This window comes from Falco biarmicus, chromosome 3, assembly GCF_023638135.1.
Source record: "Falco biarmicus isolate bFalBia1 chromosome 3, bFalBia1.pri, whole genome shotgun sequence".
Taxonomy (NCBI): Eukaryota; Metazoa; Chordata; class Aves; order Falconiformes; family Falconidae; genus Falco; species Falco biarmicus.
In genome coordinates, this window is record NC_079290.1 from 17,056,832 (window position 1) to 17,128,774 (window position 71,943).

Here is a 71,943-nt window from a genome sequence, read left to right on the forward strand (position 1 = left end):
TTGTGAGGCTGTCAAGGGGAAGAAAAAAACATTATTTGCTTTGTCTTACATTTCTCCCTATGCATCTGCTCTGGGCCACTGCTGGAGACAGATGCATGGACTGCGTTCACCCGGGGCTGACATGCTCTGCTCATCCTCTTGTTCCTGTGACCCCTGACAAATAACAAACTGCTGCAGAAATGGTGCTGGATGGTTTCAGAGACAGACATCCGGAAGGCCAGGTCTCAGTTATACCCTGGACTTACTATTAAATCAACTTAATCAGAAATCAAGGCTCAGTGTCTTAAACAGGTGTGTGGACACCAGGGACCCCACTCCTCCCAACTTTCCTAAAACTCCTCATGAATTCTCCAGGACCTCTGTGCCAGTGAGAACGGAGCAAGGTGTTGAGCGTTTGCTGAATGCTCTTTTTGTCCTCCCTGTCATTCTGTGTCACACCAGCAGATGCTGGGAGCAAAAGGCCAGGCCCCGTGTGGTCTCAGCTACAGTAGCTCCATGGCAGCAAGCAGAGCAGTGCCAGACTAAATCACTTCACAGATTGCATCTCCAGGACTGGAGAGGATTATTATATGTGTAATTTTTTATCCTGCTGGCCAGGAAACCTCCCTGATTTTTCTTTATGTTAGTTTCCTCTTTCTTTTTACTCTTCCAAGGTCATCTTTTGATAGGGAACAAGTGATCAGATAATGTATGGTATGTGTGATAGAAAAAGGCAGGACCAGAGATGCCATAATATGGCTGTACATGAAGGCAAAATATTATTTTCCAGGGAAAATGGTGTTTGCTATTCAACCCTGATCATCTACTCTGCCCACTCCCACCAAATACAGAGATCTTCTCCTTACAGTCTTTTCATGTCTCTCTGCTTTTACTCACAACATCTTATCTTGCAACAGCTCTGGGAAAAAACCACTATCACCCCCTTTTAATCCACTGAGAAGTGGAAAGAGGTCCAGAGCCTCGGAGGCACACAAGCAACTACCTCTACCTTTGAAGAGCCCTTGGAGAGCCACACCAGACCTGTCTATAGAGAGGAACAAGAAAGGTTTGGGACAGTTCTGGGAACTAGTCCCAAGTTCTCTAATACTTGAACAAGTGCATGATTTGTCCCATTTGTCAGCTTCTCATAGAGGTGGCTCCTTCCCTGGGACCACGCAAGGGCTAGTCCCTCAGGCTGTAATTGCAGTAGTAAAATAATTCATTAAAGAAGGGACGGCTGCCTCATGTGCAAGGTAGCTGCAAAGCAGGGGAAGGAAGGAGGGTCCAGAAGGAGATTTTCCTCCCCATCTACTTGCTTCTTGTTAAGGTTTGCAGGTTAAATCGCTTTGGGTTCAATTAAACTTTTTAAAGCCTAACAGATATTATGGCTTTCCTTCTTTTCAGATTTGAAGGCAGGAGAGTAAAGCACACATATCCACCCAACACAAAGTTTCAGTGCTCTGAGCAGACAGGTTTCAGTGATTATTATTATGGGAAAGGTGTGTGGGTGTGCATCTCAGTGTGCGAGTGCATGTAGGAGAGCATAGTGCAGGAATATAATAAGGAAGACTGAATAAGCTAAGTAAGTCAGCTAGAATAAGCTGACTAGGATGGGAAGAGGGCAGAGGGTCCCAGAACAGAGATACTGGGCTGGGAGTGCTGAGCTGGCACTGGAAACTGTCTCTGATTACTTCCATGCTCAGGGATAACAGGCTTAGTACATTTTTGTAAATACACAGAACTGCATTCAAGTTCCCTAGACCCAGTTTCTCCTTCTAATTAAAACTGCCTATAATAGTCAAGGTTGTGGCGGTCTATACAGATCAGAATGGATCGGACGTGTTTCTATTTCAAAACGAATGTATCTAAACATGTCATAATTGGTCAAGTTGGCAATTTACCATTTAATCCTCCCAGTTCATATCTAGATGCTAATTTCTGCTCTTCGGTTATTCAACCAGGAAAAAGCACTGACAAGATTTTCAAAAAGACAGTCTTGGGACAGCCTTGCCCTTAGACCATCAATATCTCATCTTGTGCACCATGCAAGCACTGTACTCAGAAGGAAAGGTAGGAAATATAATCTATTCTTCCTCATACCGCTGTGCCATAGGGAATCAAGCAGTGCAAACCTGCATTCCAGGCCCTTTCGCTGAAAACAGTCTCTAGGAGACTTATCAAACTGGGCCTGCTTCTCCAGTGCCTTAGGCGATTAATGCAACTTCTTTACATTCCTAAGGATCCCTCACAGCAATCTCTGACACAGACACACACAAACACACGTATTCAAAGGGGTTTACTCGCCTATCGATTGATGCATAAGGATGGGCAGATGAGAAAAAGACAGTGTTAAGAGACGACAGCAATGATGACAGAGAGGTGTGTTGATGCCAGGGGATGATACCTGGCACAGCTGAATACAGCTAGTATATCCTGCTGCATTGCATTGGAGACATGGTAAAGACACATGTACATGAAATAACATCATGTTATATGTAGGGATATTTCATCGCTTTGCGATGAAGCAAACCCAGTGAACTAAGCAAACCCTCCAAACGGCTTGTAGACAGCTTTGTTGATAAAGAAAACGGAATGGAAGTGCCTTGTAAATTATTGATACCACATATTGCATGTGAACTTTTGACATGGCTGTCTCCCTGCTGTCGTTCGCTGCATGCCATAATCCCCTCCTTTCCTGCCAGATTTCAATCTGTTCTACGTAACCCTTGCTATTCCTCCAGCAAGGGAATTCAGCAGCATCATAGATTTTGTACAAGAATTGCATTTTATAAATCATTCCTGCAGTTAGCCTTCTGGCAAGCAATCTCTTAACATGTTTTAACCTCTCACATCGATTTGCAGGAGTCTTCAGGTCTCAGCCTCAGTAACAGGATCTTGTCTTTGGATAAAGAACAAGAATCCACTGAAAAGTGGAGAAGCCAGACCCCCAGGAGTCTTCAGGTATGAACAAATTTTTCAGAAGAGCTCAACTGTCTTTTAAGCCTCTGTGCAGGGCTCAGATGTTCAAAAGTGCCCAACGCTTTAATAGCTCTCACTATAATCCTTTTAGGTAGAATTTAAAAGTCCACGTGCTGATTTATTTGGAGCCTCTGGACTCAGTAGCAAGAGCTGGGTGCTCTGACAAATGCAGCCATATTTACCTACTAAAGAAGAAATATTACTTTCTGAAACTAAGAAAGAAAGAGAAACAGAGAGAAAAAAAGAAAGAAAGAAAGAAAGAAAGAAAGAGAGAGAAAGAAAGAGAGAAAGAGAGAAAGAAAGAAAGAAAGGAAGAAAGAAAGAAGGAAAGAAAGGAAGAAAGAAAGAGAGAAAGAGAGAAAAAGAAAGAAAGAAAGAAAGAAAGAAAGAAAGAAAGAAAGAAAGAAAGAAAGAAAGAAAGAAAGAAAGAAAGAAAGAAAGAAAGAAAGAAAGAAAGAAGGAAAGAAAGGAAGAAAGAAAAGAAAGAAAAAGACCTAACATGGTGACTTCCCTTGTTACCTTTTCTGTTTCAGTTTGCTTGGAGCTGCACCAAAATAGTACTACTAAGAAAAAACATTGACTGGAAATTTTCTATCAACATTTGAATAAGTGAAAAAAATAAATTGTTAGTTTCCAGCTTAACATATATGTAGTTGCATTGACTTTAAAATTTCATCTTAGACAAAAACTCAAGTATTGACTTTGCTTGAAACAGGAATCTTAAAGGCTATTATTGCTTGTTGCAACCACATTACCTTGCAGGGCTTATATCCCTGCTTTGCTTCCACAGATGAAATTAAGTCCTACCAGTTGGTTTGGCTGCAAGCTATTCTAAATCATTTGATAAATACTCAAGTGCTACTCTGTGTTTTCATTGTTGTATGCAATCGAGCAGACTGACCAAAAGATAAGAGGAGCTTGGACTGAAGAATAAAGTTCAAAGAACCACTAATGATCTGGTATCAGATTGATAACCAAAAGTACACATGACGCAAGTTCGATAACCAGGTTTGTTGCTACCCCTCTTGCCCCAGGATGCCATGACCCAAATTTATTACATTTGTGAGTGTGAATATAAGAGTCTTAGGTTATACTTAGGGTAATAAAAATTAATTTGGTTCAGAATTTTAATAATTTCTGTTGTATGTACCATTGTTTTACATCTACACATCTTAAAATCAGCAGGTGACCTTGAAATGGGGTAGAGGACAACCTAATGTTTTATCTCCTCACACCAAGGATACAAGCGATTGAGTAATGCCTCGGACATCTGTGGCTGAGCATCATCAAGGGCCCCTATAAAACAAGAAAGTTCTGTAGGTACAAAACAAAATGACAACTTGTATCACCACTGCAAAGAAGCTAGAAAGGGATGGAAGTCAGACAATTCCCTCACAATCCCAGGAAAATGGCTGAGGCAAAAAAACGTCTTGTAAATAACAAAAGTCTGAAACTCAGTTTCAAGTATTTGTGTGAGTAACATATCAGACAAATAACTCGAGGTGCTCAGCATCACCAAGGTTAGTGAAACCCTTTATGATGTGCTGGCTACCACCTAGCTGTATAACCTAAAACTACTTGGGTCACCTCTTCGTACAAGCACATTTTTCTCCTGAGTTTTAAAGTGACAGGAGTGGCTGTAGTAGACGACTGGTTCTATCAGGAGAGATAGTGAAGTATTAATGTGGGACTTTGCTGAAATTTGTGTGGGATGCAGCATGTAAGTCTAGCTAACCATGTTCAGGAATGCTGAATACAACCTGGGATGGGCACAGAGCAGGAGTCTTAATGTTACCAAGGGAACCTGACTTACTAGAAGAGAAAAAAATACTGGAAAGGGTATTGCTGTCCCTACTAAGCCTGCCAGACAGTAAATACCACCAAGGAATAAAAAGTACCTAAGAGACAGTCTGAGGCCTCTGTTAAGGCCGAACACTGGGACTGTTACCAGTCCCTGTCAGTAGTTAAGTGGCATTTCACCGTGGAGAACTAAGTTGCTCAGGTGCAATCCAGAGGTGGACAGAGAGCCACCAAAAGCCTCTGAAAGACTAATCCACTAACAGAGCTCAAATTGCACTGAGTAGAGCTGAGAGCACAGCAGGGATGCGTCTCCTGCAGTAGAGTCTGGGGTCATGCAACTGACCGATGAGGTAGAAACACGAATCCTAGGCATTTTTCCACCAAAGACGGTGTAAATGGTGCTTTTATGTCTTCCAGGAGTGAGGAAACCACCTTGTGATAATTCCACAGATGGGGAACATTCCTTGCTTTAGCTAACGAGCAATCACCTTGCATCAGCAATAGTGTCTGCTTCAGAAACAGCGCGTGGTTTTTACTCAAAAATTAATTACATGAAATACGCAAGCACTGGAAATAGGTCCCAGAACCCACCACTGTTCTCCCAAAGCCCCATTAAATGGACTACAGAATCAGGATCCTTCTGGCTTCACAGATCATATGTCTGGGTTTTGTACAGTGGCCCATCTTCACTAGAGAGGAGTATAGTCCCATCAAGGGTATAAATGACAGTTGGTAGAAAAGCATCCCTAGAAAATAAGAGTTCCAGCACCTCTCTCAGGCTGATGAAGGTCTTGATCTTAGACCTTCTTCCTTCCCACGTGGGTTCTAGCTAGCAGGCAATAGGGAAAAGGCAGCTGCAGATGCTTCCTCCTCTTCCTTCTGCATCAGGCATGTTCCCTCAGACAACACAGGCTTCGTGGTCCAGTTTCTGACCTGATGCAAATGGAGAAAGGTCATTTTGTTCCACTGATCCTCAAAAAGCCTGAGCTATGGCTCCTCAGACAGCTGCCCTGCTCTGAGGCACAGTGAACCAGGGTGTGGAGGATCCTGAACAGGCCCATGTTTAGAGGGAGCTTTAGTCACTCAGTGATGCGAAACACCCACATCATTTATGGAGGTACCGTCATGTCTCAGCAAGGCAGCTGTAGTGTTTTGTCTGGATAAGGCCAGCTAATGACATGAAAACAAATAAATAGAAACTGGATGTGAATAAATGTAGCATGTAAGAGGGAAATGTAAACATCATTACTGAGCCAGACAAGATTCTAGAATGACATTTCAGAAGTATTAGGAGAAAAGAAAGGTAATTTATTAAAGAAGAGGAACCAACATGTGATAATAGGAATATTGTACACATTGGCCCAAGGATTTCCTTGTTTCTTACTGGGGGCCGCTTTTTTCCATTGTTCTACATTTTTTATGCTTTCCCCTGAATCAGAGGGAACTTTCCCCACCTCTGCTTCCATATGCCCTCCCATTCTACCCTGTTCTATCTGCATGGACACAGACCATTGAAAGTGGAAGGCAGATTTTTGTGCTAGTCACTTCTTCATTCAAATTACCTCTAAGCTCACTGAAAACTGAGGCCTAAATAAAGGTGGAATACAGCCTGAAGAGTTGAATAAAAAATGCCTAATGGCTTCTGCAGGATGTCAGTTCACCTGGTTCATGAAGGAAAGATAATTCAGTGAATATTCTAACCATTTCAACCCTACGAGAACTTAACTATTTTACATACCTACTCCGTAGAAATCCCCCACTGGATTTCACCCTCTAATTTAGTCTATAAAATGAAGCCAATACGCATTCTTATCACATAAGCAATAAACAGGAAAAATTCAAAAGACCAGATCTTGTGGGATACACATTAGTTCGCACAATAAAAGACACAAATCAAACCCAGCAGCTGAAGAGCAGTTGAATGAATGATTATTCTGAGCCTCTAATGAAATGATATTGTGAAAGACATCAGACAGATTGATTAGAGCTCAGCTGACTGACAAAAATGCCCACTCTGTCCACTATTGAATCTACCTAGAACTGCATGTGTGTTTGTGGGCTTTGTTGCAAATTATTCATTGCTGTTTCTTCATAGTGTGAAAAACAGTCTAACCTGTAAAGCTTCAGGCTTTAGACTTCACTATGAATACACTTTCAAGGTAGGACTCCTGAAATGACTCATTTTCAGTACATCTGAGAGTCATTTCAACTAACACATTTATCAGCATATTTACAGCATGTAGAGGGAAATAAAGATCCTGTTAAAGAATGAAGGAAGATGAATCAAGCCTCTCACTTAGATTAAAAAAGAGGCAAAACTAAATCATTACCACAAGTTAATACCGAAGCTAAAAGCACAGTTAGAATAGAAATGAAGATTGGATGTTTATACCATTAAGGAGTATATTCAGAGAAAAAAGTCGGTATTAAAAAGAAAGCAAGATCAAGAACTTTTGCTATAAAAATGTTGCTAATTCCATTTGCTTCAGCAGAACCCTGTCAAGAGCTATTACTAATGGATCTGACCTGCAGGCTCAGAATCTGCATATTTCAGATATACCTTGAGATCAAGGTTTAGAAAGTGTTCCTGGAGACAAAAGCAAAGTCCTGCATGTGGATTGGAACAATTTCAGGCAAAAGTACAGGCTGAGGTCTGGCTGACTAGGAATCACCCCTGCAGAAAGGGACCTGGGGTGCTGACAGACAGAGCTGAACATGAGCCTGCCAACCAGCCTTACGATGATAAATGCCAACTTGCACAGTGCGCTGCATCAGCCAGGGCACAGCTGACAGTTTGAAGAAGCTGATTTCCCCCTCTGTTTCCCACTTGTGAAGAGTACATGTCTGGACTACTCTGTTTAGTTTTGGATTTCCCAGTATAAGAAGGTTACCAACCATCTAAAGCAAGTTCATCAGAGACCCACTGAGATGGTTAGGGACCAAAGTATGTGATGTACAAGATGAGGATCCAGAAGCTGAGCTTGTTTAGCTGCAAGAAAAGAAGGCTAAGGGCTATCAGGTCAATATCTTCAACTACCTCAAGAGAGTTTAAGAAAGAGAAAGCCAAACTAAGAGCTCACAAACACAAGGCACAGCACACAGAAATTAGAAACGCCAATTAGCTGTAAGGGAGGGTGGTCAAACATCACAACAGAGACTCAGAGAGGCTGTGCAGTCTCCATCCTTGGAGACATTCAAAACAAGACAACAGAAGGTCCCTGAGGGACCTGATCTGACACTGATGCCACCCTGCTTTGGTGTTCTAGGAGTCCCTTTGAATTATATCTTTGTACAATTTTAGAAAAGAATAGAAATGAGGTATAGGGAGAAAACCAGAAATGTCACGGTACAAAATGAGATTCAAGCATCAAGGAATATATAAAGCAGACAGAAAAGAGATGCCTAAGTTGAATATTAACCCAGACCCACGGAACCATCATTTGGTTATAATAGGCTTAACGAAGATAAACAATCTCCCTTTGGAAATCAAAGCCCTGCGGGTTTCTTGTAGTGAGGTAAACGCAGACAAGAATAACCTTGAGCTCCAGTCACACTGTACTCATTCATTGCTTATTTAAGTCATAGCAACGTATTGTATATTGCTGCAATTTGTATAGTTAATTATATAGAACTACAGTTACACATTGTGGCTAATTGCAGGAATATACATCCTCTGAAGCCATTAGCAGTGTTAGCACTGACTCATTTGAAGAGTCTAATTTAGCTGGCTGAATTATCTGACTCATCTTAGTAGGTTCATCTCAGCAGGCTCTTTTAATGTTGCCCTTTGGAAGAGCTTGTCTCTGTACAGAGAGCTTGGGGAGACTAACTTAAGGGAGATACCGGTGCTCTGTGAATACTGCCCTTTCTTTCCTCCTTGATAAAGACGGGGATGGTAATAATTGCCTACCTCCACATTTGATGTGTGAATCAGTTGATGTAAGAGCAATTTAACAACAGGAATACTAATACATCTATTACATTTGCTAGAGTATAAAAACAGTCTCGTGGAAAGATTGGAAGGACGAATTGGAAGGATTGCTGACTATTGAAAAGCCAGCTTTTCAACAATATCAGTTAATATGGTGTTTTTAGGGCTGTCTGAATACCCTGGCAAAGAAACAGTGTTTAAGGAGATCCAGTCAATCAGGATTTGCAGAAACAAATGTGAAGATAGGCAAAAACCCCCTAATAAATATTGAACAAAGGAAGCTAATCTGTTGTAAGATGGCTTCAATGAATGAGGGAGTGTGTTGAGTTTTTCTGTCAGTGATTTATGGTCACTGAGTGGTTAAGCAGGTACTTGGGGGGGTTATGAAGCATCAAAAATATTTGAAGAAGCACATAAAATAAAAATTCTAGATTATATTCAAGGCACAGCAATGTTTGTGAGGTCAAATACAGCTGCTGCAGCTGAGTTATATACTCTACACAATAGTACATTCTATATTCTTACATATATTCTATATATTCTAATCTAGCAAAATAGATTTGTTGCTATACCTTTATCATAAATTAATAGAGCATGAAGATAGACACAAATATTTCATTTCTAGAACATAATTACCACTTTGAGGAACAACTGAGAAATATGGAGAAGAAAGAGTTACAGATGGGGAGAAAAATATGAAATCATTGGGTCATAGAAGATATGACTGATGGCATCAAAGACAGCTGAGGGTGGGGTGCTGGCTGGGAAAAGATCACTAGTCACTTTGGTTAGGGCAGTACCAGTGGAGCTGGAGGAAGGGGTTAGGAAAGATTTGGGACCTCCAAAGGTTGACTGTAAGCACAGCATTTAACATGTGTAGGGTTGAAAGCAATGTTTTTTGATAAATGGAAACTAAATGATATATTTTACAAAAATAAAGGTGTCACTGAGAGGAGAAGGGTCATGAAGGAAGGCATGAGAACAAGATAAAAGGAAAACAAGCAATAGATTGGGGTGGTGACAATAAACAAAGCAGTAGGTGCTAAAGCGAGAGGTACTGAAGGAAGGAGCTGCTACTTACATTTTATCTGATATGTGATATCTGGTTTGTAAAGGTATCAGTGAAATCTTATGTGGAGAGCAAAGTGGAGAAGAGGGCTTAAGAAATTACCTGCCTCCAGGAATGCATGAGATAATTCACATGAATGAACCTCAGTAGACTTCACCGGAAAAGTAAAATGAGGATCCGCAAGAGAAGAATTAAACTCAGAGCTGAAATAGGAAACCGCCGTGGGAACCTATTTAAAATACTGCTGGGACAGCTGGGCTGGAGCTACCTTGCTCTCCAAAGACCTCCATGAGTGACACTTGGCAGTCCTGTGCTCTGCAGCACCAAAGACCAGATCCAGCTCTCAGGCTGAGGCCACTGGGCTGTTTCTCTTTGTCTGACGGGACATCAGACTGCGCTGTATCGTGACTCATTGCAAGTGTTTCCTTCAGGCTTTCAAAACACTGGAGTCATGTGGACGTTCAGCAGAGATGGACCTTGTTTTACCTGAAGCCAGGCAAGTTCAGCACAGGCAGGCCAGATGGTTAAAATTATGAATATCCTCCATTTGCCATTCACCCTCAAGCTGTGTTGAATTGCTTCTGGTTGTCTGGACAGCCTGCTTTGCTGGGCATGCTCGAAGACAGTCAAGCCCGTTTTCATAAGCAGACAATAAAAAATACACCTATACTACACAGAAGAAGATTTCTGTGACTCAGAGTGCAGCATCCTAAAGGATGTTTTGCTGGTTTGCCAACTTGCATGTTGTCTGGCAAAATAAATGTAACTGTCTCCCATTAACTAACTTTATTACAGTCCATTCAGATCCTGCAGCCGCTTAGGATCTCAGCACCATGGTTGCCCAACTTCCTAAATTGTACCAGGCACACACACCAGTGTTTGTCAAGACAGGACAGCTTTTGCAAAGGCATTGCTGTGCACAGGCTGGAATGGGGTGTTATTCATCTCTTTAAATTAGGTTGTCTCTGTTGGCCGGGTTCCTGTTACAGTCGCTGGAGATCTGGTCAATACAGCCATAAGGCATCAATCTGTTTATTCTAAACTAGACATTCACATTTAGGCCAGATGAATCATGCCCTAGATGTTATGAACAGTATTGACTGGTTCTCCATAAACACAGTTGAAGCCCAGATATATGGCTCAAAGGTAAACATTTATATTTTAGGAATCTCAAATTAAAAAACAGCATCCCACTGTTGGGTCCACACCATATGGCCCATAATAAGGGGGATCAAGGTGACACACGGGGCTTAGAGTGATAACCCAGGTCTTGGGAAGTTTACATAAACTTCCAGGAGGAAGGAGGAACTTCCAGCTATACAAATGGCCCGAGAGCATCATTTCAGTCCTGACCTCACCACAGACTTCATTTGACACCTCCTCTGTGACCAAGTCACTTTGTCTCTCTACACCTCTGCCTCTCACATGGACAGAATGACATCCCACTTCCCGGGATGTTCTTTCGCTTACACAGACAGCAAGCTCCTACTGTGTCTTACAGGGCTTAGCACGTGCAATCTTGTATTTTGTTTCAAACCTCTAGTTGCTACTGTGATATGAATAAATAACAGAGAAGCCACGACAACTAGCCAGGAGAGCTTTCAGTCCCAAGAGTGATTGCCCTTTTAACTAAGAATAGTAAGTTTTCATATTGGATTTTTTTCTTTTTTGTGTGTTATTGTTGTTGCTGCTGAAGAAAAAAGGATTTATTTCAACATGTTTTCTCTTGTTTAAAAAGCAGAAGCTTAACCCTTGCTCTCTCCGGAGTAAATGTAACCCTACAGGGTATGTAATAAATATTTAAAATGGATAATTGAAGGAAGAAGGCAAAAAATCTTGTCATGGACAAATAGCAAGAATTTTATTTCAGAGTACTGACAGCTTCTGTTGTCTCTGCCATCAAAAAACTCTGAACTCAAGAGGGCTGCTGCATGCAAATGAAGTCAAATGAAATATAGGTGTCCATATCACACGCATCATCTTCATCAGAGTGGCAGATTGGTCCTCTCAGCACAGAGGCCAAGCAGCGGATGCTGAGTCCTCCCCCTGTTAGAGGTGGTCCCGTGAGGAGAAGGTTAAGGCTGGTTAATGGCACGACGTGGAGAACCTTGCATTGCACCTTCCCTCACTGTCTTAATTTTAGAGGGGATTTCCTCCCTCAATGTTCTCAGGCCAGTATGCTCCTCCAGTGATGGAATTAATTTTATCTGTGTTTTAAATCAAGAGAGAGAGGAATTGTATGCTGATTAGGTGTATAAATTGTCACCATCCTAGCAGGCAGCTACTCCACACCTGTCTTAAAATGAAATGCTGGGTCTGAGCACTGGTTGCAGCAGAGAAGTGTGATGCCGGCCTGGCAGGAGAGAGCATCCTTGCAGAGCCACTGCTTTCCACCTTTTATTCTCAAGAAAAAGGCAGGAGTTTGGCTGTGGTTTCCCTCTGCACTCCTGATTGCCAGGAGAGACACCTCAAGTCACTATCCTGGTACTTTTTTTTCCCCAGGGAAACTGAGGCATAAATAAGTGGAGGTTTTTATTCACTTCTCACTGTGAATTTGGCAGAGCAGAGAACTGGTCCTGGCTTTCCAAAGCCAAGCTAGCATCCTGGCTATGGACCACCCTTACTTACCACAAGGACCCCGTCAGACTCGTGGTTATCGTCTTCTCAGAACCACACCGATACATACCCTGTTGCAAAGAGCTTGTGGTTTTGTACCCCCAGCTTTTCTACATGTTCTGAAATACCCTTGAGTCTCCGTCATGGGCCATGACTTTCCACATTCCCTAAAGCTCAATGAGGCAAGAAATAACAAAGTACTTTGAGTAACAAAAGACCAGTGTAACCTAGAAGTGATTCCTCCCAGTGCAGAGTATGAAGTACATGTTTGAATTAATTTTCTAATCTGGTAATGGTGTGAATCACTAGCAAGCTACAAAGTGATGGTGAATGTAAAACAAAATAAATTTGTTAACTTAAAAAAATAAAACACACCCCTGAGGAGGATCTTTGGCTGAATGTCTGAGTCCAAAGGGTGATGGTGAATGGAGTTACATCAGGTGGGTGACCGATCACAAGTGGTGTTCCCCAGGGGGGGCTAGTCCTGTTTAATATCTTTATCAATGACCTGGGCGAGGGGATTGAGCACACCCTCAGGAAGTTTGCAGACAACAACAAGTTGCTGGCCAGTGTTGGTCTGCTGGAGGACAGGAAGGCTCCACAGAGGGATCTGGACAAGCTGGACTGATGGGCCAAGGCCAATTGTGTGAGGTTCAACAAGCAGAACTGCCAGGTCCTGCACTTGGGTCACAACAACCCCACACAGCGCTACAGGCTGGGGGCAGAGTGGCTGGGAACCTGCCGGGGGGAAAAGTACCTGAAGGTGTTGGTCAGCAGCTGGCTGAACATGAGCCAGCTGTGTGCCCAGGTGGGCAAGAAGGCCAGTAGCATCCTGGCTTGTATCTGAAACAGGGTGGTCAGCAGGACCAGGGCAGTGAGCAATCTTGGCACTGGTGAGGCTGCACCTTGATTGCTGGGTTCAGTTTTGGGTCCCTCACTGCAAGAGGGAAGTCGAGGTACTGGAGTCTGATGAGGAGTTGAGGGAACTGGAACTGCTTAGCCTGGAGGAGACTCAGGGGGGACCTTATCGCTCTCTACAACTCCCTGACAGGGGCCTGTAGGCTGGTGGGGGTCGGTCTCTTCTCCCAGATAACAAGCGACAGGACAAGAGGAAACAGCCACAAGTTGCTCCAGGGGAGGTTTAGATTGGATATTAGGAAAAAACTTTTTTCTCTGAAAGGATGTTGAAGCACCTGAAGGCTGCTCAGGGAGGTGGTAGAGTCACCATCCCTGGAGGTATTTAAAAAAACACGTAGATGCAGTGCTTAGGGACACGGTTTAGTGATGGACTTGGCAGTCCTGGGTTAATGGTTGGGTTTGATGATCTCAAAAGTCTTTTCTAACTTAAATGATTCTGTGATTCTACGATCTTCTCAAATGTAAGCAATTTAAATGCTTATTGTCATCTAATTGTACTGAAAAACATACCTAAATCTTAAAACCATTTTCGATACTTATGAATGGCTGCAATAAAAATTACTTTTACTAACAAGTGATTATGTAATACTGAAATGCTCTTATCACATTTATCTGTTTACCAGCTGGAGTTCTAATTGAAATTTGTTCAGAACTCATAATAGCATTAGGTCATGTTATGCTTACAGCATTAAGCAATGATTACATCTGTGCCTTTTGTTTTTAATTAGCTTTTTCAGTTATCTGGGAGAGATAGAACCTTTCAAGATCGTAATTCACTTTTGATTACAATGGAAAGAGAACAAACCGAGTCATCTTACAGAAAAATATTCAACTGTATAATTTACATTCCTGACGCTGGGGCTGTTAGATCTGACTTTATTTTGATTTCCCGTCACTCATCAGTTATGTTAATCGGGTTTTGATGGCAACGAGGTGCTGGTGTTTGCACATTCAGGGATCTAAAGTGGCTTTAAAAAAAAAAAAAAAAAAAAAAAGAAGAGATGAGTGTGTATTGTGTCTTACTTTTCTACTGGCAGGACAGAAGCATTGGTTTTAATGAATGTACTGAAAAACAGACCACTTTGTATCAGCCGTGCAGCTGAACACAGACAGAGGTGAATTTTAAAGAGGGTCTCAAATGTAGCCATAGCTCTGATTCAGAAAACCATTCCAGCACGTGCTTTCATCATTCATCCCAGCCTACAGACACACATGATTACTCACCTGCCTTAGGTCAAACATCTTGCTGAGTCTCATCCTATGGAAAGGGCAAGCTGTTGCAAGCAGCAAGTCCACAGGGGGTACTTCACGTGCCCTCATCAGTGGGTAACTGACACTAACTGCTGATTAGTAATAAACTGACTCAGGCAGTTCCCTGCACTAGGAGAAGTGCCCCTGCTGTCCTCTTTCTTCAAACTCATACTTGGCTTGTTGTAAATACCCATGCTTGGGAGGACAGACAAGTAACTCCACAAGCCAAAACAGGGAATAATCAGCCTTAATCCACTGGAATGAGCAACTGCTGAGAGATGGCAAGCAGCCCCACTTGCCTTTCTGCTGCCACTGGGAGCCTGGGGGCATCCATGGCCCAGCAATGCTCCCACCTCCGCACATGCTTGCCACGCCGTGCCACATCTGTGCTCTTGAACAATGCACAGGCAGAAAAGAGAATCTGAACATGGCCAGCCATGGGAATTTGGTGGTATTGTTTGCAAGCCAGGTGCTTATGAAGATGAATTAGAATGGGGTTTGTAGACTACAGCTGTAGCAAAAGAGCAAGGCCATTTATTTCTGACATGCCTATGGAAGCATGAGACACGCAGAGTGGCAATAGCAAGAAACTAACTCTGATGAGTTTACGTGATAGTGATTGGTATCCCTGGAGGGGTTACAGGAACCGTATAAACTGTAGAAAATAGGCTCAGAAGGGATGTTGAGATGTAACATAATCCACCCTCCCATCAGGATGAATCAAGAGGTGAATTGCCCATAAGACACATTGTCTGTAATTCTCTTGCTCCGCTCAGAGCCAGAGGAGTTCAACAGTTTTCCACATCCAGTTGGAAAAACAGCTTTCAGGAATTGAGACAGAAACTGTAAGAAAATTGAGGGTGGAATAATGATGATGATCAAAGGTCTAAAATACATCTGTAGCACTCAGTCACTGCACATGAATATAACCAGTTAATACCACTTACAGATGAAAATGTGTAAGTTGGGGTTCAAAGTACCTAACCGGATTTCCTCCCCTACACACCAGAAAATTATCCTCCCTCTCATGCCTCACTGTGTCCAAACATTTCTTTCTCTGTTGATCTGAGCCACTGCTCCAATGGCTCAGTCTTTTCCAATCTTTATTGCTTGTTTCTGGGAAGACAGAGAGATGCTTTTTCCCCATTGCTAAATGACCATATGGTACCCTTACCAAGACACAGCTGCCACGGGCATTTTCAGTGTCCCTTGCAAGAACAGGAGCAGTAGGACTGGTTAAATGCATCTTTTCCCTCCTTGGGGTAACTGGTCTGCAGGGGAATGATCCTCAACGGCTATTCCAGAGTGAGGGATTGAGAAGTTTTTGGTAGGCTGCCAGTTTCTGCAGGGACGTGATGCTCACCCCCACTTGCAAGGGAGGCAAGGGACCTTTGATTCTGCTTTTTCTGGAAAACCAGGAATCAGGTTCTTTGCTCTTTATATTGACTCCTCTGCAGGATCTGTGTTGAGATCCAGGCAGCCTGCACAGGATAGATATCTGTGCTGGAGAAGAGCCCAATCTCTTCCTGATGACACCCTGCACTGTCAGGAGGCCATGTGAGGATGCAGATGTGGGCTAAGTCCCACACACTGGACAGGTGCCAACCAAGGAGATGCAGACACATTCAGAAGCTCAGGGGACTTGCGATCAGACCTCCCATGACACCACAGGGGTCTGCACAGGGGGAGAGCAGAAGAGAGCTTTCTGAGAGCAGAAAGATTAGAAGTGATGGTGAGATGAGATGAGTTTCATTGGGGATGAACGTGGCAGCAAGAGAAGGCAGTTCCTGTCACTGCTTACAGCCACAGCAGCCTTCACCAAGGAAGAGATGGGCAGCAAACAGTGGTGCTGTTACAGCAAACATTTCCTGCTCTTGCTCTGGATTTTGTTCTTGTTCTTAACCACTGAAGTTATGTTTGTTGGGGTTTTTTTCAGTGAAAATATAGGGGACAATAAGGCTTTACGGTCATTATTTACCAAGCAATCACTTTACCTAAGGTACAGGAGTGGGTTTTATTTCCAGTCTGGCTTTGGACCAGCTAATGCTGGGACTCAAGCCTGCCCTTTCCACAGCATGAGGCAGCAACCCAGCTGCCCAAACACTCGCTGTGCTGGGGCTGCTTGGGATTTAGCAAAATTTCTGCTGGGACCTAAACAACCTTCTGCAGGCAAAAAAATTTCATCAGAGTGAATGCATTGCCACAGAAAGTGCTGGCTCATTTCCTAAATGTAGGTTAAAAAAAAATAATAAAATACAACCCAGTCTAAACATCAATGCAACACCATTAAAGCAATGTAACAAAAATAACTCTTGGCCTGAAGACTCAGAGATTTAAGTGAGACTGGAATAGGCCTTTAATTACTTCCATTTTTACTCTTTAGCAGCCTCAACAGGACTAAAATAGTTCCCTCCCTCCTCTTCCCACTGTGTCAGTAGGACAGAGCCATGCATGAGGATTCACACGCTCCCTGATGTTGTGCCTCCTTAGACACAGCAATACCTCCATTAGCTTTCTCTCCCCTCCCACAGCAGGCATTCAGCATGGATCAGCCATTCCACAGCCAAAAGGAGAGGCACGCAGGTGGATTTCTTTTTTGGTCTCAGCTCTGTCCCTTTTCTCCCTTCCTTTTTTTTTTGGAGCAGATGCAGATGGCAGTCACTCCCTTTGTTGCGTGCAAGTCTCTAGACGAAAAAACTCCCCACAGCTTGTGCAATTTTCTGAGCTGCCTTCTGCTCACCTCCACCTCCTAATTTTCCTCTTTATCTGCTTTCTGTATTCTCCATGCTGCTATTGGTCCTGTGGAAATGAACACATCAAAGCCATAAGCAGTCATCTTTTCACTGCTTCTATGTCCTTTTTCCCCCCGTTCCCTTTAATATTAATATTAATAGCTACTGTACCTTTCTTTACTGTTGCTTTCTTCTTGATCCTCCAAGGGAGTAAGCCTTTTCTTGGACTTTCTGCTGTATCCAATGCTTGTTTGAAGGAATGCTAGGGCATGCTGTGAAGCACAACACTGGTGATGTCTCTGATACAATGTTGGGCCAAGCAGCAAACATATTAAATGCTATTGTACTTATCGGAAGAGTCAAGCATGCTTTTATCTCTGCCACATGTGGCTGGTTTTGGGGTTGTTTTTTTTTCCTTGTTGCTTTCCTAGCAAAAATAGGTTTTTAATCAGTCCAACATCTCCAAGGACAAGAAAAAAATGAATAACCTCTTTCCTATGCCCTCCCTGATGCTTTCCACAGGGCTGCTGCCTGAGGAGCAAAGTAGCAAGCGCTGTTTCACGCCTGTTGTCAAACCACACACACATACAAATACACACTACATGGACACACATCACCAGCACCCCCACCACTGCTATTATTTAAAGCACTGCTTTAATGAGCTATCGTGCCCTTCAAGGTTTGCCTGCCTGTTGCTAGTCCCTGGGGCTGAGAGCTGAACTCCTCGCGCGTGCGTCAGCCCAGCTCTCACATTTGTATTCTGCGATGCGGTTGCGTGTCTGGAGTGCTAGGAAGAAATCCCCCAGGTTTGATTTCACTTACACACATATAATGGAAATACAGCAGCGTGCGGTGAGCATGACGTTTCTGCTCCATGGGGGCTGTATGCAATCCATGGTGAAGGTTGCTACTTAGGATCACAGCAAGTGCCCAAAAGGCAGAAGGTGAATTTCTTGATGTTGTTGTCACAAGAAAAAGGTACCATGGTAATAATGAAACTCATTGTAACCCTCAGAATGAGTTATTCCAAGCATGATTTCTGCCTGGACGGATGTAAAGGTTATTACTTGCTCCTGTCTTGACACTAGGGATCTGCTCCCTTTGAAAGCAAGAATTTCTTCAGTGTGCAGTAGCTGACCATATGTCTGGGGCAGGTGGCATTGGGGCATTCAAATGAGCCTCCCCTTATGCTTCTTTTGCGACATGCTGCAGCTGCACACAGCAATGAGTAATCCCCCTTCCCTCTCTCCTGCAGTCCCCCAGAGCTAATGATGATGTGAAACCAGTCATTGTTACAGCCAGTGGAAAGACCCCCACGAGCAGCAGTGCATTTGCATCAGCTGGAGGAAGGACTGAGGGAGGTCAGGAGATGGATTGGTGCTGGCTTTCAGGTTGTGGCCCCTTCTTATCTCTTCCCTTTCCTTCTCCAGCAAAGCTTTGTGCAGGCTGATAGGCACAGACTATCTGTCCTTCAGTCTTGGTGTAGTCTGGAGAAATCTCCCCTACCTGATCAAAAAAGGCTGGAGGACTGAAATGCAGTATACTGGCACCATAGCTGTGACTTGGGAAGAAGACTGGTGGGGAAGGAGAGCAATACACCGAGTTATGAATGGGGGAATCACCAAACACTTGTGCAAAAGCCCACTGTAGCCAAAGGGGGTGCAGACTGCAGAGACACATGTCAGGCTCCTATCACAGCCTTTTTGGAGACTAGAAAGCCTCACACAAGAACAGTCTGGTGTCCGGCAGTGCCAGTCTCAACCATTTCAGCTCCAACCAGCAGCACCATAAGGCTCTAGAGGAGGAATGGGAGATTGTTTGCTACAGGAGTCAGGACAGTCGTTAGTCCTGACTAACAAAAGGCGGCGGGGGAGGGGATCTATTTGCTTGTCATAATCATGTCAGTTTGATGATTTAAAGCATGTGCAACAGCTTCAGAATCTGATGGAGATGCTTTGTGTTTGCAAACATGAAGCCTAAACAAAGTTTCAGGTGATGATCGGAGGATGCTTTTGAGATTTCTGCAGAAAACTTAATAGGAAAATGCAAATGAGGTCATATGCTTTGCTGCTTGTCTACAAGATTTTCCCAAAGGTCTCCCTGCTCCCCCAGCTTATGAGCCTAATTAACCCCCTGCACTTCGTTGCCAGGCATGGAATTTTAAGTAATTACGGGGATGTGTGGCTTCCTTATCAGCACATCAAACTCTTGGAGTGCTGGTATTTGCCTTGCACTTCTTTGTTCAGTGTTGCAGGGGGTGGTCAGCTATTGCAAAACCCCAACAGCAGGGATCAATTTACAGGCAGACTTTGGACCAAGGTGGGTAAAAATTCCCCTAGAGGATCTTACAGGTTTCTGCAGCACTTTGGAGCAGGAGGCTTTGAGTCTGAGTTGTCCTTAGATGTTTTAAACTACTCCACAGGCATTAACTATGCCCATTTCATGCACACAATCCTACCTTAACCAGCTCCCCTGAGCAACACGGATGGTGTGTGAGCTTTTCTGCATATTCAGCTGGCAAGGGACAGTCTGAGGAATCTACACTACTCCCACAACTCTTTACACATTCCTCATTAGAGAGCCTGGATTGAAAAAATAAAAACAGAAACCAGGGAAAAAATCTAGGAGCAGCAAGCAGAGCTCCAGGAACTAGGCAGGAGCTTTGGCACAGGCTGCTACTGAAGTTGCCATCTCTGCACTTGTCTTTCCATTGCAGCAATGAATCCCGGGCTACTCTGCGACTTGGTGATGAGGAGAGGGCACCTTTGCTCACCCCACTGCTCTCTTAGACTCTATTACACCTTGATGTTCAAAGCTTTTGCATGGAGTGCACAAGTCACAGACTCAGAGTTCCCCAGGTGGAGAGGGAATGCAAACCTTCAAATCCCACCTCCTGAGTGTGTGCTTTCACCATTCCAGCAGTATGCCAAATGGAGGCAGAAGTATTCTAAGTCTTCAAAGATACAGCCTTAGTTTAAGAGAGGTTTCAGACTCTGAGTCTCAGGGTGGATAAGCCCAGATGACAGTTTTACACATTTCTTTCTTCCTCTTGGTTGGCAATGCTCAGGACATTAAGATATCATAAATCACATAATTAACCATCTGTTTTCCCCATCATTCACTACACAAGGAAATGAGGAGTTGCTCAGTAATGTACTGAATTTACACTAATTTTACTGTACTGAATTTTAAACACTGTAAATTCCCAGAGCCTGAGCCAACTTGGAGGAGCTGCAGTGTCAGCATCATCATACGATGCTGACATGAAGCACTGACTGTCCAAACTTCTCTCTCCAGCTTAAGGAGTATTTATGTCCCCTGTATATAGCTGAGTGTGGTATAGTTTTTCATTTCAAGGGAGTTCCTTATATATTGGAAATCCACCCTAGCTGCTGTCAGAAAAAGGCATGTGAGTCTTTCAAATTAATTGCATACTGCCTTGTACAATACAATCTTTGCAGTGGCCTTCATGACATCTATTTTGATTTAACTCCACTTTGCATTTTGTTTTCCTATGTATTGAAACAGCAGCAGATTCTTCTATGGCCGGTAATGGACTGTTAAAGAAAACAATCAACTGTACTAGCCTGATTTTCAAAATGACCAGGAATAAGCTGAATAAAAAGGACCTCTTTGAGTAAAAAATGTGATAAACTGCATGCCGGTTTCCTTTTATCAATTCAGGAGATGATGGCACAAATTTTGGTGGTATACAAACCATGCAGACTCCTAAAGATGAACGCTACAGCAATTTGCTATGTGTATATTAAGACGGCCTCTGTGAACAGTTATTGCTATTAAAAGTTGACAACCAATCACAGACACAAGCAACTATTCCAGATGGTTTTAAACATTTTCCATGAAGATATCACTATCATATTACATTCTGTTTACACTACTTGATTAACCACTTATTTCAAGAACCCATTAGTCTGGTGACCTACTGAATAAAGCATTTGCCTTGACTCAGGAGTTTGCATCCACAAATCTCACTTAGTGGGTGACTTTCCCTTTCTCTGATTTAGTTTCTGCAGACATAAACCAGGGATAATGATAATGACCTCCTTAGTAATGCCATTAGGGATTTACTAATAATCTAATTATTATTGGGGAATAAAACTTTATTTGAGGAACCATCTATTAAAGTATCCCCATGGCTTATTCACACTCCATAAGCGATTTATGAATGGAGCCTTAGAGGGGAGGTCAAAAAAAAGTGCACCAGTGCTAAAGCAGGAAAGATCCAAAGCTCATGGCCACATCTCCAGGAAACAGGTGTGCATCAAGGCACAGACATACACAAATTCTCAGTAATTCTTCATCTTTATGGCCCTTCTCAACCTTCCTCAGCTGCTGCTTTTGCTGAAAGAGGAGAAGGAAGAGGTCGAGAGTAGTTCTTTAGCCCTTTTGGTGCGAAAGTACGGGATTCTTCCATGTTCAACCCTGTCACCAAATGAGTGACAAACACTTCCCCTGCATCTGTTTCTGCAGCATTGTGCCCATCAGCAACAAGGGAAAGGATGAGGGCGAACTGTGCTTGGAACAAGGATACTGAGTGCAGATAGAGGGAGCTTCCTCATATGGCCTGGGGCATAGGCGGGGACCTTTTAGACCATGACAGTGGTGAATAGTATACAAACCCCTCACCTCCTATCTTACTTTTCTTCTGCATGGACAAGCTGAATGTTAATGATCTATTTCTTTTCCCTTCTGCCTAGTAACTTCTTTCTCTACAGTCTCTCTCCGTCACACATTCCCATTTAAGCCTCTGCAGAGCACTTGGCTTGCCCAGCTGCAAAATCTGCTTGGACTGCAAAAGCTTTGAGATCTGACTGGGTGCCAAATGTGGCTCTTTGGCTCCTACCATCCCCTCAAATGAGGATTTTAGCCTCTATGTTTACTTCTAAAAATAGGAATTCATCACTGCAAATTACAGTAAGGTTGCAGTATGAAAACCATTTGAAGCACAAGTAGTGTTCTCCTCTACACTTCCATTTGCCGGGAATGATGAGGAAATAAAAAAGAAGAGCTCGCAGATCTGATATTTGCTTGACACTATCAGTTTCCTGATTCCAAGCCTGGTGTCACCAGAAGAATTTTGGGGGTTTTGATCATGGGTTGGCCTACATGACACCGGGCCTGCTGGCAACAGATGGGTTCTGCCTGTCTCAAAGAGGGAAAAAGGATCTTTGCACAAGGGTTAACAGGGCTCATTGAAAGAGCTTTAAACTAGATTTGAAGGGGGAAAGGTATATAACCAGGCTTGCTAAAGACAAGCCTAGAGGCAGCACTTCAGTGTTTGAGGAATGGTGTGCTACTGCGGTGCTTTGGTTTGCCATCTCAGTAGAGGCAGGGGATGGAGAGCCATGCAGCAGCAAAGGCACAAGGTTTATTGATGTGTTAGAAACCATGGAAACACCTGAGAACAGTCACATAGGAATTAGGGCTTCACCTCCAAAAAGGTGGCAGGATGAGTAGCTCAGCTGAATTACATCTACACCAATGCACACAGCACGGGCAACAAACAGGAGGAGCTGGAAACTGTTGGGCAGCTGGAAAACTAAGTTATACCTGCCATCACGGAAACATGGTGGGATGAGTCACACAACTGGAGTGCTGCAATGGATGACTGTAAACTCTTCAGAAGGGGTGGGTGAGGAAGGAGAGCTGGTGGGGTAGCCCTGCGTTTAGGGAGTGTTTTGACTGTCTAGAGCTTGATGATGGTGACAATAGGGTTGTTTATGGGTAAGAATCTGGGAGAAGGCCAACAAGGTAGATGTCATGGTAGGAATCTGTTACAGACCACCCAGCCAGGATGAAGAAGCAGATGAAATATTCTATAAGCAGCTGGGAGAAGTCTCATGATCGGTAGCCCTTGTTCTCATGGGGGACATCAACTTAGCAGATGTCTGCTGGAAATACAACACAGCAGAGGGGAAACAGTCCAGGAGATTCCTGGAGTGTGTGGAAGGGAACTTCCTGACACAGCTGCTGGTGGAGCCAGCTGGGGAAGGTGCCCCACTGGACCTGCTGTTTGTGAACAGAGAAGGACTTGTAGGTAATGTGGTGGCTGGAGGCATCTTGGGCACAGCAATCATGAAATAAGAGTTTTCTATTCTCAGAGAAGTGAGGAGAGAGGATAGCAGGACTGCCACCTTGGACTTCTAGAAGGCAAACTTTGGCCTGTTTAGGAGCCTGCTTGACGGAATCCCTCGGGATGCAGCCCTGAAGGGCAAAGGAGTCCAGGAAGACTGGACATTATCAAGAAGGAAATCTTAAAGGAGCAGAGCAGGTTATCCCCATGTACCAAAAGAGAAGCCTGCAGGGAAGAAGACCAGCCTGGCTGAAGAGAGAGCTTTGGCTGGAACTTGGGGGGAAAGAAAGAGAGTTTATGACCTTTGGAAGAAGGGGCAGGCAACTCTGGAGGACTACAAGGATGTCACTATGTTATGCAGGGTGAAAGTTAGAGGGGCCAAAGCCCAACTAGACAAAGCTGGTGAAGAGTCTAGAGAACAGGTCTTATGAGGAGCAACTGAGGGAACTGGGGTTGTTTAGTCTGGAGGAGACTCATGGGGGACCTTTTTGCTCGCTGCAACTACCTGAAAGGAGGTTGCAGCGAGCTAGAGGTCAAACTCTTTTCCCAAGTAACAAGCAATAGGATGAGAGGAAATGGATTCCAGTTGCACCAGGGAAGGTTTACATTGGATATTAGGAAAAATGGAAAAGGGCTTTCAAGCATTGGAACAGGCTGCGCAGGGAAGTGGTTGAGTCACCATCCCTGGACGTATTTAAAAAGATGTGTAGGCATGGCACTTAGGGACATTGTTTAGGGGTGAACTTAGCAGTGTTGGGTTAATGGTTAGACTCCATGATCTTAAAGGTCTTATCCAACCTAAACAATTCTATGATTCTATGATTCTTATACCATTCAGCTTTTTGAACTGTCCAGAAAGAACCGTAAAGAGTGTCCAGTCATGGGCTCTGATGACCAACAACATGTGGATATAGCAAATAAATGAAGTAGGGAGGGCAAGTAAAAAGAGAATCATTACATGGGTAATGACAACAACAGATCAAATGCTTAGTCCCACGGCTAGGCAAGATGTCTAGGGGTACTGTAGGCCTTTTCTCAACCAAAGCTCTTGCTCAACCACAGTCTACCATTGACTATACCATACTCTAGATGACACTACTGGTTGGCACATGTTTGGGCATGGCAGGTCTCCTTCATATCATTCTAGGGACTTTCCAAAATGGTCATTGCAGGCTCGATAAAGACAGGGAGTTACTGGGAAACAAATCCTGCTGAACTCCCCTCTCCTGTGCAAATATATATTTACATATATATATATATATATTCCTACCTCTTCAAATCCTGAAGGCCCTCTTTCCTTGCATACAGTAATCTGTTTCTGTTCATTTAATGGCAATCATGGCCAAGGGCTCCAGTTGACAAAAAATTACATAGCTGCAGCAATGAATAAAGCAGTGCCAGCTGCTACAGTGGTCTCAAGTCATATAGGCTAAAGATGGTTGCCACACAATGAATGAGCTCTTGTGGTCAGATAACTCATACACAAATGTATGGAAGATGCTAGACCACAGGTTTCATCCATCTCTATCTTACAGACGAAGTTCAGAATCAAACTTCATGTCAGAATGAGAGGAATAGGAGGCAGAAATCAAATGAAGTCAGCATTCTTGTGTGTTAAGTACTGAGTCAAGAGCAACACCTTCTTAGCTGGTGTAGGATAAAAGCACATCAAGGGAATAAGAAATCTGAGCCAAATAAGGATAATTTAATCCTAGCCTTTCTCTTCATGGCCAAAAACACTGCCTCAGAATCTGTGCATTGAATCTTCACAAAGTGAAATCCATACCATAGATCTGTAGGAATGACGAAGGTCTGGCATCAGTGGAACATGGCTCATGAAACTGTGATTCATTTCAAAGTTTGTATGTATTGAATAGAAACCGATATTCAGCTTCACTGTAAAACATTGGCCTTTCAAAGCTCAGTAGTATGAGAAGTGGCGACGAGGGTCTGGCTTTTCACAGAGGCCAAAGGCTTTGATTTGTCCAAAGCTGAGCAGACTGCTTAGTGGGAATGACACTTTGAAGAGGAGGTGGTCAGGCAGTGTGCAGCCAGGTTAGTTTGGCAGCCACGTACTGGACAACTTTTTCCCAGCAAAGGAAAGAAAGGCTCTGATTCTTTCATTTACACCAGTGTAAATAGTGTGGACTGTGCAAGCCAGAAGAGAGAATCCAGCTTAGATGAGAGAAAGAACTAGTCCAGAGAGAGAGAAAATTTGTCATCCTGAAACACTGCTCTGCAGGTGTTTCTGCGATTACAGATGTCTTGTACAAAGTCCCTAGCAGCGTGTAATTTAAATCCAACCGGGCCTAAGTAAGGACGGTTGTAAGAAACACAACTGCCTTCTTCCTTAGCTCACTGATGTGGTGTGCCCTCGCTGCATTCTGTCAGGAGTCCCCACAGCACTTGTGGTAAATGACTGGGGAGGGATGCCTCATGCAAACTCACAAGACAAATTATATTAAAAATTAAAAGTGAAAAAGCAAACAGCTCGACTGGGACTTGAAAGAATAATAGCTGCACGGCGTGCTTTTTACTCACAGCTTAAGTTCTTATGGTTGAATAGCTGTTGGAAATACTAAGGGTTTGATTTGGCATATCTTGCATGCAGAATCCCTGGGAGTTAGGATCACTCTGTCCTAACTGTGCTATTCTTGTCTGCTCTTTTCACTGTATTTCTGCTTCCCTCTTACCATTGCAAAACCACAGACATACCAACAGCATCTATGGGCAAGCCCCAGCTGGCATCTTTTCCCCAAGATAGGTATTTACATGACACAAAAACCTGAATGAATGTGCAAATGCCCGGAAGCTGGAAATCTTACTCAAGTCCCCATCCATGGCCCATTTCTCTTGAGATAACTTTTTCTGTGCTTTGTAGCCTGGAAGCAGTTATGCAACCACTTCTGCTTGAAGGTTTCCTGTCCTGGGGAAGTTACCCTTGGATAACCATGGCTTTAGTCATGCATTCCTTTGGCCCTGCACTGTTTTCTTACGCTGTGTTTACACTGCGCTAATGACTGTAAAGCTGGGGCCTCTGGTTTCTGCTGCAATACACATCATTAATAATACTGAACTCTGAAACCAGTTGCTAAGGAGCTAGGGATTCCAGTTATGGGTGGTTATATCAGTGAGCCTTCAAGAACTGGCATCAACTCTCCTGCAGGGGCCAGGCACAGGGGACATAAAGCATAACTCATCTGCAAAGGTATCCTCAGATATACTAGATCCCAGCCTCCCTAAGCCTGCTGCAGGGTGAAACATCCCTCTGTACAGAACCAACCACGCAATCAAATGTTGGTATGTCTGATCAGCAGGCCTTCAAGAAATGCATGTCAAAAACATTAGCAAAGCCTCCATCCTATCTCATTCCTCTCACTTTATTTGCTGTCCTTCATTGAGTTATTCAGCTATGGTGACCAAGGAGGCAGAGCTGAAACCCACCCAGAGCCCTGTTCTGTGCAGATAGCAGGCTTGGCAGTATGCATGTTCTAGCCCATCCCATAATGACCTACCACGGTGATGAAACCTTGCATCTCTGGCCTTCTTGGGTTTTGTAAGCATCATGGTTTAACTGCAGCCAGTAACTAAGTACCACACAGCAGTTCACTCGATGGGATGGGAGGAGAATTGGGGAAGAAAAAGGTAAAACTGTGGGTTGAGGTAAGAACAGTTTAAAAACTGAAATAAAGTAAAACATAAATCTAATACTACTACTAATAACTGTAATGGAAATGAAGATGACAAAAAGAGAAAGAGAAATAAAACTCAACAAAAAAAAAAAAAAACCCCAACAAAAAACAAGTGATGCACAATGTAACTGCTCACCACCCACTGACCAGTCCCCAGCCGGTCCCTGAGCAGCAATCTGATCCCAACTGTCCTGACTAACTCCCCCCAGTTTATATACTCAGCATGACATCACGGTATGGAATATCCTTTTGGCCAGGGTGGGTCAGCTGTCCTGGCTGTGTCACCTCCCAACATCTTGTGCCCTTCTAGCCGTCTTGCTGGCAGGGCCTGAGGAGCTGAAAAGTCCTTGACTTACTACTAACACTACTTACAACAACTGAATACATTGGTGTGTTATCAACATTATTTTCATCCTAAATCTAAAACACAGCACTGTACCAGCTACTAGGAAGAAAATTAACTCTGTTCCAGCCGAAATCAGGATGGTATCCACCCCTTATTCTATACCATTTATATCATGCCCAGGTCCCACACTTCCCAATCACCTTTCTGTTTTTTTGATATATACACACAGATATCATTCCCTTAGTCTGTGGGCCAATGTTATGAAATGATCACTGACTTCATTTAGTTCATGACTTTGGGCTCCATCTTTCATAACAGTCTCTCAGAGCAGGAAAGATGGTGTGTGGTGTTGGATTGTTGCATACTGAGGCCAGTTTTGATTCCATTACCACTATGCTTGTCCAGTTTCATCAAAGTTAATTCTTCATTAATGTGGCAGTCTGAAGGGAGTAGGGTTTAGATCCCCATATCTGGAGTGGTGGAGACAGGTGCTGCAAGATGCCCAATGCAGTGATGGGCACATAGCCGCTACAGAGGTGACAACATACAGTGTTATGTAGCAATCAGCATCACACAATTTAATTCATTGGCTATTCTCACTGAAAATCAAATCCCCTTGATGCACATACCAGACTTTCCCATCCTCCTGCATTATCCACCAAGTACACCCAGGTCCTTGAGCAAAATCAATCCCATGGATGTGTTTACCTTTGCCTGAGGCAGGAACAACCCACACTGTTTTCCCCACCGTATTTTTTATGTGCACAGCAGGAACTTTATCCCCTTCCACAGTACATAAAACTTCTGATTGGGCAGACCCAGCCTGACTGGCAGTTTCCTTAGTGTTGACTAACCAGGTGGCTTTTGCTAAATCTATATCCCGATGTTTGAAGGTCCCACCACCCATTGCTTTCAGTGTATTCTTTAACAGTCCATTGTATCATTTGATCTTTCCAGAGGCTGGTGCATGATACGGAATGTGATATACCCACTCTATGCCATGGTCTTTATACCTGGTGTCTATGAGGTTGTTTCAGAAATGAGTCCCATTATCTGACGCAAATCTTTTTGGGGTGCCAGGTCACCACAAGACTTGCTTTTCAAGGCTCAGGATCATGTTCCAGGCAATGGCATGAGGCACAGGCCGTTTCTAGCCATTCAGTGGTTGCTTCCACCATCGTTAGCACATGGCGCTTGCCTTGTCTGTGGAGTGCAATATAGTCAGTCTGCCAGGCCACTTCATATTTATATTTTAGCCATTGTCCTCCATACCAGTGAGGCTTTAACCACTTGGCTTGCTTAATTGCAGCATGTTTCACATTCATGGATATCCTGTGCAATAGGGTCCATGGTCAAGTCCACCCCTAGATCACGAGGCCATGTATACATCGCATCTCTTCCTTGATAGCCTGAGGTGCCATAGGCCTCACCGAGCTATAAATAATTCATTCATATGTTGCCAATCCAGATCCATCTAAGCCATTTCAGTCTCAGCAGTCTGATCCACCCAACAGTTGTTTTGATGTTCTTTCATGTCTTGACTCTTGGATACGTGAGCATCTACACGACATACCTTCACAACAAGGCCCTCCACCTGGGCAGCAATATCTTGCCACAATGTGGCTGTCCAGATGGGTTTACCTTTGTGCTGCCAGTTGCTCTGCTTCTGTGGCTGCAACCACAAGGCATTTTCCACCATCCATGAGTCAGTATAGAGGTGAAGTATTAGCCATTTTTCTCATTCAGCAATGTCTAAAACCCGTGGGATAGCTTTCACCTCTGTAAACTGACTCAAATCACCTTCTCCTTCAGCAGTTTCTGCAAACAATCTGTTGACCAACTGTGACCAGCAGTTTCTGGCCAATCCATGATCACTTCCAGTATTCCTGGATGACTAGGGTTTCGTATTCGAGCTCACTGTGTGATCAGTATGACCCACTTACTTGACATAGCATCAGTTGCATGACATGTAGAGGAGACCCTCCCTTTGAACATCCATCTCAGCGCGAGCAGTCAGGGTGCCAGGAGGAGCTTCACTTCAGTACCAATAACTTCTGAAGCAGTTCAAACCCCTTCATAAGCTGCCAGTATCTCTTTTTCAGCTGGAGTATAGAGTGCCTCAGATCCTCTGTATCCCCAACTCCAAAAGCCTAGGGTTTGAGCTTGAGTCTCCCCTGGTGCTTTCTGCATAGGTTCCAGGTAGGGCCAATCTCCCCAGCTGCAGTGTACAGCACATTTTTTACATCTTGCCCTGTTTGGACTGGCCCAAGGGCTACCGCTTGAAATAAGTCCCGTTTAATCTGTTCAGAGGCTTGTCACTGCTCAGGGCCCCATTTGAAATCATTCTTCTTCCAGGTCACTTTGTAGAGAGGGCTTACAATCAGACTGTAATTTGGAATGTGCACTGTCCAAAACCACAAAATGCCTAAGAAAGCTTGTGTTACTTCCTTAGTAGTTGGTGGAGACACAACTGGTATCTTGTTGATCACATCCATTGGGATCTGATGATGTCCCTCTTGCCATTCTATCCCCAAAAACTGGGTTTCCTGTGCAGGTCCCCTGACCTTACTTTGTTTTATGTCAAAACCAGCTTTCGGAAGGATTCAGACTATTTTCTTCCCTTTCTCAAAATCTTCTTCTGTATTATGCCACACAATGATACCATCAATGTACTGCAGCTGTCCTGGAGCTTCACCCTGCTTCAGTGCAGCCTGGATCGGTCCACAGCAGATGGTAGGGCTGTGTTTCCAGTCCTGGGGCAGTCGATTCCAGGTGTTTTGGATGCCTCTCCAAATGAAAGCAAACTGTAGCCTGCACTCTGCTTCCAAAGGAATTGAGAAAAACTCATTAACAATATCAATGGTGGCATATCACTTGGCTGCCTTTGACTCCAGTTCATATTGAAGTTCTAGGATGTCCAATACAGCATCACTCAGCAGTGACATGACGTTCAGGCCACAATGATCTACTGTTAGCTTCCACTCTCCATTAGACATTCACACTGGCCTTATGGGGCTATTAAAGGGTGATCAGGTTCTGCTGATCACTCCTTGGCTCTCTAGTTGACAAATCAGCTTATGGGTGGGAATCAGGCAGTCTCAGTTGGTGCAATATTGCCACCAGTCCACCGCTGTGGTAGCGATCAGCACCTGTTGTTCTTCGACCTTCAGCAACCCCATAACAGAACGGTCCTTCGAGAGACCAGGCAAGGTAGACGGCTGCTTAATTTCCTCCATCTCCAAGGCAGCTATACTGAAAGCCCACCAGTACCCTTTTGGGTCCTTGAAACACCCTCTCCCGAAATAGTCTATACCAAGGCTGCATGGAGCCTCTGGGCAAGTCACAACAGGGTGGTTTTGCCACTCTTTCCCAGCCAGGCTAAAATAAGTCTCCAACAGTTAGCTGTTGGATCCCCCTGTCACTCCAGCAATACAAATGGGTTCTGCCCTTGTATAGCTTGATGGCATTAGGGTACACTGTGCACTGGTATCTACCAGAGCCTTACACTCCTGTGGGTCTGACATGCCAGGCCATCAAATCCACATGGTCCAGTAAATCCAATTGTCCCTCTTCTCCACCTGGCTGGAGGCAGGGTTCCTCTAGCCCTGGTCATACGTTCTCAACTTACGTCTTGTGAAAATGGATTATAATTCTTTTTCATAGGATCAGAAGCAAGATCAGCCCTTCCACTCTGTCTGGGAAACTGCCCTCTGGAGACTGGAGCAGCAACCTTCCTGGAAGAACCCCCATTTGTGACTGTTTTTCCTTGCAATTCACATACCTGTGCGTCTAGGGTCAAGGTGGGTTTTCCATCCCTCTTCTTCATGCCCCTGCTCCCACAGGTAAAACCATAGGGTATCCTGTGGTGCATACCTTCCATACCCTCCCTCTTGACCAAAAGGATGCTTAGTCTTAATAGCTGAGATATGGGTCCATACAGGTGGGGAGTAAGAACTATCCTCATCAAATCACTAGACCGGTTTCTCCATAGCCAAGACAAAGGAGGAAGAGGGATTGTCTTCATATTCCCGGAGCTGGTGAGCCACTTCATCCACTGTCAGGGCTGCTCCATCTCTCCAGCTCATTACTGCCAATGAATTGGCATACAATGGTGCACTCTGAATAAATTTCTGCCACATGGGTTGTATGCACTGGACTTTGTCTAGATCTGTGGGTAACTATGTGTTGTTCAGGTCATAATAAATCATCTCTAGCCCTGTTAATTCCTCAGGTACTGGATACCTTTCTGTACTGCAGTCCACTTGCCTGGGCAACACCTTCCTTGGAGGGACACCTTTCCTTCATGCTTGACAGGAGTCAACTCCAGAGGCTGAGGACTTGTGTGCCTCTTCCAATTGTCTTGTCAATACCCCTTTCCTAGAAATTGATCACAGCTGCTTGACTTCCCTACTTTCTAATTCCAAACTATTAGTCCTGTTATCCCAGCATCGGAACAGCCAGGTCATGATGTGCTCGGACCTAATTTCACTGTAGGTGTTGGTGGGGGGATGATGTGGTACAAATTAAAGGTTTGAATAGCTGTTCCCTAGGCTCTTCCAACCTGAAGAGCCATTAGAGCTGTGTGTAGCTTTCTGGAAATTAGGCCCATCCTCCTGCCAGTAATGGTTATCCTCATTCCTCAACACTTCTTTCTGGTGTTTGGGGAAAGGAAGAATATTCCAGACCCCCAGTTCCCCTTACTGGGTCCAGCTCCACCCTTCAGGGTCCAGACTGCACATGCTTGCACCCAGTCAGTGTCAGAACTGTCATCACCATGAGCAAACTCTGCACGAGATGGACACTGAGGCCTTGCCCACTTATTTTTGTGTTCTTACAAAACACCTCCCCGCACTTAAAACTAGATTTTTCTAGCACTTCTTTTATTTAAGGACCAGATCTCAAGACTTCTGTGCATGCTGACAACATACCCTGTGCTACTTTCAGAAGCACAGAAACTGTGCTAGTTTCAGGGGGACTCCTCCACACTAATGAATGTACCAGTATCTAGCTGAAGCTTTTTACTCTTTAGAAATTGCCTGCAGCAAGGTCCCCACGCTCTGTCCTTCCCATGATCCTGCTCCCTCTGCAGAAGAGAAGGTGTCCTCTACCCATGGGATCCTGCTGCAACTCCTCCAGCCAAGAACACTTCTGCAAGAGGAGCTGGTCATGAAAGTCACCTTCTACATTCTTATTGTCACTTGCCACCATGTACCTAAGAATCCTGTCTTGTATGAAATCCAAGGCCCTAATATAACTTTGGGTTAGAGCATGAAATATTTTTTTGAACTGGTGACTAAGCATTCATCAGAAAATGAAATTATGTTGGGAGAAAGTGAGTGCAGGATCTACCCTTATCTTAAAATTCAATTAGCAGCACAACCATGATGAACAGCCCTGTGGTTATGTAGATTTAGTAAAGTCATTAAGATCTCAGATTACATGTGGTGCTATTTCCCCTTACTCTCCCTTTTGCTGCCCCCAGCAATCCTGCCTGTTTTCAGCCTATCACAATACAAACGGAAACAAATCACCAGGGGTTAAACAACCTAAATTGGATTACAGTCACACTGTTCAGAAAATAGAGTATTGCTGGTAATTGCATTCCATTGAATAAATATCTCTACATTAGTTTACATCACATTAGTATTCTGACGATTATTCTCATTGTAATTTGGCTGCCCAAGAATAAGTGTAACACAGAGCTCAGAATCCAAACAATTGATGTGTTGTGAGTGCTGGTATTTGTTTTAAAGATTAAACAGCATCCTGGTTGGACATTAATAAAATCTTAGATCAAAAAAATCCCAGACCCTTCTTCTTTCAATCTTGCTGAAGAGTTACGAGCCAAATAACTCAAGGCACAAACTTGTTCCTGCTGAAGTCAGTAGGAGTTCTGCTAATCTCTCTTGCTTCAGGACCCTCAAAATTTCTTTTATTTATATCACAGCAGCCTCCTAAATTTGCTGGTTCCAAAATATTTATGGATAGTCTGTGATGCCTATTTTGATATCAAAGAATTCTGGTCCAAAACGGGGCTGGCACAGTTAGGGGTAAATTTTACCCTCGATCATTTATCAGATATTCCAGCTTCTAGATAACTGCTTGTCTTAGTCAGAAGTCTCCATAGCTCCATCCCCACCAGCCAGCTTTACTGCAGCCACTGACTGCAGTCTCTGAGCAGTTCAATGAGATGATCATCAACCACTTTGATTTTGTTCAGTGCTCACTGTTCTTCGCTTCCTCAGGGACAGAGACAATGCCCTGACAGGCAGATAAAAGGATATAAAAGAATAAAGGTAAAAAGCAATTTAGCGAGGCACTTTTCTAAGCTTCATGGGGTCATAGGAGACACATCTCAAGTTTCTCAGTTTCTTTGCTCCTCCAGCTGACTTTGTCTCTGAGACCTCTGAAGTTGCCCAGGGGAGTTTAAGGACCTCCAGCTCAGCAGGCTGGCTGTCTAGCAACCAGGAGCATCACCAATGTTCATGGGTCAGCAAGGTCTGGTGTGGAGCTAAGAAGATAAGAGAAAGCAGAGGGAAACATTGACAGTTAGATAGATGTAAATACCACTTCATTCCTTGCTGTCAGGCTCAAGAAGAGCCACAGTACTGCACTGAGCATGTTTCTTGATGAAGCCCATAGTCCTCCCTTGAAATAAATACCCAATGGCTGGATATCTTGCACTGGGCATTTGTACTAATTCTCCCTTTCCCTTGCCATAGTCCAGTAATTAAAAATGTCCCAGGAGAACTACCCCAACCTTTTCTCTCAGTCACTGAACAGCAGCACGAGCTATGAAAGACGTGGAGATTCACTAGTACTGTGCAAATGTCCCAAGTGCCTATCTGTTTCATCTGTCCCATCAGAATGTTCTAGGCATTGGCTTTTCCTTGTTTCCAGAAGAATATCTTAGTGATGACAACTTCTTATGGAAGTACTTTGCATGTAAAAAGTTTTTGGGAAGAGGCATCATCTTTCTTGCATAAAATAAAAAAAAAAAGCAAACAAAGACTGTGAGGGCAAAGGAAGAGGGGACCAACATTAAAGAACAGAGATGAGTATGATAATCAAGACTTGAATTAGCTGCACCTGTAGAAGTATAAAGTTGAGAAACTGGTCATTGTTTACAATCTGAACATAATATTTGAATAAGGCTATCAATAATGGACAGCCGCTGGGAGGTAAAACCCACCATGGCTGGCATTTTCCAAAGAATTATGGGACCTTGGAGTCCAATTTCCACCGGCCTCCAGCCTGTAATCTTGTTGATAAATCACTTCCATATGTAGGACTTGATGCTAAACATTGAGAACAACCCACATTTTACTGCCAATACCAAGTGCATAAGAAAGGAACAAAACACACTGCAAAAACTGTTATGAAACTGGAAACTGGGAGCAGTACAGGGCTGCATGAAGATGAAATGCAGCGAGGAACCCAGCACTTCAGTTCTTTTCCTGGTAGCTGATAGCATATACGCCAAAGACAGAACGTGGCTGTAGGCAGTGGTGACTGTCTGAAAAACAGATATGGGACGGAGTGCCACACAATTGCTCTCAGCAGTATCTTACTTCTAAGTAACTTACGGTTTTGCTGGTGGAAAGACCTTGCAGAACTATTGCTATCTGCTGGTATCATGCATGATCTGAGAAAGTCAGAGGGGAGAGGGATAGGCAGAGGCCATTACATTAAGCTCCATCTAGGCACAAGGAAAAAAGCCCCTTTGTACTATAGAAACAGACCGTGGTGTTTGGAATCTGGCAGGCACAGGGAGGACTGGCCAAGAGGACTAAGGTTGGCACACTAATAGCGATGCTGCTGGAGGCATCAGCACCACACCCTTGAACTTTTCAGAACATGAATATCCATTATTTGTTGCACATTCTGTTTGTAAATATATCTTGAGCTCAAGCTAATTTGAAGCTGGGGAAATACAGGTGGATCTGTTCTCCGCAGTCATGGTTCCACCTTCTGCCAGGTTTCCAAAGAGATAAAGCAATCTCACAACCTCTGTGAACACCAGCAGAAGACTCCTCTCTTCATTTAAACAAAGGGCTGGATACCCCCTACTGAAGCAATTCCACCAGTTTCCTTCTGGTGAAACCCAGCACAAGTCAGCCCAGCAATGATAAAAGCCTCAGCTATGCTTCTCAGAATGAGAGATAATGCAGTACTAATTCATTCTGGTTTTTTTTTAAAGGAGAGAGTTAATAACCTCGGCCAGGAATTTACGAAAAATTAACTTAGGGCACTGACCCAAGACACAGCAATTGGGAAGCTGGAGGAGAGATAAACAGAACCTATTACATGGCAGCAGCATTTAACTACAGTGAGAATGCTGATATCTGACATCTGAGTCTTGCCTCAGTAGCTACAGATGTCATAAAAACACCATGTGCAATTAGACACAATCTGTGATGTGTATTTCATAATAGGGCCAGAAGTACCACAGCACAGTTACTGACTTCATTCACAAACTACAAGCACGATCCTTCCAGGTCACAGATAAGGTCACTGTCCAGCAACAGCAAAAAATCTTCTGTTTCCTGACAGGTATTTACAATCTTCCTAAGACTGAGTTAATTAGTTAGATTTTATTTTGCTTATGACATTCACCTTGGGGGAAAAAAACAACACAGAAATAAAGAGGGGAAAAAATCCCGTTCCAAAAAAGCAAACCCCATAAATCTGCTCATGATGCATTTTTTCATTAGTGTGCAAAAATAAATCACATTCTAAAATTTTACTGAAACACAGTAGCTGTTTTTGCTATCTGCATTTAAAACAGCCTAAAACCCCAATATGTTAGTGGTAAGTACTGCTTTTCTTTCTTTTCCATACGAGTTACAAATAAAAAAAAATTTAGATCTGACACCACCTTCTCCAAAGCCATTATTAAAATCACATGCATAACTGATCCTACTGGAAGCACAATTTACATGAAGCACCTTCGCTCCACTTGGCTAAAGAAGCAGTAAACCATGTGCTGGTTCCTGCTTATAAGCCATTTCTAAGAAACAAATACCTTAATCTTAGCAACAACAGGGTTTGGTATTTCCAACCAGACGCTTTTAACAAAGAAACCTTTTTGGAAAAGTTAAAACCTAAGCAATCAACTTCTCAAAGCCTCTTTTGTGGAATGAATAAGGTTATCTCCAAGAACCCTAGAGGACCCAAACATGCATGGCCACACAGTGACTTCATTCCAGCATGGAAGAGGCCACCCAGTTGCCCTTCCTCGTGAGCGCTGAATACAACAGTACCAAAGAGACCCCATTCCTTGAAAGCCAAGATCTCACAGCCTGGCTTACAAGAGTAGCACTTTCCCACAGTCCTGTTTAGATCAGTAAAGAAGGGAGGCAACCTCTGGCCTTAAGGTATGCATATAATTGGTATTTGTAAGGTATATCTTCCATAAGACCTGATGCTGCAGTTACTTTAGTACTGTTTTGAGCTTGGCTTTCAGACTTCAGCCCATCAGTACTAATGTATCAGAATTTCTAATGGGGAAGGGAATTCATGAAACCTTTGACTGGAAGAAGAACATCACTGTTCAAGCCTGTCAGTCCCATCATGGGGCAGTGACAAGGTCCCCTGGGTACCACTGCAAAGTAACTAAGAGGGTGCTATTCACCATGGACAGAGTGCACACACAGCCCTGTGAAGTACAGACAGCTGGGGGAGAATCAGGGAAGCATTTCTGTGATTTGCCATCTGTTCAGACAGCCCAATATATCTGCAAGGATAAGAAAAATTATTTTCTCAAGCATCCATAGCAGAGATATTTCCAGGCAGAAAAGTGTTTCTGCCTTTGAAGTCCAGGAAAATCAGAACTTAATATTTAGGCAAGGAGAGCCTTCAGGGGTTTTATTTCTTCATGGAGTTTCAAATCAAGCAGAAGATTTTATCTAGTTCTTACTGAATCAGACTCCAGGATGGAGTTGAAAGAAGTTGTATATTGGATTCACTGGATCTAGTAGGCATTATTAATAAGCAGATCTACTGTGTCCTGTGAGAATCATAGAATCATAATTTGAGCTGAAAAAGACCTGCAGAGGTCATCTTATCCAACACTGTGCAAAGCAGGTCTACTACAAATTGGATTTAGTTTAAAACAAAAAATGAAGGACATTCCAGGTGAAAAATGGGAATCTGCATCTTCCTTAGAAGAGTGTCTTTATATGGCTCATTCAAACACAAAAGCTGCATTGCAAAATAGTTTTGCATTGAAATCACTTTGAATTTGAGGCAGTGGAGATTTAAGCTGATTGTTGCAGACACTTACTACAGTAAGTGGTTTTGTCCTTTGGCATGATGTCCTTGCTGCTTTCCAAAAAATAGAGTGTTCATATTTTCCCCTACAGATGATTTATCTTTACCCACAGCTTTGCTCATGCTGTTATCTCCTTCATGTGGAAGCATCAAACACTTAAATCAGAGCAAGAGAACACCATGCTGCACAGAAAGAGCCAAGAAAAGGGATTTGGTGTGGAGCCGACAACTTTAACATATACAGGGACTGTCTGAAATTAAGTGCTGCCTAGAAGCATGAGCATCAAGCCCAGTCTGCAGCTGGTATCACATGTGAGGATGGAAAGCATCATCAAACTGCCCTGAGTGCTGCTGAGTTGAGAGAAGCCAGCAAACTGGAATGGCCAAGGGGCTTCCCCGCAGCAGCTGATGTGATCAGTCAGACTCCAGCCTAGCAGACTGCCCAGGGAAGGAAGGAGGGGAGGGAGGGAAAGGAGGAAAAAAAAAAGAGGCCATGAAATAGCAATGAAAAGCACATTGCTCACTCTGTCCTCTTTCCCCAGTTGGAATCAACCCACATAAGCAGGCAGGAGAACATATGTCTCCAGAAAGGCAAACACACACAGCTGTCTGTTCTAACAGGTATTAAAGTCATTATTATGAGCACACACATCGTTATCCAGAGAGCACTTTATAAATCCAACCCAGCAGTGCCATCCAGCAGGCCAGAAGCTTCCTTGACAGTAGATTCTACTAGGGATATGATTTTCATCTAACTAGTTCACAGGACTGAAGGAATAACTATCTGCTCCTTGCTCCTCTCCCACAGGCACTAACAGAAAGGGCTTAGTGGAAGACAAGGATAATATCGATGCTTTCTTAAACAAGAAGCACACTGGCATCTCCTCATGCTCATGTGCCTTCTGCAAATGGGCAGGAATTGTTTAACACAGCAGCCACCATATCTGTCATTTGCCTACAAAGCTGAGCAAGCTGTCTCAAGGCGTGCATTTAACCAAGGTAGAAAATGGTCCTTGGTTGCAGGCAGTAATGAACGAATCCGTGGGAGTGACTTCAGCCTGTCTAGGCTCAGTGGGTCCCCTGCAGCCTCCGAGGTCTCAGCTGCATCATTAGTGAGTTACGGGAGAGGGATGCTTGCAGCCAACCAAAATTCACCTCCATGGAAGGTGTCTGGCACACACGCTGCAGGTAGTTTGGTGCACATCATTTCCAGAGGCAGGCCCAGGTAAGGAGTGAAGGACCTCCTTGAACACTGTGGACATCAGCAGGCTGATTCAAATTCAGACACTACTACTACCTGGAAAAACATAGCACTTACCTAGCGATTTTCCTCTCTGTCTCCATGGGCCTTATTAGCAGGCACTCTGAGCATCTCAGGACCTTAATGAGTTTATTTATCTTTGCAGCATTTCAGTGCAACAGGCAGGAGTAGCTTCTATTCACAAATGGAGATGACAGACCTGAAAGCATAGATCCCCACATTTCATTTCTTTAGAAGTTCAAATTCATTGCTAAAGCACCCTCGGTGCTCTCAAGGGTGTCGTACTGCTCTGAACAACCTTGCTCATGCCTCAGTCTGCTGGGTGGTGTGTGCGAAGCTGCCTCAGACTGATGTAACGTCCAGCCCATGAGCTTCTTCAACCCTGCCTCAACGCTAACACCCCAGATCAGATCCTTCAGCTGCCTGTTCCCTCCTTGTCTTGCTCAGCAAATCGCCATCCCATAGGCACACCCCAAACAGACCTGGGGAAGATACAGGTTCACTCTGTGCATCCATCTGTGGTGAGGGCTGTGGGTGATAAGAAATGTGGCATGAAGCTTGTGAGAGCCCCACACGGAGGACAAGCTGTGCACCGTTCCCTTTCCACCCTACACCCACACACTGTGAACCAGGTGAGCCCAAGACATTCCCCGGTGCAGGTGGCTGTGTACAAACCCCACAGCTGCTCCCCCTGTAGCACTGCAGCCTCAGCAACTGAGACCAGCAAGGGGATCAGTCCTGCTCTGCTGGATTTAGAACAGGTCCAGCAGAAAGCCCTGAATATACCCTTCACACATGGTTTGAGGCTTTGTATCTCTGTTGGCTTTCCATTGACTGGGGGAAGAAAAATACTAACTTCTTTCCCAGTATAATGGGTGAATGACAAGGTGGATTACCTGCCCAACACCTGCTCTTCTACTCTGCCATGGACCTGAGGAGATGGATGTGTGGAGCAGCTGTGGCAAGTACTTACGAGTCCAATCAGCAAGCACTTAAAGGTGGGATAAAGACAGCAGACCCCATAGATCTCCAGCTTTGCAACCACTTTGCAGATGGCCATCATGTTCTGACATGATCAGCTTCGTATTCTGGCACAGACACTACTGGCATCACACAAGGAGCCACTTTGCCTGCTGGTTCCTCTTTTCCTCCCCATTTAAAATGGAAGCATGAGCACATAGTCATTGAATCACAGAATCATAGAATGGTTTGTGTTGGAAGGGACCTTAAAGATCATCTAGTTCCACTCCTCCTGCCATGGGCAGGGACACCTTCCACTAGACCAGGTTGCTCAGAGCCCCATCCAGCCTGGCCTTGAGCACTTCCAGGGATGGGGCATCCACAGCTTCTCTAGGTAACCTGTAGTCACGTCATAGATTTGCTGGAGTGAGATATATTTACCTTGCACCGCTTTTAATACTTAAATGTTTTGTTAGCAGCATGGCAATCACCAAAGAAAAGACTCCTTCCCTTCACTAGTGGCTTCTGCTTAGGTAATGCACACCAGCAGCAATCATCATGAGCTTCTCCACTGAACAAAGCAGTCCCACCCTTTCCTAGCTGCATACAAAAGGACCCACTGTGCTACCAAGGCGGCCAGCAGCCTAGTGACTTGCTAAAAGACACATTAAAGGAGGAGCTTCTGGGGGAGAAGCTCAGCACAAGAGAATGAGAAGAGATGCAAGGGACTAGTAGTTCTCATGCTGGAAAGATGCATGTGCTGTACCTCCTTCCTTGTTAAATTATGTTTGAAATATAGTTGCTGTTTTCTGGAAAAAAAAACCCAAACCAGACTGCATTTTAATTAAGCTTTGCCTGCTGCTCTCGTCAGTTTGATAGCAATTCCTAAGAATCCAGGCCTCGACTGACATGAATTGCTTCATTTTCATTTGTTGGAATGCACCTATTAAAATCTTACAGTGGAAGAGCTTCTTCTGAGATACAGCTGGGATGCCTCAGTCAAAAACTCTGTGGCTTTGGCAATCTCGGCGATTTATTTTGCCACGGATCACATTTAGTCACAAATTACAATGCTAAAAGTAGTTAACAGAGCCGTAAGCTTCCAGTGAGAGCTTTAGAAAAAACAGGTTGCTGATGTGATAAACATGGTACTTAGAATTTCCACGCTTTTTTCTCAAGATGTGGGTCTCTCTCTGATCTGCAGTACACCTCACTTGCAGGTCCTGAATATATGATGGGCCATGCCACACCATATGGAATACCAATTATGGAATACTAAAAATGTTATGTTCTGAAGTGCATAGTCATTAGTCTTTTGTTGGTGTCATCAAAGGCTTATAGACTAAATGCAGATAGAACCTTCCTGACACCAGAGGCTCATTATATCTCTCATGCCAAATATTATGAATCTCAGGTTTTAGAAATACCAAGATTCTCATTATATTTGTCAACATTTTGAGGCATATAAATTTTCTGGTTATCTGAATTCCCAATATTTCTCTTGAAGATACAAGCAGAACGAGCAAGTAGTGATGGCTCCATGATTATTTCACACATAAGCCCAAACCCAAGTCACAAAGTAGCTGTGTCCCTGCCTAGGCCACTTCATGAGGCCTGGTCCAACAGAGGTATCAGTACGGCTCTAACACAACAGAAATCAAGAGGAGCTGATATCTAATAGCATCTGGGTTACACCAGTCATGCAGGATACGTGAGACCCGGAGGCTCAATCTCCTCCTGAGCTGACATGAACAAAACTTTTCCATGAGCACATCCTAAAAGCTAAACTTTCAGATTTTCCTGGTGGGTCTGTCTGAATGACTTCTGATGAAGATACTGCATGATTGTGAGACATCTGAATATTCATTAGAGAGGACCTCAAAGCACTCTCATCTCCTTCCTGCATCTGATCTAAGAGCCGTTGTCATTCTTTTCTTTTTTTTCCAAATGACTGAATGGGTATTTAATGAGCCCATACAAAGCTGAACAGTTTCAGTGGGACAGAGAGAGCACGAGTTGCTCAAAAATAGCCTACAGTCTAGTGGGTTTCAGTACTCTCCTGGGAGATATTGGTTCAAGTTCCTTCAGTGAGATGAGAGACTTCAACCTTGGTCTTTCATACACCAAGGAAGCAATCTGAAATATTAATGCTTTTTATTAACTGTCGTGGCACCATTTCCTCTTGTGTGTGAGCAACAGCCAACCTCATTAAAGCACTTAACCTTGGGAGCATATTAGGCTGTGCAACATGAGTGAAAGGAACTACCATATTCCAACAGCTGTCAGGATGCTAACTCTCTGTCCTATTCCCCACCAGCTACCCCAGGCACGCCAGCTTTGATGAACGTCATTTTAGGTGGCGTTCCTGACTTCACAGGGACTGGTGCCTGTCTCGGGGATGCAGCTTCCACTGGAGGACAAAGAAGCAACAGACGAAATGTTACAATTCTGAATCTAAATTTCCTTGGTGGACTTAGCCATGGTTGTCATGGAAGGACACAATCCACCAAGGAGCATTCAGGCCACACATCTCCCTTAATTAAGGACATTGTCGATTTCTACAGAACTCCATGGAAGAATTTGCACGGACTTCACTAGGAAGTGGTTTATTTCTCCAGTGCCCCTAATTCCAACATGGTGTTGAAGCACTCTAGTTTGCTAGGTCTATGATGTAGAGTGCTTACATTCCTAATGGAGCACAGCTTATCTCAGTTCTCATAAAACTCTACTGAAAAAAGAAATGGAAGCTATTAAATAATTCAAGGGTGCCTTAGCCATCAGCTGGCTGAATACCAGTGAAACACAATGTGCTTACAGAACATGACACTAAACTTTGTGTTACTCAGAAGTGTTGCTTTCTAAGAAAAAATATAAATATATAGCAACAAGACATTCCTTCTCATCCTGGATGTCTCTTAATAACAGTAGGAACACAGCATTTCACATCCAAGTAAGGATGAATTGTGATTTCAAATCAACATCACCTTTTTAATCTCTGGATGAAAGATGTATGTAAGATTAAGGACAAGAGCACTGGAGCAACAAGATGTTATAGTATCAGGACAACAAAATAACTTCGACACCTAATTCTCAAAACTTGAGAGCTTCAGTTTAAAGCAACAAGAGCTAGCACTACAAAGGTCCCTGGATCACATCAGCTACATAGTCAGATAGACTAATAAACACACCTGCTCCATAGGTGGTCCACAGTCTCTAAGTCAAGAGATAAAGTCCCCTCTCTGGTCTGTATACATAGTTGGACTACACAGCCAAGCAGCTTTGGGTTTCCAGAAGGCTCTGCAACATGGTGGTGTTTTTGGCCTTGAAAGAGAAATTACCATTTAGAGTGTGTGTTATGGGCAATCAAAGTTTCAAGCATCTCAAATATCCTACAAGCCATGTTGTAACACACTAGAATAGTATCTTTATGATGTGAAACTGTGTGTTGCTGCACTCAACAATAGATTGAGAGCATATGGACCTGAAAACTCAGCTGTGAAAGTGTTAGGAGAGCTGTGTAGAGCAGAGGGAGCCAGAACTCATGTAGATTTACCCCTGCTTCCTCGCTGTCTTTGTTGGGACTCTGATGGAGGCATTGCCTGGAGCGAACGAGCTTCATAACCACACCTGGGTTTTGTCTGGGGTGGAGTTTTCACTCCAAAAGAGAATCTACAAGGAACAAATACTTGTGCAATCTGGATGAGCAAGTGACTGGGACCTGGGAGTGACCTCAGGGAGGTACTGTATTTAATAGTGTGGGCATCCTTGTTGACTTTTGTAAGCGTTCAAGCCCAGCTGTAACTGTGGTATCCATAGCGTTCCCTCTGTGACATGTGCACAGACCTAATAACTCAAAACTGGATAACAAATGTCAGCACACTGAGCAAGGAGTCACCTAATTGAGGAGCCTCTGATAGCGAGGTCAGAGGCGTGTCTTCAACTGTCCTGCTGCAGTGTGGGCTCCCAGCTCAGCACCTGCGCAACCAGTCCTCTGGTCACTCCATACCCACAGACTGGATTATCTTTAGTAGATAAGCACCAAAGTCCCTTTTTTTTTTAAAAAAAAAAAAAAAAAAAGCAAAGCTATGCAAGAGGTCAATGCTCTCTCAAAAAGCATAGTCACTGATATAGCATGTCACTGGCACCAGCCCCCATTCCTTGTGCCTGTGGAGTTAGCTGCTTTGAGGCTTAGAGGTTAAGCACACAGAAGTTTTAAGCGTCATCATTTTAGGCAGCAGCCCAGGTGATATATTGGCACCGCAAGTCCTTCGTGGGTTTTCTACCCAATGCCTTATGTGCAGTATGCCATTATGTACGTGTTTTAAGAGACAAAAATACTCACCAATGGTTTCTGATCCTAGAAAGCAGCCATTGATCAGAGCATGTGGATTCTGAGGAGCAGCCATTGAAAGGAAATTCAAAGAGATCAAAGAGATCAAAGCAGCTGACAAGGTGCAGAAAATTAAGCACTGGGGTGAGTTAAAGCAGACAGGAAAAAATGAGAGAACAAGATAGAGAGTTGCAAATATGTGTGGATGTGCATGCACACACAAGAGACTCCTCTGAGCAATAGTCAGTATCTACACCTCCACAGACCCAACTTTCCATACATTGCAACGGATTCAAAGGAAAACTTGGCTTTCAATGTAGGGCTGCCAAACCATTTCAGCCAAGAAATAAATATAACTGCTCCAAAGATATTAAGGTATGGCATCGAGACACAGCTTCCAGTACAAATGGGAGAACACGAAAAGGTCACTTCTATGTTCAGTCTAGCTTCTCCTTTTAGGATATTCTCACCTTTACACATGCCCATCCTTAATTGCTGAAACCATTTCACCAAGCTCTGACTGTGAAGCGGGGCTGTCTTTTGTCCAACAGCAGCTATAGAGGAGAGGAATGGTAGAGTGAAACAGGCAGTGCTGAAAAATGTCATCTACATTAAACACATTTTGGAGGTTTGCTCAACTAGCCTTGGTCCAGTCCTGCAGCTGCAGTACATCTAGTCTGGCTGAATGTGAGAGGAATGTGTCTGCGCTGTTTGAAACCGCATCGGGATGCAAACCGAAGTGTGTGTGTGTGTGCACTGGGGGTGGGTGTTTGGGAGATTAATTTCAAAAGCACACCCCTGCTGTCGTTTTCAGTTCTCTAAAATGCTCCCATAGACACAGTCACCAGGTGAATTCAAAACAAAAAGGTCCTGATCCAGCTGCCTGTCACCTGCTGCAATTGCTTGCAACTGCCCCACCATCCCAAGCAGAGCAGGGCTTGCATCTCAGCCCCAGCGGCAGCAGTTCTCCCCACCCCAAAGGGCAGGTTTGTATTTGAAACCACAGAGGCGTATAATCTGATGGAAACAGCATTCTCTGATTCTGTGGTCAGTGCCCAGCACCCCAGTAACACCATATTTGTTCCTTCAGTTGCTGCTGTTAAGTGAATCCTCAAAGCAGCAGCGTGCAGTTGGGTTTATAAATTACGAGACAACAGACAATGGGAATGAATATATGAGACAAAATTAAAGACATTACTCCTAGCTCCCATAAATTATCTCTCTAGTCTATTCTAACAGCATGAACTTACCAGTGCATGTTAAAATAGGACGAATAATAAACCCACCTAGCAGACTAACTAGACATTAATGGAAAAGCAAAATATTGGTTTGCATTCTCCAAAACACAGAAAGAAAAATATTCCCACCAGTTCTGATAATGCCTTTCCAGGGGGAAAGAATCATAATCTTCTATATTGAAAAAGAGAACGATCTCTTGGAGTAGGAAAGAAAAGAAATTAATAAAAGTAATTACACGCTCCGCTCATGGAGGAATCGAAGGCACTAAGTCAACCCGGGAGAGCCGGGCTCGAGAGCCGGGCTCTTTGATTTTGTTCGCTTTACAACTTCCCTGTTATTGTTGGCGGCCCCGGGGAGGCACCTCCCGGCGCCCCCGCGGGGGCTGCGCGGAGAGGGGCTGCGCGGAGAGCGCTTGCCCGGGGAGCGCTTGCCCGTGGGCAGCTGCGACCTCCTCCGCGCCCCGGGGCTGCAGCAGGGTGATTCCCACGGGCCCGCACCGGGGCTTTGCACCGTCTCTCGGTGCTATCCCGGTCAAACTCCGTCTCCCAGCGGCTCCCCCCGACCAAACCGCCGGGTTGGGCTGTCTTAAGCCACCGTTCCCTTAAAGGGGCCGCGTGTGAGCGAGTTTGTGCGTGAGCGTGTTGCACACCCGCTCCCGCTGCCAGGCGCCGCGAAGAGCGTTGCAGCCGCGGCGCCGAGAGCCCCGCCGCCCGACCTCCGCCGGCAAATCAGCCTCGGCGGGGAGCAAAGCGCTTGGCATGTAGGAGAGAGGAGAGGGAAAAAGGTGCGGGGAGGAGGTAAGGGAGGGGTGGAGGAGAAGGGGGGGTGGGGGTGCAGGGGGGAAAAAAAAGAAGAGCTGCCTCTTTAAATGCTGGGGGCTGAGCCCTCGCCGGGGCGTCCGCAGCCGGATCCAGCCTCCCTCCCCTCGGCCGTGCCTCTCCGGCGCTTCTGCACAGCCCCGGTGCCGGCAGCGCGGCGCACGGGCGCTGCTGCTGCGCGGGGAGCGCGGAGCCGCGCGGGGCCGGGGCCATGATCCAGCCGCGCTGCGCGCCCACCCCCGGCAGCCGCGCCGCCCCCCGCTCGCCCTAGAGCCGCTCCCGGCGCCGCGCAGCCGGCCCCGCCGGGTAAGTTTGCAGCCGCCCGGTGTCGGGGGAGGGTGCGGGCGGGGGTGGGGGCGCACCCGGCCGGCGGCACGGCCCGGCCCGGCACGGCTCGGCGTGGCGGCGCCCAGGTGCGCGCCCGCTTTGGATCTCGGGTCGCGCAACTCGGTCGTTCCCGACTCGGACCTCCGGCCCTCCCCCGGCGTTTGCAGCCCCCCCTCTAACAGGTGGCTCGGTGCCTGCCCGCTCTCCGGCGGCTCCTGCGCCTTCCTCCTCCTCCTCCTCCTCGCTGCCGCCCAACAGGTGGTGGTGCCGCCTCGCCTCCCTCCGTGCAGGTAGGGTGGTCCGCACCCCGCTGCGGCCGCCGCTGCCCCTCCCCCAGGGGTGCCTGCAGCCCCGGGGGGCTCTCCAGGGGCTGTGTTGCAGCGGGGAGAGGTGGGGTGCGGGTGGAGGGGGGGCCGTGCGGTGCCAGCCCGGCAGCCGCTCACCCCCTGCCTGCCTTCACGGCCCCGCGGTGCGTGTGTCTGTCGTTGCAGCGGGCATGGGGAACCAGGTGGAGAAGCTGACCCATCTGAACTACAAGGAAGTTCCCACGGCCGACCCGACAGGTATGGACAGAGATGAAGGGCCCAGGATCGGGGTCTCCTACATCTTTTCGAATGATGATGATGAGCTGGAGCAGCAGCAGGATTCGGTGCATGACCTGGGGGGTGAGCACCCAGCCCTGCAGCCCTACGATCCCCAGCTGCACGAGGTGGAGTGCTCGGTCTATTACCGGGATGAGTGTATTTACCAGAAGAGCTTTTCTGAGGAGGATGGACTGCCAGAGGAGGGTGATGAAGGAGGTGGGGGGCATCTGAGCACCTACACCCCAGAGAATCTGCTGAATAGGTGCAAACCAGGTGACCTGGTGGAGTTTGTGTGCCAGGCCCAGTATCCACACTGGGTGGTCTATGTCGGGGATTTTCAAGTTGTGCACCTACATAGGCTGGAGGTGGTGAACAGCTTCCTCACCGATGCCAGCCAGGGCAGACGGGGCCGCATTGCCAACCAGCTGTACCGCTACAAACCCCTCAGCCCAGCCGTGGTGGTGCGCAATGCCCTGGAGCAGGTGGGTTGCAAGGACCGGGACTTGAGCTGGAGAAACTCTGAGTGTTTCGCTGCCTGGTGCCGGTATGGCAAGAGGGAGTTTAAAATCGGCGGGGAGCTGCGCATAGGCAAGCAGCCCTACCGATTGCAGATCCGGCTGGGTGACAAGCGCAGCCACACGCTGGAGTTTCAGAGCCTGGAGGATCTGATTATGGAGAAGAGGAGAAATGACCAGATTGGTAGGGCTGCTGTGATCCAGGAGCTCTCCAGCCACCTGCAGGCTGCAGAGGAGGAGGAAGAGGAGGAGGAAGACCATCATCATCATCATCCAGGTGCTCAGACTGTTGTGGAGTAGTGGCCTCAGCACCACCATGCTGCTTAGCCTGGGTGATGGGGATTAAAGCTGAAGGCTGCGAAATTGAGCTGTTATAAGCCCTTTGGGCCACTTCGGTGCAGCTTCATTCCCATCACATGTGAAAGGAAGGGGGGGAAAGCTGATTAAGTGTCTGCGCTTTAGTGCTTAACTCCTTCAGTGCTCGATGGTAAAACCCCTGACTTATTTGTAGAGGATAAAACTCAGGGCAATTCTACCCCTCTCCACTTCTTTCCCTGCCTCACTGCGTAGCCTTTCCCTCAACCATCTGCTAGTAGGCCTGACCCTACAAGATGCTAAATGCCTTTGACATCTATTTATCACAGAAGTTAAGAGTATTTAATACTATTAAGAAAGAGCCAACAACTTTCAGGACATGACCATGTAGCTCTGAGTTCATGACTAGTTGGTAGCTCAGAAGCATGAAGATAACTGTTTTCCCTTCTCTGCCCCTGTTTCTCTTCAGTTGTGGCTCCTGTTGGTATTGCAACAAGCTGCTTGCTTGCCTGGTGCAAGGCTTTGTGGGTTGGTAGCCAGCCCCACAAGAAGGTGTAAGGGGGAAATCTCCACTAATTTCAATAAAATGGGGTTGATGTGCCTGGTGCCACCTTAATTGATAGGAACTTGCATGTGGGCTGGGGGACTTCGTCCTTTGCTGTTGGTGTGTGGTTCTGAGGATACAAGATGTTTCTATTGCTGACAGGTCCCAGAGAAGGAGGAAGTTTGCAACCCTGATTAAGGAGTCTGCACACTGGTGTATGCTGGGCCTCTTACAGGCAGATACTGAGCTGCGCCAGTGCTCATTACAGGCTGCCGGGCTTCTCTTAAAGCAAATGGCAGAGCTCCTGGTTAAGTCTGTGATACACAGTGAGGCAGTTTGGAAGGAGGTTGCTCTTGTGCAAGAGTATCTCTTGAGTAAGCCGTCCCTTGAGAGGGTGGCCTCTTGGCTGGGCGCTCCTAGCACGAGCCTGCCACAGGTTCTGCACCACAGTAAACACAGCTGTGACTGGGAAGGGATGGGAAGGAGCTGAGGCTGGAAGGCATTGCAGGCTGGGGGTTCTGGGTGGTTTTTTTTTTTTTTTCCTTCCTTACCGCAAAGCAATTTCCTCTTCATTAGGGATTTCATGTCTCCTTTTTTGCTGATTTTTATGGTATGCAGCTGAGCTATAGCATTAGAGAAAAGGAGAGGACATGCCTCCAAAGTTGTGCAATTCCCTCATTAAACAGGAGGGGAGGGGAGGGGGAGTGCGGTGCTGCCTGCCTTGAATATTCCCTGAACTTGTTTTCAGCTGTTGAACTGGTCTCCCACACAGGCAGCACTGTCAGATCTTTGTCCTGGGATCTGAAGTGTGTGAGCAGACACTTCTAATGCAAAATTCCTTCCTCTTGAAGGACAATAGTGATGAGATGAACTTGAAGATAAGCTCGAGTTCATTTAAATAATGGAAACTAACAGTGTGGTGTAAACTTGAACCGTAGTTAATGCAGTCTTCCCGGCAGCTGTTTACAGTTACACCACAAATAGCAAAGTACTCCACGTCCTTTCCACCCCCGAGACCCCCCGAGATGGGAGCAAAGTTTGTCTTTTAAGAATAGCTAGGTACCAGCTTTTGATTAGTTATAACTACACAAAGCGACGTTGCCAATGGGATCCAAATAGGTTGTGGTGGTGCGTTTTCTGCCTAAAATATGCAAGCTAGGAAAAAAGCTGTGAAAGACTACTTCATCCTCACTTCAGGAGGGAAAATAATTTTTATAGTTATGCAAATACACCATATACTGTTTGCTTAATGACTCCCATGCTCTCATTTTGAGCTGTGAAATACCCAGATGCAATGGAGAGTTTTAATACCAAGCTCCCTTAGAATGCTATAGCTCAGGTGTCTGCACTATGTGGGGGTTTATGGTGTTGGTTTTTTTTTTCCCCTCAATATGCAATTGGGTTATACTCAAGTTACTGTGGTTGTCAAGATGTGCAACCTTGCTTTGATAGCATAACTACCCATACCTAACTGTAATAGGGTTAATATGTGAATGTCTGCACACATGTTTTATACAACTACTAGTAACACCTAAAAGCTGAAATTATCACTGAAATAGTCCAAAAAAGAGTGAAGGAGAGTCTCTCTGTTGTACTAGCTGATACGAGACAACTGAGATTATCTAGACCATGAGTAAATGTCTGGCTGTGGTTTCTTTCATACTGAAACCTTGTACATAGCAAAGTTTATTTCACTGTGTAATATAGGTATGTAAAATAATATTTTCTTACAGATATTTTTGAAAGTTAAAAAAAGTTAATCACTTCATAACTTCGCTTTTGAAAGTAAGTTGTTATGCACATTATTTTCCAGTCCTCTAAATGGGTTTATTTTTCATTAGTGATCTAAAGTATATTCTAGGTCGTAAAGTATAGAAACTGCTATAAATGTCAAATATTATGTACCCACAGGGTACTAAACAGTAAACTAGTTGTGAAAATATTTTTCCCTTGTGTCTGAAACATCAGAACTATGACACTTAGCCATTTCTCTCCTTCTGAGATACCCTGCCTGGTCTGGGCTTTGTTTTCTGTTCTTTTCCACGTTTTTTTGTTAAATAAAAAGGACCAAATCTGCTTGGGAATGGAGAGCAAAGCCGCTTTGACCAACTGAAGTCGTGTCTTGTGCCGATCTTTGTGCTTCCCTGTACTGGTCATGCCTTTTGGGATAAATTCCCACACAGGCAGAGGGCCTTAGCAGAGAATCTGAGAGCTTGCCCTGCCTTGCTGGGAGCGAGAGTGAAGGTAGGGAGCTTGCCTCACAGCAAGGCAGAGCCTGGCATGTGTTATGCTGTGTTAGAAAATGTATATGCCTCTCTGACACCTGGGATACAGGTGTTCAGAATTTAAAACATAAATATTTGGAATCTTGAAATCTCTCTGCAAGCTATGTTTGGGGTTTTATTCAGTCTCCTGGCATTCCCTTATGTGTAAAAGTAGAAGGGGGGGGGTGGGCGGGAAGCCTGGAATTTTTGTATTTGGTCTGGAGGAGGGCTGCCTCTATGCAGGGATTTCTTGTTCCAGCAGATAAAGATGCAGCTGTGAATCTTTAACATGCAGGTCCTTTTTCCCTGCCTGTTGATTAGGCAGTGTTATTTAATAGGTGCTACTAAACACCACTGCAAATATTTCTAAGCAGTCTAGTTTTAAAGCCATGACCTGTAATGAGCTGGATGTGAGAACAGGAGTTGCTGTAGAAGCACATCACGAAGACTTAGTTTCTTGTCTTTGCTTTACTTTACTCAGTTACTGTCTGCAGACTAGGCTGGGATTTCTAGAGCTTAATTTTAAAGAAAAAGATCTCCCAGGAAAACAGACTTCTTTGTGCATCTACTTCAAGACTTTTGTGTAGATCACAAAAGAGAGAGAGTAAGAATAGATAAAAGTGTTCTTCGCAGCTGCATCTTTAACATATAAAAATTCATGTGTGATCCTTCTGCAGAACTTCTGGTTCAGCAAAGGTCCTAAGCCTATACTGAAGTTTGAAGTTGTGAGTAGACCCTACCTTGAGCCACTTGAAAATCAGTAAGACTATTCACGTGCTGGAAGTTAAGTGTGTATTTACATTTCTTTGTGAATAAGAGCCTGGAATTTCAATCTGAGGTCTCTGGTGGGAGCCTGGTGAGGTTGCATAATCGCTGGGGGAGAACAAGTAGTGCTGTGAAAGCTGTTTCTCAAAGGGCCTCTTGTCCAAACAGGGATGTGGAATCCAGCCCAAACTTTGGCCTCAGTTTCCCCCTGGAAATCCAGGAGCTGCACTGATTCAGTGAGAGGTGTATTATGCAGCAGCTGTAAACTAAGCTGATGACCGTGCTGCAGGCTGGTATCTTTGTCTTGTCATGCTTGAACTTCCCCTTGCATTTTTAACATCTAAGGTTAATACAATTTGTTTTAAAAGCCCTTTGATTGTGCAAACACTTTATCATCTATATGAATTTACTCATTTGGGCATACCTACCACTACTGATAGGATGACTGCTGTGAATATCATTATGCACGTGTTAAGGCTGGCGAGACTGAGCCCCAGATGTGCAGATGTAGCTCCAGCTAGGAAATGTAGATAAGCGCTCTTATTTCCCCAGAGTATTGGTGTGTTTGATGCAAACAATGTCTTGGAAAAGGCTTTATAGTGAAATTGACAATTAGTCCTTGATTAAGTAATTTTAAAAATACAATTTAGACATTTGCCTTCCATGGCAGTGAACAAGGACATAAACTCAAGACGATTTCAAGTTATCCCTGATTCTGCATGAATGCAAAGTATTGATTACAGCAGCTCTCTAGAGCTCACTTGGCCAATGTAGTAGGCAGCTCTAGGGTAGGCAAGGAAGATATCCCAAAGCTAATTGAAAAAATATATTTTATTACTTGGAAAACTATATTCTTCAGACTGAAGGATCCTAGACTATGGAAGTAAACTTTCAACTGTTTTGTATAAATGAAACCTTAAGCAAACTTCTTAAGTTTTGTCATTTAAATTCCATATTCCACACTCAGTACTAAAGTAGGTAATATTAGGTGATGAATATATTTCAGATTTTGAATGTAATGGTGGTTTTCTTTTTCTCTTTTCCTTTGGTTAAGCTTTACCAAAGGTCTGTCCTTGGGTGCGTGAAGTGTGTTGTCGAGTGGTTTCTCACCTGTGCTTTTCTGACAATTAACAGCACCAACCATAATTCTAACAGCCATGTAGGAACAAATATTTTCTTGAAAGCAAAATTTTAATTTTATATAATGGGTCAGAGACTAGTAACTAAGTAGAGGTAGGGAATACATTGTTTCCAACAGCAGTTTCTATTTGTAAGGAATCTACTTTTCATTGAGTATGTGTTGACTACTCTTATAATCAATGTGCAGTGATAAGGCCAGGTGTATTGTATAATGGGCTTAGACTTTCACATTAGACTTTCTTTTTAAACTGTGGATAGAAAGAAATCAGGTGACTTCAAACACTGGTGGTTTAGATGGTTCTTTTGCATTAATATTGAATTAGAAGCTTTCTTTAAATGCACACTTGAAATTCCTGACTTTGTAACACTTCATGGAATCATCCACAATAACAGGTGTAATCACAAAATATGATTTTTTTTCCATCATGACCATTTTCTGTAAGCTGTCTTTTGTCAGTAAATGTTGAATTGTTAGTGCAAATATCTTCTTTTCCTGAGAAAGAAGTACAGATCATTGATTGTACCATTTCCTTCAAAATGAAGGGCATTGCATAGTAACTAAAAAGAAATAAAAGATTTATAGTATCTTTTACAACCTTTCTTTCCTTTGTTTTGTTGGTTTTTGGGTGGGTTTTTTTTTTTGGGGGGGGGGGGGGATGGTGCGTTTTCCTGTAGCTTTTTGGAAAACTAATGATTTCTCATGATGGATGCATCAGACACAAAGCAATGTTTTCACTGACTTCACAGGTCAGATCGAAACCTAACTCTTCAGTTGTGTTCTTGCTCCAAAGAGTGAGGAGGAATAATCCCTGTACAAGGCCAGACCCTCAGCTGCTTAATAGGCATTAGCTGTATTAAATCTGATGAGGATCTGGTCCGTAATTTAGTTTTAAAAGTGGAAAATGGATTCAGCAGAAGATCATATAGTATTAGTTGGCACCCGGGCTTGTCTTGTCTGCCAGCAACTGCTAAAGGAACAGATGTAGTGTCTGCAAGAGAGAGACATGAGATAACATCAGAACTCATGGGGAGTTTATAGAAAATCTACAACTGTTCAGCTTGTGTGATGTTTTGACTCATGAAAGGTGCAGGGATGGAGTGGGATCTATGTTCTACCCGCACCAGATGCAGGGACATTTCTTAGTGAAGGTGATGAGGGTCCTTATATCCATAGGGTAACAGTTCTTAATTCACCAAAGCCGTCCATTGTGTGCACATCCACAATGACAAAAACAGCAATACAACAATCTCTGCTTCTCCCTGACATCCTGACCAGAAAGAGTGATTTAAATCTCATGCAAAAGCACCGAGTCAGCTCAAGCAAGAAAACTTTGAGTGAAACTGTCCTGAGGAAATTTAGCTGTAACAAGATATGTCTTCTGCTGAAAGTACTGGTGGAGATCTTAGCTCATCCGTGGGTTGCAGCTATCCTTGACAGCTTTCTCACGGGTGTGACAGTGAGAAAAAATCTTCTAACAGAGACAGCAGCTTTTAAGACTCAGGGCCGCAGGTGGGATTCCACCATAACATTTGATTTCTAGCTCTGGCATGGACTTAGGTGACTTTGAACAAGCTGTATGAGGCACCCAGCTGTGCTCAATGTGACTGCAAGAGTGCCTGAATTTTCAGGTGTCTGATACTCGATCTGAAAAAGAACATGAAGAAGTAAAAATGTGAGTTGGGTGACTGAATCAATATCTGAACATCCCTGATCAGCTGCCACCCAGCACTGGAGGCTGCTAAACTCTGAAGCTTGATTATTATTATTATTTATTTATTTACCATAGCATATCCAGAATGTTGAGGTTCTGGGCCTTTTTCTCACTGGGAAGTTTCTTCAAGCACATAAAGCAGATTGTGACTTCTCTCCCAGCCTGTACCCACAGGGAGGGAGATCCAGCAAGCAGGATCCCGCCTCACATCCTAGTGGCTGTTCCTAGAACATGTGTGACCTCAGATACCAAAGAGGAGCTTCTTAAAAAGGGCATTTGCACGGTCTTTTTATTTCAGAACACACCTGAGCTAGAAATAGGTTAATGTAAAATGCATTTACAGGGACATGGGCTGTGATGAGGTCTCTGCACTCCTGGCTGGCTGCTCTGAGTGACTGGACTTCTGCAAAGAGGTTTTCTCTTCAGTTCCCTATTTTCTGCACTGTGGTTCACTTCCAGCAGAGCACTCCTGAAAGTCCTCACCTGACAAAAGTCTGGAAGTGATAGGAAAGTTGAATCCCTGTGATCCCTAGGCAGAAGAAGAAATCAATTTTCAGTCTTCCTCCATGCGAAACTATGCTCACATCTCTAGGATCCTGCGTGAAGGAAGGCTGCCCACCACTTAACCCCCCTTTGCCTTTGTAAAGGGAGGCAGCCTAAATTTTAATTTGCAAGAGTGGTTGCCTTGTACTTTCTTCCTAAGAGCTGTGCACTGTGGCAGGAGGGAGTTCATGTTAGCCAAAAGTAAGGTGCCCAGGCACTAGGGGCGGGAGTGGGGGTGGGGTGTGGGCGAACAGCAGACTCACAGAATCACGGAAATTCCTTAAAGGTGTGAGGAACCTCTGGAGATCATCTAATCTACCCCTTTGCTCAAAGCATGTGCAATTGTAGCAGGTTGCTCAGGGCTGTGCCCGGCTGGATTTTTAGTAACTCCGATGATGGAGAGAAATGATCTCTCAAAGCAACCTTCCACCTTTTGCATGCTTTCTTTTTAATGTTTGAATTTTGTCAAGAACTCCTTGATCATCCATGGCCCCTTTGCTTGACTTCTCGCATGTAGGGATAGACCACTCTAGAGCTTGGAGGAGGTTTTTGATGAATATCAACAGGTGTTACAGACCTCTTCTCCAGGATTGCATCCATGGAATTCTGCAAAGCAGGTCCCTGAGCAGGCCAAAGTCCGCTCTCCTGAAGTCCAGGTTATGACCCTACTATTTGCCTGTTTTTGCCGCTGAAAATCATGAACCACACTACCTTATGGTAAATGCAGCTAAGGCTGCCCCAACCTTCCCATTCCCAACAGTTCTTCCTTGTAAGTGTGCTCCAAAGAGCATCTCCACTCATTGGCTCCTTGATCCTGTGTCAGGAAGTTGTCATCAACGTGCTCCATAAACCTCCTGGATTGCTTGTGCCCTGGTGTGTTGCCCCTCCAACAAGTACTGGGGTGGTTCAGGGCCCCCATGAGGAGCAGGGCCCCCAGTCATGAGGCTTCTTCCACTTTTCCACTGAAGAAGGTCTCATCTACTTTTTTCCAGTCAGACAGTATGTAGCAGCCACCCACCATAACACTGCCCACATTGGTCTCCCTGCTAACCCTGACACATGAGCTCTCAGGAGGCTTATCACCCATTCCCAGGCAGAGCTCTGTGTATTCCTGCTGCTTTTATGTAAATGACAAGTTCACCTCCTCATCACCCCAGTCTATACTTCCTACAGAGCCTGTATCCATCCATGGCAGCCTTCCAGTTATGTGAGTTATCCCTCTAACCTCTGTGATCCTGGTGAGATTGTAGCCCTGCAACTGCATGCAAACCTGCAATTCCTGTAGTCTACATGCTGCGTGCATTAATGTAGAAGCACTGCAGAGAGGCCCCTAGCATGCTGATTTCCCAAAGAGCTTCCCCTACAGAGCTATCCCGTTGGCACTTCTGTATTCCTCTACGTATGTGTTGGGTGGGCGCCCTTCAGCCTGCTTCTGCTGTTCTTAAGGCCTCTCTCATCCACATCAGTCTGCACCCTTTGCTTAGCCACTTAGTTTGCCACTTCACTGTGGGTCTTCATCTCCCTGCCTCGTCATTGCTGGGTTAAAGCACTCCTCCACCAGGCTGACCACCTGCTGGCAAAGATTTCTTCCCCACTTGGTCTGGTGGATCCCATCTTTCCCATCAAGAAGTCCTTGACCCTCAGAGAGGGTCCCACAGTCATAGAAACCAAATATCCCTTTTGCCGACACCAGCTGCACAGCCAGTCATTGACCAGCAGGATCTGTTCAGTCCATCTCAAGCCTTTTCCTCCAACCAGCAGGATCAAGGAGAAAAAACACGTGGGCTCCCATGCTCTTGGCCACCAGTTATGTGTCATTTGTGCTATGCTCCAGACCTCCCCAGCAGTGTCACTGGTGCCCATGTTGAAAAGCAGCAGGGGTTAATAGTCTGAGGGATGGATGAGGCCTGGGAGCCTCTTTGTGTCCCAGATCTGAACCCCTAGTGAGCAGCAAACCTTGCCAGACAGCAGGTGAGGTTGGCAGATGGGAGCCTGTGTCCCCAGCCGCAGGGAGTCCCCCTCTGTTGTTACTCACTGCTCCCTCCTGATGCTGCCACATGGCTCCAGGCTGAGGTGCTTCATTGCACAGCGCTTCCAGCCACTCATCTGCCACCAGGGCACTAAACCTATTCCGTGTATTCAGGAAAAGCAGCAGCCTTCCTCCCAGTTCCAAGAGTGACAAGTTTCCAGCCTTCACCATCACTGGAGTCACCATTTTCCAATCCAGTAAGCCCAGACTGCGCCTGCTGCTCCTTCAGTACACCTGGAGGGTCAGGCTCCCCTTGTGTCGAAGTACCAGTGAGGGTCCAGTCAATCTCCTTTTCATCACCTCTGATGCTGTTCAGTCTGCTGACCTCCTGCAGCAGTTCCTCTACCTGGTGACACGGGTCCTTCCCCAGCACACACCTGCAGACAAGGAGCCCATCTCCCCTAGCCCCAGGAAAATGCCCCAGGAACTCCCTGCACCCTGAGACCTGCAGAGCTGCATCCTCCCTGTGGTGACCTGGCTAAGGGCCCGACCCCCCCAGCCATTCTCTCAGTCCTACTGAAGGAGAAAACAAGGTGGCAAAGCTCGTGGGTTGAGATAAAGACAGGGAGATTGCTTACCAACTACTGTCATGGGCAAACCAGGCTCATCTTGGGGAGAATCACGTTTATTGTCAATTAAAATAGATTTGAATGGTGAGGAAGACAGACAACAATTAAGAAAACTTTCCCCTCACTGCCTGCCGCGCAGTGAGCAGTGTGGGGCTTGGGCTGGTGCCGGTGTGGGCCGTGCGCCAGCCCGTGTGAGCCCCTCAGCCCCGCTCCCGCCTCCTGCCCCGTCTCCCTGCGCCAGCGCGGGCCCTGCCCCGGGCTGCAGCCCTTCAGGGACCCCCTGCTCCCGCCGGGGCTCGCCAGGGCCGCAGCTCCTGCAGGAAAGAGCCCCCAGCTGCGGCCTGGGGCCCTCCCCGGGCTGCGGGCTGGGGCTCTGCCCCGGCGGGGGCTCGCCAGGGCTGCAGGGGAGCCCTGCTCCGGGCCTGCGGCACCTCCTGCCCTCCTCCTGCTGCGGCCTGGGGCTGCCTCTGCTGCTGCTCCCCCCTCGGCTGCCTCCTCCTCTGCCTGGGCCGCCTCTGGCCCTTGCCCAAACCTGTTTCCCCCTCCCCGGCGCCCCCGGCTCGGCTGAGGGGCAAAGCTGTGCCCTGTGGGGGTGGGCCGCAGCCCTGCTCCCCTCCCCCCCTCCCCTTCCCCAGGCCGCCCCCCAGCCCTACTGCCTGGGCATGGACACCCTGTACAGTCCCTGAGGAGCCCAGGCTGAGAGATGCCCTGATATTGCAGGGAGAGTTGCTCCAGTGGGTGTGGGGACCATGCCCTGTGGCATGTCACCGCTCCCTGTGTTGTTCTCAGCAGTTTCTGGCCCCGTTTGTGCAAACTGCTGCCTCTGTGGGCCATGCCACTAGCTCTGTGCCAGGGCAGCAGGTACGTAGGCCTCTCCCTAACATGTGCTGAGAGGGTGCTCAACCCTTCTGAACAGGAGTTAGAGGGAAGTGACGACCTGGAAACACCCTTTGATCAGGAAGAGCTGGCAGGGCTTGTTGGAAGGTTTTGGAGCTTGTTGGAAACTTACGTCAAATGTTCAATGAGACTCGTCTCACTCTGGGTCACTAAGGACTGTAGTCAGTCCCTGTGTTGGAACCAGAATTTGTTGCTCATGTCAATTTAATCAGCAGAAATTAACTGGGACTTTTAAGAACCAAGTTACCTGAGGATCATATGAAAGACTGGACTCTAATTTTTCCTCGCTCCTGAGCTCCTACCATCTTGCCCTATTCAGAACAAGCACTTTGGGACAAGCTCTGCTCTTTCGATACAGTAGTTAGTGCAATGAGGTCTCAAGGTGTTTACACAGTATTAATCAAGTCAATCACCAGAGGGCAGAGGAAATGAAATGAGGATGTTCTGGACCATGAAATCGATGACTCACATCCCTGGAAAATGTTTAATTGAGCAAAACAGGTACACAAGTGTACCTGGCTCACCACATAAATTGTACAGAGGAAGATGAGCCTCTAGAGGGAAGGATCAAGGTACCCTGACAGCACACAGAGAAATGTGTGCAGTGCTTATATAAATCATGTCTTTGGAGAACAGGTCTCCATACACAACTCGTCCAGCTCTCATAGAAGGCAGCTGGCAGCACTCTTCTTTACAAAGCTTTCACTAGAGCTGGTGGTCATTTCCAATGGGGAAAAGGTGCTCTGCTGAGAACCTCAGCACCGTGTAGACAGTGAGGAACATGTCCTTGAGACCCAAAGGTGTCACTCTATAGAAACACCTTTGATGCTGTGCTTTTTCCTCTTTGTGTTTTCTGTGCTCTTGTTCCTTAGCTCATCAAGAAAGCAACACACCTATGAAAAAGCTTTGCAGAAGAAGGAAACGTACAATTGTGGGGAAGACTGGTGTGCACACGTAGCGATGGTGTTCTGCACTACAACCTGTCTCCTGGAGCTGGGTTCTTCAGCCCTCACTGCAAACAGAAGATATGAGATACCCGCACCCAGACTTGTGGATAAGTGGGCAGCTCAGGTGTTTCCCTAGAAAGCAGTTTCAAACCTCTGCTCTGCCTAATCCAGAGCATGGCCTTGAACACAGAACTTGAGCAGATGCTCCAACCAGCACTTGGGGTCAGAGCCATTCTCTGGATCAGTGAGTATTTGACCTATCCTATCAAAGCAGAAGAGCACTACCAGCAGGGAACAAGGAACCTGCACCTTCAAGTAGCTGGCAGTCTTGCAGTTACAGTGTTCTCTGGAGGAGTGGGGCACCAAGGCTTCAGCTATTCCAGCAATTAAGGGTTTTCAATGACAGTGACAGCCCTTATCTCTTCCATGTGATATGCACAGCACCACAGCTCTGAGTAAGCCAAGGAGACCAAGTCCTATGGTGGAGTGTTCAGTGTCAGGCTCAAAGGGTCTCTAGTATCTGCTGGAGCTACGTTTTCAAGAGGCAGAAGTGCCCACAGCTCCTGGACATGCACACATACATCCAAGATGATGTTTGCAGGCGTTGGGCCAGATCTTCTAGCCCAGAAAGCCTGGGACTTAGCCACCTTAAATGCTAGTGGACCAGACTTTTGTTGGTTTTACCATTATTATTACTACTACAAACTACAGATATGATTAAAAGACATACCCAACTATTAACAAAGTATTTTCTGGTTATCCCTAAGAACAAAATAGCTTACTTTTTCCATGCACAGCTCTGCATTTTCCCATCTTCAATAGGCCTTAACGCAGGTTTACATGTTTACAGACCTTGCATGCCCAGATGCATCTCAGGTTCCCAAGTCTAATGAGTTCCCATCACATGAATTAATTATACTACAAGCACAGGAAAGAAAGCCGTTAAATCTTAAATTAAGTTATTAAATTAAAATATTACTTCAGAAATTCAATAGCAGCTTGTAGCCCATGGGAAGTGACTCTGCAGGGAAAAACACCATTTGCAGGTGAGGTGGCACTTGGAGCACCTTATCATATTCATGGGGAGGAGGTGCTGACCCCTGCAGAGAAGCTGTAATTATAATGAGTCTCTTATCCAGGAAAAAGCAGTTATCCCAATACGTTTGTGATGGAAGCTGAGGTACTAAATAAGATGCTAGCAGGATATAAATAATGAGGCGGTACACAGCCGTGTGTTGGAACCGAGCCACTAGAGCAAGATAATGGCAAAGGTACAAGCTTAACTTGCATTGCAGGGCTCCTGTGGGAAGGAGGGTGGGAAGGTAACGCTACATGGAAAGCTGATTCCTCAGCTTGTAGTGAGTAACTTTGTAGCCCTGCTTGTCTTTGCTCAGAGCCAGAGCAAGCAGAGTTAAATTATTGCAGAGGACTAGCCCTAGGTGCAAGGCTAAATTCCAGCTCAATGTGCTTCCGAAGTCTAAACAGACAAAGGCCATTTCGGGCTTCACATAACTAAACCCATGCTGAGGGGAAGAAGCTGCTGAATGCATGGGCCTAGATTCATCAAAGAATTTAATCAATGTCCCACTGAAAAGCGATTTGAACTTATGCATGACTGCTCTGATAGTCTGAGACTATCAAGAGTATACATTATTTGATATTTTATGGTGGTTTCCTGTTACCATGCAAGGCATAACTCACATTTCTAATTAAACATTTTAATATAACACAGCTTGTACATGTCTCATGGTACAGTGTAGTAAAGACACAAGATGGGGTTTTAAAAAGGAGCAGTGATTTTTTAACCAGCAATGCCAGTGCTTTTCAACACGGTTCTGCTCTGCCCTTCACCCCTGATGTGAAACTTATGGCAAGAATTCCTAACAGGAGCATTGGTCAATTTATACATCATTGTACAGCAGTGTGTTTTGTGACAGGTTTGCTTAAAAATCTTTCACTGAGCTAAAGGAGTTGCAAAGAAAAATGACACTATGGTGAATTTTCCCTGTTTTGTAGCTCTATATGGCCAGCTTTACAGATTGCTGAAACACTTTACTGCTTTGATTAAAGGACAAAGAATTAAGTAAAGTCCTCTGCTGATTTCAAAGGAGGAAAATAGTCACTAATGATCTCATTTCATTTTAAAGCACATTATTAACTGGTCTGGCCTCTCACAAGCTAAATTTAAAGCCCAGTGAAATCAAAAGAAGACTTTCCATTGACAGTTAATCGGGGACGTATTGTGTGTAGCTGATCATTGGTGAACTGCAGCAGAGAAATGAGTGACTTTTTTGAAATCAGATGTCAGCTAATGCCTTATAACTACTCTGAGCAGTATTGCATGGCATTCCCCTTATAACAAATTTGGTACATGAGAGCACCGGACTTCTTCCGAACTGAAAGGCTGAGGTTTTTTGAAGTCTCTGATGAGACCATCATCTCCTCCCTGATCATGGTAAAAAGGGACATCCCTTCACAGCCTGTGTTAGAAACCAGATATCTCACGCAGTCACATTTATAGATCATAGCTCCACAATGAACATAATGCGTTTAATGTTCCAGTCGTCCCATAATGTGCCATAATGAGGAACGAAGATCTGGAGCTGGGAGGTGGCCCTGGCCGCCAAGTAGCCCCAATATCCTGGGGTTTGATCTTTCCAAGAATCTGCTTAGAAAGGAAAAGTATTCCTTCAGCTCCCATCCAAAGTGCTCCTAGACACCAAGGAATTAAAATAAACCCTCATTCTCCTTTCAATTATGGCTTTTCCTAGATTCATAGCTAATTGCTCTGACCACCAGTTTTCCTCAGGGAATCATTATTAGGTCTCAGTTAGACTCCTTTTTCAGTCAGTTCCTCTCTCCTGAGCTGGTGGTTTCTGCAGCTTGAAAAGGTCTATCCACAGGCCTTCCTTTAGCTCAGCAGCTTCCACCTTCTCTTGAGGCAACAGCAGGGTTAACTCTCAGCTCAGTAGCTCTGACAGAGCTATTGGAACAGTAGAATTGTTGCTGGAATAAAAGCATTATGGAAAAAATGGTTCTCCAAATAATAAAGAGATTATCAGAATGTCTCATTCTATACACCTTTAACAACCTCTATATGGAGGCCAAGCATATTTCTTTGCTGTTCTTCAGGGCTTTTTCACCCATAAGAGTCTTGAATCCACAGCACACAGCCCCTCTTCTGAGTCAAGCTGGTTTTGCTATAAAGCTCAAAGTCCTCACCCTGCCACCTTTTTGAACCACATTAAATCAATATAGGGTATTTCCTCTGGAGCTTAAGTTTCTGAAGTCTAGGAAACTGCAGTTCCTTTAGTGACTGTACTTCCTTGTCTGACCCATTTAACCAGCCGGGAATACAATTGGTGGCAGAACCTGCAGGAGATACATAAATTCGTAACATTGATGAACAGTTTGTGAATGCTGCAGATGCCCACAGCATCTGTCCCTTTGCAATCTGATAGACCTTGAATAATCCATGACATTGGAACTGTCACAGGTACTGCTATGATGCATCTTTTTAGCCTGATTTTTAGAGGTATGAAGCTAAGCCACCCTGACGAGTGGAGCTGCTATTGTGTGTGTGCTCTGCTGGGATTTCAGCTCTGCATTTGGGAGAGGGCTAGATGAGGAATCACCACCCAGCACAAGCACTTACCTTGCTCACTGCTGAACTGGGCACTCTCTGCCTCACAGTCTTGCAGGTTCCTCTGCATAGATACCATTCCCTGGGCATGGGGATCTGTGCCACCACTCCACTCCTGCATCCTTCCTGTGTGAATAGCGATGCTTGTTAGCTGCTGCTTCATATTCCTGGAATAGACTATAGTTAATGTGACCATGAGGGACACTTTAAGAGTTCTTTCTTTCTCAAAAGAAATTATCATTGACATTATAAACACCTCTTGAAGGTACTTGCAGAAATATGCCACAGGGAAACAACAGATGATAACATTGCAAAGCAGCTGTGTCATCTTGCGTCAAGGTCTTGAAAGCACAAGATGTCCTGTCTTGGGCTTTTGGACTGTTTTGTTCCAAAGATGGTAAGGGGTGGAAGGAAGTTTTCTGCAAGCTTTTGATGGTCTATTAAATAATCTTTTGTTCTTCTCTTTAAGCAGCTGACATATCTCAATGTATTAAGCTTGTGAACACTACTTTTGGCTTGGTAACATGCAACTTTACATTGTACTAAAAATTAAGATTTTTCTAATACAAATCAAGAAGCTAACTGAATTTGGTCATTTTCGTTGTAGGAGAGTATTTTGTGAGCCTAATGTTTGGCAGGCAAATGATACACCTGGTCTGACAGGGTTCCCTATCTATGAAAAAGGACAGACTTCTCTTAGAACGAACCCAGTCACCCAAACAAGGCCCTCTCAAAGCCAACCAGGAACATGGTTGAGAGGCTTCAACCAGGAACAACACCTAGTTTGCTAGGCCTCAGCTCTCCACCCGAATAAAACCCATTGCTCAGACATGGTGACACCTTACTCAGAAAAATGTTTACATGATTCTAACTTGGTGTCACTTAATAAACTAGGATCACATCTACTCATAAAATCATAAGCAAACTGCAAAAAGCAAAGACAACAGTAGGGGAAATTAGAGCTCAGTAACAAGGTTCATAAATGAAGTTTGCCAGGGCTGGATTTTTCTCTCTCCCCCATATAATGAGATCAGAGACGTCCATATTCTCCTCTGAATTAGGGATTTATGCACACAAATGGCCTATGTGTCTACTAGGTTATTTCTGTTTCCTATTACACCTCTCTGCTCCACCCCCCCACCCCCCCTGCCCCAAACAAAATAGAACAATTCTAGCTTGTCTGCTAATTAAGTGTCAAGTTGTCTGAATTTCTTTATTAACACAAATTTTAATGTGCTCATTGAAAGGAATATATTATGCTTCCACTTGCTTCTGAGCTTATAAAATAGAATTTGCTATATTTGTACTGTAATCTCTTCTGCTCCTCTTACAGATGAGAAGGAAAGGCCCAGACTATTGCTTATATAGAACATCAGTTTGTCAAGCATTTTGTGCATCCCCTGGCATTAGTGGAGCTATGAAATTGTATCATTATCGTTGCCTGCTGCATTACTGAACCACCAGGCAGGGCCTGAGAGAATATGCATGCAAGTTTGTGCAATGACATTTTTAAGCCATGGTTTGCCTTTTCATTTCTTTACTTCCTGCATACTAATCTGGTCCTGAAGTATTCCAGGCTGGTGCCCAGAACCAGAGTTTCCTTCTCTCTTTTAAACAAGGATTTTTTTCAGGTATTTGAGCTATTTCACCCAAACCCATTACTTACAGATAGGAGAACTGTTACTTTTTTCTTAGACACGTTTACAACTTCTGAAGAGAGAGGCAGACTTGCAGACTGCTGTGAAGTGATTTGGGTGTCAACCTTTGTCTCCGTGGCATGCCTTTGAAAAACAGGTCGCTTGTCGACACAGAACTTGGCTCAGCAAACACTGAAACATGCACGTAAAGATAAAGTGCAACAGCAGTAGTGGAGTCATGGCTCTACAGTATCAAGGTCTTACTTAAAAATGTGGATAGGCCTGGAAGCGCTGTGTTTTAGGCAAATTTAATTTTTCCACTTTGTTACAGTAAAACAAATTCCAGAGCTAAGTAAGCACCAACCTGACAGGAAATTTGTAGGCTTGTTAAAGAAGGAAACACACTTGAAAGCAACACCCTTTAACATTTTGCAGAAGTTACTGCTCCTCTGTAAGCCTACACCTTAAAACAAAGCTCCTAAATCAAGTCTATAAATGAACAATTAAGTGATAAAGCCTCGTCTCAGTGTTTGCTGTTGCTCCATCTCTGCTTTACCAGTGTATTGGGCTCCCTGTTGGTCCCTAGGGGCTGCAGCCAGAGCCGGCACTGAGGGAAGGCTGTCGATACTTGCAGCTCCTGACAGGGTGTGACTGTGCTTTTGGACGCAACCCTAAACAAACAGTGGTGTCGAACTTTTCAGTCCTGCACAGGAAGTCACCATGACACAGTCAGTCATGCTAGGCTAGGCAAGATCAACTCTTCTGAAGGCAAGGCATTTTCCTCTTCCTTGTTATCCAAATCTGAGCAGAGGGCTCATTTACCCGCTCTTCACTCCCTCTTTCCTCTTGCATTAGCTTGATAACCAGAAAAGCAGAGACTTCAGTGCGTTGACATGATGTGGTTGTGGAGGGTGTGAGAAGTTACAAATCCCTCATGCACTTTTGCAGAAGCGTGAAGGTTAAAGCAATGTTAACATTTAAAGAGTAAGGAAGCAGACTGAGGAAGCGTGGCCCCAGCAGCTTGGCAGCTCTGCTGATGTCCTATATATTTCATACAGGCTAATGCTGAGGCAGGCTGCAATGTTGCTTTGAAATATGAAAACAGGGCGATCAATCGCATTGTATTATGAAATGTAGTTCTAGTAGAGAGAAATTAATAAATTTATACAAAACTCGTGGTTCATATTTTTAAACTATAATATTACATAGCTCCTGAAAAACAAGATCTGTAATGCCAATAAGTGGTGGTTTTGCCTGTTTTTTCAAAGAGGGAAATTACAGTAATTTCCCTGCCACTCTTAGGACTGTCGTTATAGGATACTGTAGTTAGGGTTTTGTGATTTAATAAAGAAGCCTGCCTACAAATGGGCTGCAATGTATATTGTAAAATTAAAAGTGCTGTGTTAGCAAAAATGTTTTGCAAATTTGAGGAAAGGATGATGAAACTGAATTGCAAGAATTTAATTTACCATTCATTGGTCTTTATTGTCTTTTGGCTGCAAATGAGCCATCTTACTGACATGCATGCAAAGAAACGGAGATAGAAAGTATGAGTCATTATCCCTGGTACGTAAAAACAAAATGAATGAAGTCTGTGATCTGGACATTGATCTCAAGCAGCCATTTTTTGCCTTAGATAAATTTTCAGAAGTCTGATATCCTTTTAGACTCTGTGATAACTAGTACAGACTGTTTAGTTAACAAACAGAGTATTTTTCAAATAACGCTGAGTGGGATTTCTATTCAAGCACTAAAGTACACTTCAGTATCTCTGAAAATACACCACAGCCAAACACAAGTGGTATGTTCTAACAGGGGCCAAGTGGAAGCTACCGCTACAAGGAATGGGTGCTTGGAATATATGATTATTTATGTATAACAGCGCTTACTATTTCATCTCTTTGTGAACTAAATCCAGTGCAGTCTTGAAGCTAATGTTTTCTTCTTTCCAGTTCCTTGCAGAAGGAGCATCTGCAAATTGGAAAGTGGAATGGGGAGCAAATAAGAGGCAGAACTGTACACAGAAATAGAATTTTGGCTTGAGGAAATGTGAGGCCTGCCCTCCACAGCAGGCCAGTGGCTGCCTGGAAGTGTCTCCACAGGTAATGTGAGCAGCATTGTGCCATTCATACAGAGAAATCACTTAAGAAGCAATTCCAACACTCAGATTTGGGAGGAATTGGGCTGTCTCTGTACATCTTTTACATTAACAGCTGTAAAATTCAAGACAATTTACCTGACTAAAACTCAACAGAACTGAAACGATCACCAACAGGTATTTTTACAAACATACCAGGTTCTGAATAACAAGCTGAGTGCTATGAATAAGGAGCAGAGAGGTAAGCACTTTCTTCAGCCCATTGCTCTGAACTCCTGTGGCTGTAGGTAGCCCTCAGAGATTCTGCCCTCCTTCAGGGACCAGGCAAAGGGGGCAACTAAACCCCCTTATTTTCATGTTTCAGTTAGTCACCAAATGCAATTATGCTTTTCCTTTTCTTTTAAGGCAATATACTACCAAAATCTTTATTTTTTAAAAAAAATTTAAATTTATTATTTATATTTAATAAACTACCACAAAAGCTTTATCAACAGGCATGCACTGCCATTGGTTTAGGCAATGTTATCAATACAAACCTTCCTATTTTAAGTAACAGCACAGGTTGGAAGGACTGGGAAAATGTTCCTCCTTCTCGAAGAAGCAGTTGTCTCAGATGCAGACTTTAAATTAAGAGAAGATGTTAACAATTGGGAAACTAGAAGGAGCCATTTAAAAGGCGCCCCATTGTGTACCCAGGGTCACTGTACCTGTTGTGGAAAGACAAGCCATGTTCTTTTGCTTTTGGGGTTTGCCAAAGTGTGCAAAAAGCAGTCTGGAGAGTCTGGAGTTGAAAGGAGGTTTGGGTGGTGTGAATGTGCTTGTTTGGCTCCAGCTTGCAGCACTGAGCCACAGTCATGAGAACCATTTTACTGGAAAAGTTACAAAGTATTCCGCATGGGCCTTAGGCTAGCCTCTCCCCCAGGTTAAATCCAGGGATATCTTACACAACAAGTTTCAAAGGCAGAACTGAACTGGAATAGATCGATTGTGATCTACAGAGATAGTATAAAAATATATTATTTCACGAAGCAAAAAGGTTCCCTGAATTTTTATTTATTAATTTCTTTCTGCTAACAAAAAGAGTTGTTGACTTCAGGAGAAATGTCTGTATTCTCACACAGCAACACTGTGTACGTGTCTGAGAATGTAAAAGTGAAAGTGATTGGGCACTGATTGGTAATAAAGGTGAAAGTACACAGCTCATTTTTGTTGCTCGCATTGGAAAAAAGAACAAAGCAAACAATCAGGATTAAAAGCCAAGTTAATTAAATTCCAAATACCTTTCAGTGTAATAAGTTATAATGGTATTAGCAGCACAAGCTAGGAAATTTATTACTAAAAATAGCATTTTTTCAGTCTCCCTAGGTTTCCTCTGTACTTAAAGAGAGGCGAGCACATGCAGAGGGCATTTCAGATCTTAGGATAACTGTATTATTTTTTCAGCTGTACTCAATCTCTTTCTTTCTCTCTAAATAAATATGTTTGCATACACAGACACAAATAAACACAGACACACAGGAAAGATTTATATGTATATACACACATATGTCTCTGTGAGTAGACAGGTTACACACACATTTATGTGTGTATGCAAGCATGTGTGCATGTGCTAACTGTTCCCAGCAAGGTGCACTGTGAACCCAGGACCCTCACCCACACTTAGAGGGGATAAATCCAAGTGTGGCAGTTTGACAGAGCAGATTATGATTCTGCCCTTTCATTGTTTTTACAACTATGTTGCATAAAGGAGTTTCTTCTGACTTACATTGATTTAGTTCATATCAGAGTAAGGTTTTAAGAATAAAGCACATCAGAATAATATTTTTATGGCTTTAAATAGAAGTTGGAAGTTAAAGAGTTAAGACATGGTTCAGCAAACTAAATGTCATACCTGGGAGATATGTAGTCAGTTCGTGTGAATTAACACAGCTCCCGAGACCAGGACCCTCCAGACCAGTTGAGGGACCAGCCAGAGCCTCCCTTGGTCAGCATTTGGATCTCCCTGCATGCTCCTGTGGGACCATTTTGCATGGGGTTTTCTTCTGCAGGGCCCTTAGACCAGACAGGTCTCTTCCTCCAGGACGGGCTGTGCCCTGGCACATTGCTCCTCTCCAGCCCAGAGGTGGCTGCATTTCAGCTCTGTTCTGAGCGCATGGGGAAACAGAACGCCGCTGTTACTGATGTAAAATGCATGAATGTTACTGAGCCACATGCCATCCTGCTCAGTGCTCAGGGAAGAAGACTTGGTCTCTCACCAGCCAGAGAACAATATTTTGACTCTTGTTTGGTGGTCATTGCAAGAGTTATGACAGAAAGTAAATATATATCCTGCTGAATGCTAATTACAGACAAGCTCGGGCTGGAGCCACTCCATCTCAATCAGATAAACACAAAACCTTGTTTTGCTACCTTGTAGTAACATTATGGTTACCATAGTGTGACTGTTATCATTGAGTTCCATGATCTGTCAAGATTGCCAAATATAACCAGAGATAAACAGGTAAACTCTGTGACTGCAGTTCTTCCCTGCATAAGAAATACCATGAACACCAACAATGCCAGGCTTATCTTACTGCAAATACTTATCCAGTTACCTAATGCAGCTCACAGGTTTTAAAGGAATTCCTGGTGATGGCTTGAGTAAAAAGCTCTGTAGCTGCACAACATTTTATTGCAATAAGGCTGGTTAATATTACATTAGAGTGATTGCTGTCCTCCCCTCATGTTCTAGCTAAAAATCCAAAGCAGGCTGGCTAAAGGAGAGCACCTAACTTTAGGTGACACATATATCCCTAAAGTGTCATCTCCACATCCTGACCGCAGTCCCTAGCTTTCATGTGGCAGCCAGTGATTTTTAAGCAGCTCTGACTATTTTTACTGTCACTGGGTAACTGTAACAGAGAGGCAGAATATAAGAAAGCCACAGCAGCACTTGCCAGAATCAACCCCCTCATCCTTTCATACGAACATGACTGCTGGGCCTCAGAGATTATGTCCAACCATCTATTCAGAGCGTCACCTAAAGAGCGAAGAGTAAATATTGGAGCATGGGTAAATACTATTGCCACTAATTGTAGCTGCAGTTCTCCTCATCCTTTTAATACACTCCAGCAGAAGGAGACAGCTCTAGGTTATTAAGTAACTATATATTCGCTTTGCTTTACTGCAGGGTAAGCCTATATCTGCTATGGAAACCTATAGACACCACAACAATTTTCACCCTGGTGTGTGTATTACTCTCTAGTAGCTGCACTTGGATGTTTGAAGAGACATCACTACTATTACCACTGAGTGGTGCTGGTTACTTCCAGTGACCATAAACAAAATGGGGTTCTAATCATGGGGAAAAAAATAGATGCAATGTATTTTTCCTGCTTGTATACTGCCCATTATGTTATTCTCCTCAATATGAACTTTCAACTCAGGCTGTCTTATCATGCCAAAGCTTTGATGCCTGAGGAAAAAAAAGAGCATTTAGCTTGATAAGGATGCTTTTCAGGTATAAAGATGACCTCTAGCTACAAAATAAATAGCCAGGTCACAGACTGGAGTAGATTCTTCTCTCTGATTCCTCTGAAATCAGGAGGAGCTGAAAAAACAGCCAAAACAGACTGCAGAGATGGTAAAAGCTCTAAGAAGGTAAAGGTTTACTGAGCATATCGAAGCTGAGATGGCTTGATGAATGAGCTGACAGCCTAAGTGGCTTATCTCTGTGTCACTAGTGAGTTACTTCTCTGTTAACTCCCTCACTCCAGCTGGTTTCGTGCATTTCCCTCTGTCTTCATTAATGTTTCAAACTCATTGCTGGAGCATTTCAGCTTGTCCAGACTTGATCCACTTCCACTCAACTGATATTAATTTATTCCTGAAGTCCTTTAGCACCTTTGCAATGACATTTTTTTCTCCTCCCTCTGCAGGTAAATCAGTTTCTAGAGGGCGCAGAGATGTTTAGTCCAGCACATAAACATGATATGACCTGTGGTGGTGCTTGGTGGCTTTAAGACATGAAATCTAGTGGTGGAGACACTGAACTGGATGTCTGTTCTGGGATGTCCTAGCAAGGCAGCAGCAAGGGGTGGTCATAACAACCCAAAATAAAAAAAATCCCCACCATGTATGTGCTCACCAACCGATGTGAGATGGCTTTTCTTGTGCTACTTCATCCTCCTTCATTAACTGCTCATAACCTGCTGTATCACTTCTTATCAGCCTATCTCAAAACCTGCCTTTCCTCTTGATTTAGACTTCAATTCTTGATTTTTCCACCCACGTCTGTGTTAATTTGCCTCCCTCATATTGAACAGAGAGCAGAACAAGGGCTGTCATTCTGCTCAGCTTAATCTCCAAGCAGAAAATGTACAAAAAAACCACAATTCCAGAAACTCACTGATTAGTCAGCGGAACCACTGTCTTGGTAACTGTGGGGCAGAAAACACCTTTATAACTGCAGCTGCACATCTTATGGAGCAATGACACTAGCTACAAAGAGATCCTGTAAGTCAAGCAACTTCTTGTCCCTGAAGGTAAAGTTTGGGTTTTAGCAGACCCAGAATGGCTATGCAATTTTCTCATCAGCATGTTAAACAGCACCATAAAAGAGGGCTGCTAAGCTATAGCTGTGTCTGTAACAGGCTGTGGTGAACATGCTTTGCTAGGCATCTTTAAATCTGGTGCCCCAATCTCACCTCCTCCACCTCCATACACTGCCTGGGGGGATACCATGAATATCCCTGCATATGGCAGATGCTAAAGATTCCTAACAGACCAAGTCCCCATTTGCTTTATGTGGATGATCAGTATTCTAGTATTTTTTTTCATGTATTCTGCATTATAGCTGGTACCTTCCAGTCAATACGGGCAGTGGAGTATTCAGTAGAGTTGGCTGAGGGTTTCAGGAAGGAAGCTGAAGGGCACATTGTATTTAATATGAAATGCTTTGCAAAAATCCTGGCAAGGTGAAGGATTAAATTGAACGAGGTATCTTGCCACAGATGTTTTTGAGGCATCGAATGACTGCTCAGTGCGTGTACTGTGCTGGCACAGAAAAGTGCCAGATTTCAACACATGCGCAGTTTTATAACACATTCAAGCACAGGCATCATCAACCTCTCTCTTTAAAAAGCACAT

General features: G+C 44.5%; 1 protein-coding gene and 1 long non-coding RNA gene across 7 annotated transcripts; one reads left to right on the forward strand and one right to left on the reverse strand.

Moving 5' to 3' along the window:
• Positions 1-16,253: 16,253 nt before the first annotated feature.
• On the reverse strand, positions 16,254-45,933 carry LOC130145899 (uncharacterized). 4 transcript variants are annotated; one of them, XR_008820725.1, is made up of 7 exons: positions 45,481-45,933; positions 44,701-44,784; positions 43,089-43,221; positions 38,998-39,139; positions 26,885-33,918; positions 17,447-17,547; positions 16,254-17,342 (listed from the first exon to the last, which is right to left on the reverse strand). It is a non-coding gene; the product is annotated as an uncharacterized LOC130145899 (long non-coding RNA). The 4 variants fall into 4 exon arrangements; XR_008820727.1 differs by lacking the exon at positions 38,998-39,139; XR_008820728.1 differs by lacking the exons at positions 38,998-39,139; positions 43,089-43,221 and having other exon boundaries at positions 45,705-45,933.
• A 195-nt stretch (positions 45,934-46,128) lies between these two features.
• LRATD2 (LRAT domain containing 2) lies at positions 46,129-53,336 on the forward strand. 3 transcript variants are annotated; one of them, XM_056331431.1, is made up of 2 exons: positions 46,129-46,266; positions 47,106-53,336. In XM_056331431.1, exon 2 carries the CDS (start codon positions 47,111-47,113, stop codon positions 48,011-48,013), a length of 903 nt encoding a protein of 300 aa, XP_056187406.1. In that variant the 5' UTR covers positions 46,129-46,266; positions 47,106-47,110; the 3' UTR covers positions 48,014-53,336. The 3 variants fall into 3 exon arrangements, with proteins under 3 accessions (XP_056187406.1, XP_056187404.1, XP_056187405.1); XM_056331429.1 differs by lacking the exon at positions 46,129-46,266 and adding an exon at positions 46,330-46,593; XM_056331430.1 differs by lacking the exon at positions 46,129-46,266 and adding an exon at positions 46,642-46,904.
• Positions 53,337-71,943: the final 18,607 nt, after the last annotated feature.

Excerpts from the sequence above, each read along its gene's own strand:
- LRATD2 (XM_056331431.1), top strand. The coding sequence starts at position 47,111 with ATGGGGAACCAGGTGGAGAAGCTGACCCATCTGAACTACAAGGAAGTT.